We start from the raw sequence: 70518 nt of genomic DNA, 5'->3' as shown, positions 1-70518 counted from the left end.
GTCCAGAAATACATATGTTCCATTGAAATTAAGTATGTTGGGCTTTCCATTTTCTAGGCTAAAATTAGTAGTCAATCACAGACTCTTTCTACCAGATAATGTTACCAAGGAAAAATGTTTCTTTAAGATTCTTGTGGATTAAATAGGCAAAATTTTTTCTGTGCAAGGCTATGCCCCTGACCAGTTATGATGCTGACCCAGCAAAAGCAATGTCTGCATTTGGTCTTTGGAATCTGAGGAGGAAAACTAAAACAAGTGGTCATTACTGAAGGGGGTTTCAATAATTGCTTTAATGGGACAGAGCGATTTTATGTGAAGGTCTTTGTGACAACTCAGGAAGAAACAATCAAAAAGAAAACTGTTTTTACAGCTTGTGACAAGGTAATACCAATAAATAGGAATGGCGCCTTGATCATTTATCCCAGAGACCCTAATACTTAGATTGACCATGTAATTTATCGTCCAAATCAAGATTCTTTACAGAGTGAAAAGAGGTGCAGTTAACAATTACGCTGGAACAACAGGTGTGAACTAGGACATTTCAGGGAAATGGGGTGAATGATCACCTTGCTAATACTGGAAAGGAGAGTTGATTATGGGAGAACACTGACACAGGGAAGGTTTCTAATTAATGCTTAACATGAAGGCAGCTTTTATAAGGCATTTAATACGTGTTCATTTTAATGATAGAGGATAGTGATGTCCCAGTTATGTCCTCTTTTTATTGATCATTAAATCCCTGGGCCTTATCTTCTCAAATGGTAGGTTATTTTATATATTTTAAGCATATTGAAAGGCACACTGATCTTTTAACCCTGGACCAGTTATTAAAGTATAATAATGCCCTTGTCTTCTGAACATTCCATGGAGAGCAACCTAATTACCTGGAAGATGGGAGGAGTTTGCAATCTATCTTTTAGTATTTACAGTATCTTACAGGTGATGTTCCTCCAAGATCATCTTGGGAGATAAGTTGTTAGCATAGAGCTTTGGCACACAGCAGGTACACAATAAATATTTGTTGAATAAGTGAATGACAGGTACTCTGCAGAATAAAAATTTCTTGAAAAGACACATGGGGGTGCATGTATGGCTCAAGTCAGTTGAGCATCCGACTTCGGCTCAGGTCATGATCTCCTAGTCTACAGGTTCAGGCCCCACGTCGGGCTCTGTGCTGACAGCTCAGAGCCTGGAGCCTGCTTTGGATTCTGTTTCTCCCTCTCTCTCTGCCCCTCCCCTGATTGTTCTCTCTCTCTTTCTCTCTCTCTCTCTCCTCAAAAATAAAGAAACATTAAAAAATTTTAATAAAAATTTAAAAAAACCAGAAATATAGCCATATGTAGGAAATCATATATCTGTTTTTATTCAACTCTTCCTAACAGTTGCATAGTAAGAGACAAATGAGTACACACTAGAGTCAACAAATTATCATTTCCTCCATCCTTAAAAGTCACAGCAAACAAGTTGCTATTAGAAATTATAGGAGAGACAGCATCTTTCTATAGGACCTGCAAACTTAGGAGATGAAACAGCTTTTCTGTTCTGGGTTATTAGTATTAAAAATAAGTTAAAATGTTTTTCCCGCTTAACTGAAGTATTCTATGTCTCCCTTGAGCAGGACAGTCATCTTTGAGAAGGGATTTGATGTTTGTTTTGAAGATAGTTGATCAGTGGCTTTACTGTGAAATAAGAGATGGAGTTATTGTGAAGGCCCATTTAGAAAGACTTGTGGAAGAAAACAGGAGAAATGTGAATAAAGTAAACAAAGGAAATATATTTTATAAAAGGATAGTTATAAAAGATGTAGTGCTTGGGGGTGCTGGATAAAGAGTATGCGGAACTTCTGTGTACTATGTTTGCAAATACTTGAGTGTGTAATTATTTAAAAATAAAAAGTTAAGGGGTACCTGGGTGGCTTAGTTGGGTAAGTGTCTGACTCTGATATCAGCTCATGTCGTGATCTCTCTGTCCTGGGATAGAACTCTGCATCAGGCTCCACACTGAGCAGAGCCTGCTTGGAATTCTCTCTCTTACCTCTCTCCATCTCTCTCTCTCTCTCTCTCTCTCTCTCTCTCTCTCTTTCTCTCTCTCTCAAAATAAATAAATACAAATAAAAAGTTAAAACAATTTTTTAAAAAGGAAAAGAAATGGAAAAGTTGAGATGGAGAAATAAATGTCTTAAGACAAATTCCATGTAATTTGAATATGCTAGAGGAGATATAATGAGCCTCTCAACACTATTCAACATTCAGCAAATATTTTTTTGAGCACTCTTCTCTGTAATTCTTCTAAATGTTGAGGATATCATGGTTATCAAGACAAAGTTCCTATTCTCATGGAGTTTAAATTCCAGTGCTTATTATATATAATAAGAAAATAATAGTCAAATAGATATATAATGCTTCAGATGATGGTAGTTGCTCAGAAGAAAAATAGAGCAGGGTAAAAGGACACAGTGAGCAAGAAAAGTGCTATTCTAAAGGTGTTCAAGGAAGGATCTCTGAGAAGGTGACATTTGGGCAGATTGAAGGGAGGGAACTGAGCCACGTGGATATTGGAGAAAAGACCATTCCAGACAGACGCTACTACAGCAAGCGCAAAGTTCCCACAGTGGGAGCATTTTTGGTATGCTCAAAAACCAGCAAGGAGGTCAATGTAGCATGAGGACAGTGAAAGAGCAGTGATAGAGGATGAGTTCAGAGATGTAAAGTGGGTAGAGGGAAACATTATAAGGTTTCCCAAGCCCATTGCAGGGTTTTGGGCAGAGCGGTGACATAACCTCATTTACATATTTCTTAAGGTTTTGAAAAACTTTTTAAATTATTTTTAGAGAAGCTTTAGGTTCACAGGAAAGTTGAGGGGAAGTTAAACAGAGATTTCTCATACCCTTCACCCACACTGCATATGCACAACCTCACCCATTATCAGCATCCCTCACGAGAGTGGTGTATCTGTTACAACTGATGAACCTACGTTGACACGTAATCATCCAAAAACTTATTGAAGTAATACAAATGAGTGGTATTGAGGTTTGGACTAGGCTTTAATGGTGGCTGGATTGATTTAAAGGGCAGTAGATTCATGACATATTTTGAAAGTAGTTTCAATTGAGTTGCCATTTACTGATAAGGAAAGGATGGTGGGGGTGGTTGGTCTATCTATTTCGTACATACTAAGTTTAAGATGCCTGATAAAAAGCTAAATAGTGGTGTCAAGAAGACAAGGGATTAGTAGTTCAGGGCCAGGTTGGGGTTTGGACGTAAAACTTGGAAGACAGCATGGAAATGGGATTCAAAGTTATGGGCCTAGATGAGATTGCCAGGGGAATGAATTTAAATAGAGAAGGCAGGTGGCTCAAGAACTGAGCATTGAAAAGTGCTGATAATTCAAGGTGAAGAGGATAAGGAAGACACTAAAAAGAAGCAGATTGTGAGGTAGGAGGAGATCCAAGAGAGAGGTTCCCAGAAGGCCAAGAGAAAAAGTGTTCAAGAAGGAGAAAGGGGGCACCACGGTGGCTCAGTCGGTTGAGAGTCCGACTCTTGATTTCAGCTCAGGTCAGGATCCTAGAGTCATAGGATCAAACCCCACATTGGGCTCCACACTGAACATAGAGCCTGCTTAAAATTCTCTCTCTGTCTCTCTGTCTCTGTCTCTCCCTCTCTCTCTTTCCATCTGCCCCTCTCCCCAGCTCATGCTGTCTTTCTCTCTAAAATAAATGAAATTTTTTTAATTTAAAAAGAGGAGAAACAGATCAACTGTAACCAATGAGTTAAGAGATAGCAAAGATTAGGAGGGAAAATTACCACTGGCTTCGGCAACTAAATACCCTAAGTCACCCTGACAAGACAGAGAGTGGTAGGGCTGAAAGAAGGGTGGTTTTCAAAATTAATGGGGGAGAGGAGAGGAAGTGTCTTTTTAAAAATAAGGCCAACTTTTTCAAGACTTACTGTAAAGTTCAGAGAAATAGGATGGTATTTGGAGGGGTGTGGTGTTCAGAGAGTTTGAGTGGAGTTTTTACCACTGAAACTTAACAAACCAGATAGGAACTATATAGCATATTTGTGTGCTGAGAGGAATGACCCAGGAGGCAGAAGTCTCTAAAGTAGGAATGAGGATTTTAGCTGCATAATTCTGGATTGATTTAAAGGGCAAGAAGTTGAGAGAGGAACTGTAAGTAGTATTACCATGATTTCTTGGTCATGATCTTGGCTGGGCCCTATTGATAAAGGGAGATATAGGAAAGCAAAGATAAAGGAACAGAAAGTTCAGGATACTTCAGAAAAGAGGTTAAGGAGATGTGAAGTCAATACGTGGGATATAAAAAACAAAACATGGCTGGCCAGAAAGGCTTATCCGGGAAATTTTGTTTATAGGTGTGTAGAAATCAAGTACCATCCTTTGGTTGGGTTTGAGTTATATGACGTATTTATTGTGAAGGAGTATGTGCTTTTCATAAAAAAAAAGTCAGACAATATAGAAGTACAAAGGATATAAAATAGAAGTCCATACACACACACACATACACACATACACATATTCTCACATTGTATTCGCTAGGGGGAACCACTGTTAACAACTTAGTGCACATCCTTACAGATGTGTGTGTGTAAGTATATATATACATATATGTATGGACAATTACTTTATAAACATAAAATCATATACTATTCATACTATTCTGCAACTTGCTTTTTATACCTAACAATATGTCTTTTGTATTTTTCCATCTCCATAAAAATAGCTCTACCTCCTTCTTTATGAAAAAAAATGAATAGGTAGTACATGAACATGATATGCTATATAAAAGGGACAACAGTGTATATATAGCATCTCCCTCCAGTCTCCCAGCAGTCGGTTTCTCCCCAGAGGCAACCACTATTACCAGTTCCTTAGATGTCCTTCTACAGCTAGGCAATGTATACAAACAGATGCTTTTGTATTTATATAAATGGAAGCTTACCATACATGCTGTTCTAGATCTTGCTTTTTAAATTTTAACTATATATCTTGGAGATCATTCCATATAGGGCTACCTGATTCTTCTAAGTGGCAATATTATATCCTATTGTACCTTTATTTAATCAAATCCTGTAGTTATATATTTCTAATTTTTCACAGGTAACTAAAGACAACCATACTGAGCAAGAATTTAGAATTTATTTAGCAAAAGGAAAGAGCAGAAAGCAAAACAAAGATGAAATGTTTTTAATGTAAAGAATCATGAATTAAAACTAAATCTAGGGCCTTGTCCGTGTGGCATTAAAATAAATTATTGAAAAGCAATTTGAGGGGCACCTGGATGGCTCAGTCAGTTAACCATCCTACTCTTGATTTCAGCTCAGGTCGTGATCTCAGGGCCATGAGATCAAGCCCCAAGTTGGGGCCTGCACTGACAGCATGGAGCCTGCTTGGGATTCTTTCTCTCTCCCTCTCTCTCTGCCCCTCCTCCACTTGTGCACCCACTGCCCCCCCCCAAAACAAATAAATAAACCATAAAAAAGAAAAGCAATTTGAAATTCTAGATGCTAATAATTCTTGCTTACAAAAAAATGTATTCTTTGTATTACTTTCAAAGACTATGAACAATGAAGAGCCCTCTCTGTTTTGGGTACCTAAATTCTCTTAACAATTCTGATGACGTATTTTTCTGGGACTAGTCACTGAAGGTTTAGAACATTATTGTTTTGTTCATAGAAATGCCTGATTAAGAAACCATTTTCCTCCATTTGGCATTGGGCAATGACTATTGAAACTGGCAGTATTCAGAGAGGCTGATTTTACAGATATTCCAAATAAATAAATGTGACTGAAATGCTACATCTACTAGGAAACTCCCAGGAAGAACAAAATGACATATATGAAATACATATCCTTATATGAAATACATTATTAATTGAATTGGCTAAAAGACAATGCCTTGTGGTGGCTGGAGTCTTAAGGTGTAAGTCATTTATATATATATATAATAATGTATATATATATTATATATATAAATGTGTATATATATATACATATATAATTTGTTGTCAAACTGGTTTCCATACCCAATAGCCAAATTATGGAAAGAGCCTAAATGTCCATCAACTGACGAATGGATTAAGGTATGAGTCTTGATGTCAGTCTGTGACCACTGAGTGCATGAAATTGCATTAATCAATTCTCTTTGCTTCAATTTCCCACTTGGAACACAGGAGAAATAATTGTGTCTGACTCCCTTGCCTACCTCAAAACCATGTTGAAAGGAGCAAAAATGAGAACTGTTCATGGCAGGAACTTTTAGAGTAAGGTGCTGTTTATGTAATTATGGTATTATGACTGTTCAAGTGAGGTCTCAAGGCAGATTTAGGGGCAGAAAGATGTATGCATCAGAATCAACTGGGGACATTTTTCATACCATTCCCTGCCTCACTTCCTCCTTCCATCACCAGTTAAGAACAGTTGTGACTGAAAAAACTTCAGTGCCATCAGGTATGGGACATAAGTATTGGGTTCTAAATAGAGAGAGATACACACAAGTGGTGATTAAGGTCAAGGGTTTCAGTTTCAGGGTGACTTCGGTTTGAATGTTGGCTCCACCCCCTTATTAACTATATGATCTTGAATGACCTATTTCACTTTTTGAACCCATTGGTTTGCTTACCTGTAAAGGGCCTGCCTTTAAGATTGGCATGTGGTTGCCACATGGTTAATGCTCAATAAATAGTTCTGCCATTGGTTTATTGCTAACACCCGACCTTTATTGTTCACTCGGAACCATGGATTTAAGGCAATATTTATCATCCTATGGGTTTACCAATTACTTCTCTCATAAAGATTTAATAGGTGTAGGATTCTTATGAACATATATGCATATATATAGAATTTAAAGGCTGGATGTGGCTATAAAACTATATATATAAAGATTACCCTTACAGGGAAGCTGAGGCTCACAAAAGCAAGAGATTTATCCAAGTTTACAGGATACATATGTATATGTATAAGGATCAGGACTAGAGGTGTACCTTCTGTCTTCCAGTTCAGTGCTTTTTACTTCTTGCCACTCTCAGACCACACATTTAATAAAAATAAAATATACTTGCTTTTAAAAGTTAATGATGAGATGTTATTTCCTTTCTATGGCAGAGTCAATGACATCATCACATACAGCAAGAAAAATCCTGTGAAATGGCACTCATCCAGCTAATAAAATTAATAGCACAGAAAGGTGTGGAAAACCACTGCCATCACTGCAAATGTGGTATCCACAGACCCAGAAAGAAGTGAGTGATAGCATAGGGTTTAGGATCCAGATGGAGACCCATGTTATGAGGGGAAAGACAGTGAATAAGAAAGAGAATTTCAGGTTCTTTCCTGGGTGACAAATCTGTTTCCCCAGCTTGATCCTGGATTTCAAGTTTCTATGCCTCCCTTAAGGATTCACAGGATTTCCAAAAGCCCCATGGTTTTTCACATGGCTCTTTTGTTCCTCCCATTCTTGACTCCTGCTGGGTGATTAATACAGATATTAGTGTATCTGCAATGAACTGATACTACAATTCCCCTGCCCTGGGTGAACATGGAGGTGCCCAGACCCACAGAGAATTTAGGAAGCAGAGTGGAGGCAGTGACTAATACCCAGAAACCTTGAATTCAAATCAGCAGATGGAAGTTAGATCTGTGCCTCTAAAAACAGGACCAGCAGATTTTCTGGGCTCCCTCGACAGGGCAGGGCTCCAGCACTGATTGAAGGGCTGCACTATGGGTCTGATTCACAGTACTGAGTGGAGTGGAGGAGAAGGTCCAGAATGGAAAGCAGCCTCAGTCCAGTTCTGGACACCTGCCTGTCTGCCCACAAATGACCACTGTGGAATCTAAGGCAAGCAGACTGCCCCCCAAAATCAGCTTGGAGTCTCTGCCTACACACATGGCCTGGCCCTGCAACCACAGAAGTCCCATCTCCAGCCTGGGGCCACCTCAGGAAGGCATCTATTACCTCCTACTCGGCCTCCAGTTCTGCAGTCGCCAGGATAACCCAATGGCCATAAATTTCAGACCCTGCTAAATGTTGCCTACTTCTAACTCTAACTGACTGCATCTTGCCCTTTGGGAAAACAGCTTTACTCCTGAGTGCTCTCTGCTAAATGAGTGCCACCTTGTCTCTTTCCTCCACATCATCATTATAATTAATAAGCAACAATATCATCCCTGGTGGTTATGTTCTTATTAGGTGTTAACTGGCCTTAGCATCATTATCTCATTAGGCCTTTCCACCTAAATTACTTTATCAGCTTCCCTCCGAAGGGGGTCTGGTACTGTCTGGCTGAAAGGAATCCCCTGCACAAACACAAGAAAGCAAAAGGATAATCACAGGCATTTAGATCTCCTCCAGATATTAATCTTCTTGAAAAATTAATGTTATTTCTACTATTGGGAATATTTGCATTACTATAAATCCTCTCATCCAGTGTTTAAAGCAATACCCAGAAGATTTTTACTTAATCTCACTCATTTTTATGAGGGAAAAAAAGAATGTTGTGGAAGAATGTATTATAAAATATTTACAACAGTTAAAACTTCCTCCCTCATCGCTCCCCACATTTCTATTTGGGTACATTATCTCCAGCTCTTTCATTAAGTGGCTGAATTTTAAAAATTTTTATAAAAGGCTGTGAACAGGTTGCTCACTTAGTCACCACTTCAGTTGTTCTGGATGTAATATTTTCTTCAACTTCTCCTAATAATGCTTTTCTTTCCTTTAATGGCATTAATTTTATAATTCAACCTTTTGCAAAAGGTAGATGAAGACGATTCTGTCCATAGATGAATGGACAAGATAGACTAATACAATTCTCTAGAAATGCTTTTGTTCTTGAGGACTGATGATACACATTACTTCTTTTATTGCCCTCATGATTCTATGTTAACCGTGAACTCTTTTCATCTTTTCTTCCTTTCTTTCTAGGTTGTGCATGCTCTCCAAAGGTTGGGGGACATGCCATCAAGAGTTCAACCTTGCCCTTTACAGCCATTAGTCACATTTTGTTTCCCATTCCAATGACTTCTTCCCTTCCTCACCTTCCTGCCTCCCTCAATCATCTCCCATTTAATTCATCCTCCCTTTCCCTAGTAATTTCCTATGTTTAAATGTCTTATTATCTCATATTCCACATTACCCGCTTATCCTTCAAACTCTATTGTTCATTTTCTCACAAATTGTATAGTCTATTCGGTTTGCAGTATTCATTTACCCTTCTTGCTCACCCACCCATCAGTCATCTCTTTTCCCTCTGCTTCCTACTTTCCAACTTCTTTTTTTCTGAAGGAACAGATCATGATTTGAAATGGTGGAGATGGGGGCGCCTGGGTGGCTCAGTCGGTCGGGCGGCCGACTTCAGCTCAGGTCATGATCTCACGGTCCGTGAGTTCGAGCCCCGCGTAGGGCTCTGTGCTGACAGCTCAGAGCCTGGAGCCTGTTTCGGATTCTTTGTCTCCCTCTCTCTGACCCTCCCCCGTTCATGCTTTGTCTCTCTGTATCTCAAAAATAAATAAAAAACGTTAAAAAAATTAAAAAAAAAAAAAAGAAATGGTGGAGGTGAATCTTAATGTCCCCAGACTATTTACTTAATTTTTCAGAGCAAATTTTCACTCCAAGGGAGAAATCTAAGTTTATAATTCTCAAACCTTCCCACAGAGGCAATCAAATGCACTAGGTCTCTCTTTTTAAAACTTAATTGGGGATAATACAAATCTCAAATGAAATATTGCACAGTTCGTTAGTATTTATCTGAGATGCATCGACCATTCTTTTTTTCCCCTTTACAATTGAAGCCCTGAATTACGGCCACAAGACACATTGTCTTTTGAAACTATGTCACATAAAACTTCTCTTAGAGATTGAAAGTAAATCCCTAAATACAAACCCTGCTGTCATCAAACTTCCTGTTAATGCACAGCCTCTTTTCCTAGAAGAGTATGATTTTAGTTTTAAAAATGTTTTTATTTATGTTTTGTTTTTGAGACTTCACAGGCTTCAGGGACTACTTTTTCTCTTGATATTCCTTTCCTCCTCCTGAAATCTCAGGATAATTAATTTTAGCAAACTCTGGAAACATTCATTCTTCCGTTTATTTTCTCTTCTTTAGGGTCCTTTCTCATCTCATCCTTTTCCAGTGGATACCTTCCTATTTAAGTGACTGACAGGAATGAATTCCCATCTTTGCACAGTTTCATCTTAACATTCTCCCTCACTTTCCCTCTGTCACTTTATTTCCCTCCATACATTCTGTCACTGACCATATTCAACAGTCTGTGTGGCTGCTGAAGTTCTCCCAGCCTGTGTCCCTGGTCTAGTGGGCAGCCATCTTGCTCCCACAGTGCCCTTCAAATGCTGGCAAGGGAAGGGCTTGATCATGAGCTTTATTAGTGGTAACACCAAGGCAATGGAAGTAAATATATTAATCAAGGGGCAGCCTCATAACACCATGCTAAATTTAAGAATTGGGGCAATTGCTCAAGCTCTATCTCCCTATTGTACTTCTCTAGATATCTGTCTTCATTTTTCAAGCTTATTGATTTTCCTATTCCATGAGGTATATGTAATGCCTTACACTGGAATAAGGTTAGTAAATTGTAACCATTGAAACCTAGCATGCATTGCTGTATGATTATGACTTTACTCTCATTCTAAACTAGCCAAAGGTATAGATCACCTGTGCAGTAGGCAATCCTGCTCATTAAATTTCTGTGAGTATATTTCTTTCAAAGAAAAGTTGGATTTCTCTGAGTTAATCCTTTTTTTATTTATTTTTAAATTTTTTATTTTTTTAATGTTTTTATTTACTTTTGAAAGAGGGAGAGAGAAAGCATGAGTGGGGAAGGGGCAGAGGGAGAGGGAGACACAGAATCTGAAACAGGCTCCAGGCTCTGAGCTGTCAGCACAGAGACTGACGCAGGGCTCGAACCCATGAACCATGAGATCATGACCTGAACCAAAGTTGGACACTTAACCAACTGAGCCACCCAAGAACCCCTGAGTTATCCTTTCTTACACGATCCAAATTATCTACTCTTTTTTCTAAAAAGTGATCCCTTTCCCCCATCACTATTCTGTTACAGTTCACACACAATGTCTCTTGAGGATACAATATAGTTTAATTTTCTTCATTATTCAATTTGGATCCTGTTAAGTGAGACAGGCATTTCCTAATAAGAAGGAACATTTAAATTTTGGCAAATAAGTTCATTAGTATTCAGACAGCTTTGCGCCCCTCATATTTAATAAACCTTTCCATTACAGAGCAAAATATGCTGTGAAATAGTCAAACAAATTAGCAATGGAGCCACCAAGAGAGTACATTCAACCTGATTCAAAGATGTCTCAGTTTATCAGTTTTCTGTCAATCATTAAACAACAAAAATGAAACATGCAATTATACACAAGGAGAAATAACTCCTAATTCTTTCATTCTAGCTGAAGCAGAAGTTTTAATTGCTTGGAAAAATAAGATTTTTATTTTCTCTTAAGAGGGCTAAAGAAAACAAATGTAAATTGGCTTAGAGTCAACAGCTGGAGCTACAAGACTTCAGACCATGCAGATGAGAGTTGGAAAGATGCATCATCTGTAGTTTTTGTCTTCACAATGGCCAGTATCCAGATATTTGGAAATATGAGATGGTTGACAGAATGTTTCCTTTTCTGCTGCAGCTCCTCTAGCACTCACTAAGATATTTGAATATGCTGTCGATTATTCCATGGTCAACTTTCCACTTATGTGAGTTACCAAGCTCTTTGTTTCTCTTCTAAGTCCTATCAGCCATCTGATCTTGAAAAATATAAAATATATATATTTAAAAAGGCCACTGGTCATAATGAAATATAAAGCACAGTATAATGAAAGATGTCTATCTATTAAAGAGGTATTTTTTTTTAAGTTTAGGCAGTAATCACCTACATTCTCCCCACCTGGGCAGAGAGGGTTGCAAGAGGTATGACAGACAGTGGCCATCACTGTATAGAGGACTGTCCCTTTACAGATTTATCCCAAGAAGTAAATGATTGTCTCTTCCTTTTTTTCTGGACCCTGGGTTTAAGTGATTGCCTAGGGGCATATGTCAAGGCACCTCAAAACTGCTTGAGCAGAATGGGACATCTGCCCAGAGCTCATTACCCCAGCAGTACCGCCAGCACACTCCCCTGGGACATGGCTGATTCTCACTAAAAGAAACACCAGCAGATGAAAGCAAGGAGGGTTTTGTACCCTCTCCTGTGAAAGGAGTGTGGGAGTGTGGGGAAATGTCAAGTTTAGCTTGTATCTCCAAACCTAGCACACACCTGGTACATTTCATGTGGTATATGCTCAAAGGAAGTGTGATGAAGGAAAGGAGAGGGAGAGAGGCACAGATAGAATAAAGGGTAAAGGAAGGAGAATAAAGGGTAAAGGAAGGAATGAAGCCTCTCTGAGCTCTACAGGGTGTGTTTCTAGAACCTGCTCAACTCCTAAGGGGAGAAGCAGATTTATTGTATCTTGTAAGGTTGATAAAAAGTCCTCCAAAAATCAATCAATCAAGTGACTGTTGCAGATCTACTAACCTAACAGCTTAAGAACAGCTGAGTTAGAAATTTGCCAGTTGTCCAGTAGACTGGGGCCTGATGTTAACATTTTTAGAGCTGGAAGGGGTCTTGGATGGCCCAAGAAGCCCCCAAGTGGACTGCCCACAGTCACACAGCTTGTTTGTATTAGAATAAAGATCTAGGTCTCAAAGTTCCCAGCCTAGCATTTTTCACACTACAGTTTCCCCACATGAAACAGAAGCAATAGTTGCTTCCCAAATTCTATCTCTTCATTTTTCCTGACCCATGTCACTTGATATCTCTCTCCCCAGAATCTCTAACTAACCATACCCCCTTCCTCTGGCACCATGGGACTTTACGCAGCTTGCTAGGGAAACAATCTAGGCAGGTTCACAGAGCATTTATAGAGTGCAGACTGGTAAGTCTTATAAATGTATGCTCACTAGGCTTGATTAAGGCAATAGGAATTAATATGTTAAATGGAATCCTGGACTCAAGAATACCTTTGTGTTCAGTTGTTTGCTATGGCCACTGCTCTTCATATCCAAGAGAAATCTAGAATGTGAGCTCCTTGATGTAGGAACCATGTCTATCTTATACCTAAGTCTCTGGTGTCCAATAAGTACTTAACTACTAGCTGAAATTTTTAATGTGACCACCGGTTCCATATTTCATGATTCTAAGAATGTTTGTTGATGTCCTCATCTACAAATACCCAGTAATATCACCCTTCAGCCAAATATTTTTAAAGATCTCAACTCCACCCAGTGTCTCCATTGATCTAATTAACTCAACACAGAGTCCAATCAACCAGCCCATAGGCAGGGAGTTCAAGCTCTATTTGATTTGATCTATGTTAGTTAAATGTGTTAGTTAACATTTACCTCCAGGTGAAGGAAGATATAATAAGGGCTAACATCCTAGAACTGGAAGATAGTCTCTGATTATGTTTTCACTTTCAAGCCCTAGAGTGCAGAGACATGTAGGCTAATAAATTAGTGTTTCCATCAAACTACTACTTGCCAGATCTTTACTAGAGGACAGGCTTCTCCCTAAAATTAGTGCTAGTATCATTTTCCTCTCTTTATATTTCCATGGAAATATAAAGTACGTGTTAGCATACTATGGACATTTTAGTGCCCTCGTAGGTTGGTCCTCCAAGCAGTTGTCCAGCTGGTCTGTCTTTAATCTGACCCTGATTGCAGCCATTACTTGAAATGAAGAAGGCAATCTCTTTAGAAACTGCCGTTGATGTTCCTCTTCTCTCAGGGGATAGGTAGCACATCCATAAGGTCTTCTTGATGATGGTGTCTGGGGCCAGGATTCAGGAAGTCCAGTGAGAAGCAATATAGGAAAAGGTCATGCTCCTCCAAAGAAGTGGGTTTTCCTTCTGTCTCAGCAACTGTAAAATTATAAATCAAAGATTAAAAAGTTAAGCCACTGCTCAGGGGAAGATCTTGGTAAATACATGGCTTAAACAAACCCCGGTGATGGATTCATTGGCATCTAGATGAAGTCTGTGGTTTCCAAACAATGAGCAGAGACTACAGGGACACACAAAGTATGCCTAAGGATTCTCTATTCCTTCATTTATTTTGCTTTATCAAAGAAAGAGGAAAAATTATAATTGAAATTAAATGCAAGTGAATCTGCATGCAGAAAGGGTGTAGAATGAGGGGGCTTGGGAGGGACATAGTAAGAAAAAAAGGAAAGATAGCCACCGGAATCCAGAAACAGCTGCTGTTTCTTCCCAGTGTTTCACAGAGCTGACCTGAATGGAGTTGTGGTTCTGTGACCTAAGTGAGAGATAAATGATAATATTTGGGACAAATGGATTTAAGATACTATGAAAAGTTAGAAGCACAGTCGCCCAAGTCTTAGTCTGTTCCTGGAAACCAAAATGACTGATTCTCAGAGTCATTAACAAAGTAAGACAGAATGATAAAAACCTCACCCAAAGATGATCTAGATGAAGCATGACTAGTTTAGGGCATCTCTGCCCAAAGCTAAAGCAGATGTATTACAGTGCCGCCACTCAGGGACTGAGCAAAACTGCCATGTCAGTAACTGTCTTTGGCTTCCATTCCCTCCCTTGCTGCATCACTCTGTCCCTGTCCTGGGGCTCCAGGAACCCAGTGTGCACGTGCCATCATCTACCCACTCAAATGTCTTTAATATGACAAAGACTGGTTAAACCAAAGGTCTTCCAATTGTTAGATTTGAGTATTTCACACTAGACTATTAACAACTGGTGGCTTTAGCATTCCTGTGGGCTATTTGCAATTTAAAATTACCTGCAATCTTCATTACTGGAATATGGGAAGAATAGAGAGGGGACAAGTGAGCAAGCAAAGCGGAGGGGCTTCCCATGCTTCTTGTTGAATCTCAACACTGCTCCACACCAACCACCAAAACTCCACAAACAGTCGGCTTCAGCAACGTTGCCTCCACATTACAAACAATCTGAACAGCTGTTAAGCCCAGACTGAGAAAGCAGTGCTGTCCTCAGAGCACATAAAGAGGATTTTTTAGAACTGATGTCTAACCTACAGAAAGCTTCCTACAGATACCAGTGATCATGTCTGCCTCCCAGGTATCTGCCCTGGTCCAAATCCCTCCCTTCACAAAGAAACAAAGTGAAAAGTGAGTGGCTTATCCAGTGTCACATAGGGACTGACCGAAAGGTAGGGCCAAGACTGAGCCTAAATCTCTTAAATCCCAGCTCACAGCCCAGCCCAAGTAAGTCTTCATGAGCACAACACATTGTCCTTGCTCTAGATGGGAGGATCATGTTCTTCCAACCAATTCTTGAGCGGTATTTGGGTACTTTCTGAATAGTAATTTCCCCTTCCTGGACAACGGTCTGGTTCAGTGGGTCAGGGGGAGACACCGGAATGTTGGCAGATTCCCTGAGGAATCTAGGGAGAACCTGATCTGTGAGGTGTTGGAATCACCCCTATGCTTTGTTATCACTGCCCTGGGGACATCCTCTCAAGCCAAAATATCTAACAGTTCTTGACAATTGGGGCACAAGTCAGAGCCCGGAAGACAAACACCAGCAAATCCATGGAAATGAAGCACATCAGTGGTTGCCAAGGGCTGGGGGGTAGGTTTGAGGAATGACAGCTAAAGGGTATGGGGTTTCTTCTGGGGGATGATGAAAACTTTCTGGAATTAGTTGTGATGATTTTGCAACTTTGTGCAATCTCAATTATACATTTTGAGAGAATGAATTTTATGGTATGCAAATTATATTTCCATTTTTGAAAAACCCATGTAGACCTGTGGGCACCATATATCACAGGCAGGTGGATCACCTGGCTCTCTGGGTCCTCACAACTATTGGGTGACTTCCCCTGGGCAACAGAGGCCTGGGCACCTGATTATTATCACAGCTAGGTCTACTGCATGCTTCTTATTTGGCAGACAGCTGTGATACACTGTATGTGGTTATCTCAAATGATACATCATAACCAAAGAAGTGGATACTATTATTATACTGTTATTGTTAACATTTTACAGATGATAAAATGGAGGTACACTAAGGTTAAACAACTTGACCAGGCCCATAGCCAGTAAGTGACAAAACTGATAGCTAGAAAGGTGTGGCTAAGTAGGCACCAAAAGAATCTGTCCAAAATCATGTCCCTCATGATTCTAATATTCCCACTATTCGATTTTGGGAAAACAGAATAATAATAATAATAGTGATCATGATATAGCTAAGAATTATTAATTCTTTCCATGTTCCAATTTTTCTACTAAATTCTCTACATAGATTATCTCACATAATCTTCACAAAAAAGCTGTGAGGTACACACTATTAAGGTGAAAGTGAGAATGCTTAAGTCAGTTGCCTGAAGCTACACAGCTAGCAAGTGATGGAGCCAGACCCTACTGCAAGGCACTTGGTCCTAGAGCCAAATTCAGATGCCTACAGGGGCCACAAGGATGAAAGAGTAAAGTAGGTCCCATATGTTTCTCGAAATACAAAATAGCATCCACCCATCTGTTATTTATGTGGAGAGATGCGGAACGACAGTGTCTTAATACTGTCAGGCAAGACAAAGCACAAGAGCAATGGGGCAGATGGCAAGTGCCCCTTTGCCTCAACATTGAGGATACAAAACACAGTGGCAGAAACTGGCAAATTGGAGAAAAGCCTGTTTCGTCTAAAGGGGCGGCCACCATTCAATTCCACCCTTCTGTTGCCAGGTATGTATATGATGCAGTATTGCCATATTTTCTGAGAGAAACCAGAAAGACAGGTTTTTACATGAAATGTTTTGACTTTTTAAAAAAATGGCAAAGAATTCTGCAGCTTAAATTTGGTATGTAGCAGTCCGCTCTCAGCCTCTATATATAGTAAATTGTATTGCAAACATCCTTAAGCTGTTCCATGTGACTGGAATTTGGGATTTGGGGTCAAAAAGTGACAGGGTGAACCTGGAATGGTGAGGACGGGCCACAGTGTGAAGATTTTTGAAGCACACCTAAGGAAGATAAATCTCATTCCACAAGCCAGGGAAAGCCAGAAGCTTTGTTTGTTTTGTTTTGTTTTGTTTTGTTTTGTTTTGTTTTGTTTTTTGTTTTGTTTTGTTTTGTTTTGTTTTAGAAGAGAAATGCACCAGATCAGAAAGACATTCTGAGAACGATATTAAGGATAGAGGAGCTGGGAGAGATAGCTGAGGCAGTGAGACTGAATGGGAGGTAACTACAATTGTCAACCTCAAACAAGCAGTGGTAATGGAAGTGAGAGAATGGACTTAAGTCAATTAATAACAGAGACCTTCTTTAATAAGTAATAGATCTGCTTATATCAAAACAGTGTATACATACACTCTATTAAATAGCAGCAGCATCACCTGATAAAGAAAAGACCATCATCATGAAGAGGGAGGCATTAGCAAATAAGGAAGAATGTTATGAGAAAAATAAGAAAGGGGTTTCAGGATACGACTTGTTTGAGGCTGAGTTTGGCATATAAAAAGGAAAGAAAATGTCCTTGGCTAGGGAGGAGACAGCTTGAAAACTGCCTAAGAAAACAAAAAGTGAATGAGTAAAATAAAAAGAACACATATAAAGAGGTCAGGTATTAAGAAATTAAGAAGAAATATAAGAAACCAGCAGGGAAAAACTAATCAGGCAGTGAAGACAGTGAAAGTCCCTGAAGTCCAGATTTAATGCAGAGGAGAGAAACTGGGGAGAGCATTTTAAAAAGATGTTGTAATGAAGGTACCAAAGAGATTGCTTTAACAGAGACAGAACTCAAGAATAGAGACCACAATGGAGGGACTTATAAGGAGTAGAAGAAAAAGAGGTCCAAAATATGGGAAAGGATTTTAGCTATTAGAGACCAGTGGGAAAAGATGAGTTTTAGAGATGTCAGAAAGGAAAATATGACAGGATTTTGGAATATTCTCCGAGTGAAAATAAGGTCTATTCTGTAAAAAATACAAAGTTGTCTCTCCACAAGTGCTTAAGAAGCAGCCCCAAGGACAGCCAAAGATAATACCAAAGCTGCATTCCAAGGGTATGAGGAGGAGAATACAGTTACCAGAAAGTTCCAAAAGTGAAAGGAGCAAAGATTTTCATCTTTACTAAGCTTGGTTTTCATTGGTTGTAACATCACACAGAACAGAATGAAGTGTTCCACAGAAGCAACTTCAGAGGTAACCTTGTGATGGCCCAGAACGCTCTGGGAGAACTGTAGTAGTCACAAAGGCAGAAAGAGAAAAGAGGGCTCTTCCCCATATACATGGTCCAGGAATAAAAAGGACCAACAACAGTAACAAAATATCCTATTTAAAAGCACAAAGTTGTAGGGGCACCTGGGTGTCTCAGTAGGTTAAGTGTCTGACTTTGGCTCAGGTCATGATCTCGCGGTTTGTCAGCTGTGCTGACAGCTCAGAGCCTGGAGCCTGCTTCAGATTCTGTGTCTCCCTCTCTCTCTGCCCCTCCTGCACACACACTCTCTCTCTCTCTGTCTCTCTCTCTCTCTCTCTCTCTCTGTCAAAAATAAGTAAACATTAAAAAGATTTTAAAGCACAAAGTTGTACATCAAAGGAGAAGAAATACAAGCAAGGAGGAAGGAGGGCTATTACTGTTAGGCACAAGAAGGGGCTAGCATTTAAGTGTGTGTCATGTAATATCTGGCAGGTTGGTTACAGTATTCCATTTGGGAATAGGCAAAGTTACTCTGTTTTGCAGAATAAAGTGTGGGGGTTATATAAAATAATAATTACTTGCTAACAGTCACAAAGCTAGTTAAGTTTTAGAGCCAGGTCTTACTGGATTCTCAAACTTATGCATTTTCCACAATACCACACTCACTATGGGCCATCTCCCACCTGGATTTATGCAAAAGCCTTCCTAACTGGTATATCTCTCACCTCCTCCATCCTTCATCCAATATGTAGCCCAAGCAATAGTTCAAAAATACAAATTTCACTGTAGCGCTGCCTGTTCAAATCCCTTCAATAAATTCCTTTTGGTCTTCGATGGAGTCCAGACTACTTAGCACTCCCTACAAGGTCATGCAAGGTCTGGCCCCATTCACCTCCCTAGCTTCATCTCAAGCTCCTCTCCTTGCAGGTGAAAATTCAATGGCTCTGGATATATCTGGATATATTTAAGTATTGGAATGCACCTTGACCATTCTTGCCTCCAGGGCTCGGCACATTGTCCCTATGTGCTGGAGAACTTGTCTGCCTGACCTCCAACCCCTCCCATTTGTAGTCACCAAGGCTGACTCCTTGGTAACAGTAGGACTCCTTTCTCATGAAACTTAACACACCTTATTGGAATCCTCTTAATCTGTTCTGAGATCCCCATACCCCCTCTACTGGGAGCTACATGAGGAAAGATCCTGTTTCCATTTTGTTCACTCTTGAATGTACAACACCTAGCACATACACTGACATATCATAAGTTTTAAACACAAAGATTCTGAAATGGACAAATAAATTTGATGGGACAAAGGCCATTACTGACTACTAAGTGAAGCTGTATCAGTAGAGGCCAAACTCATAGCTGACCCCAAAGCCCCTACTCTTGGCGTCTTCAATTTACTGTCCATTGCTAAAGATTCTTTTCCAAATTCCAAAATTTGATTCCAATTCAAAAATTCAAAAAAAATCAACATTTATAGAACATGTGCTCTATGTCCTTCCTGCACTCAGAGCCATAAATAACTCCAAGGACAAGACTTGCTTCTTGCCCTAAATATGCATACAGTCCCATGGAGAACCTTTCATTTTGCCAACATGTTGCAATTCACATTCTCTTTAAATCCTTTCAGAACTGAGCTGACAAGGGATGCTTGGTAGTCTCTTAAGCATTTGGTAATAGCCAGTTGACTCCTATAGGACAACAAGGGGATTGAGACCTGAGGCCAAATCTTATTCATCATTATCATCCTGGTTAGCATAGTGTTTGGTATATAACAACAGGTTTAAAACTATCACCAAATGTGTGAAAGCATAAACAAATGAATGAAGAAATGAAACAAGTCAAGTCTTGGAATCAAGCTTTGGAATCGGGTCAGAGTCTCAGCAGGAATTCTCCTCTATCACTAAACAGATAAATGACTTAGTGACAAGTCCCTGTAGGGAAGAACCAGCCCATTTCACACACACAAACTGGCCAGACTTCAGCTAGCAGAGCATGGGGTCAGGGAAAAGAGGAGCAGGATAGGGGTTTCAGTGACTTTCAATTGTTCCATCACTGGACAGGTTCTCTCCTCTGTCCTCAGGTTTAGAGGGGAGACACGGGGGCAGTCACACCCATGGAAGAGTATTGATGGCTTCACCTGCTCACTGAGGCAAATCAGAGAGGTAGGCCAAAAGACAAAGAGGAAAATAGATCAAGATAGTGTTCACCACACATTTTCATTACCTAGTAGGAAAACCCTTCAGTGACATCTTATTTAAGATGTACATTGATAATCAGTGCCATGAATAAATATCTAACTGAAACAAAGATATTTGCTAGTTTCTATACCTTTCAAAATTAGAACAAAAATCTGAACAGAAACAGCTATCAAACAGCATCCTGCACACACACACACACACACACACACACACACACACACACTCCTGAAATTTCCCCCTGCTGGCAACTTGTTAGTTATTTGAATAAACATTATTTCTGCCACATGCTTTAGCACCAAATAGTACCTTGTAGTCAGTTAAAAAACCTTTATCAAAGTTAGACTATGGTATTATTTTGACACCAGACAGTCCTTTGCTTTTGTGTAGAATCACAGTGTTGCCTGAACAGTGTACAATTACGCTTTTGTGCAGACAATCAGTGGGTCATTAGCGTACCGTACAAATCACCTTGGACTCAGGATGGAACCCTGGGGACCTGGAGCCGCAATAGACTGGAGAGAAGACATGGTGTTGCTGACAGTTACCTCTGATGGCAGTTAGAAAGGTATGATTGCAACCACATGACAGCTTAATACAACAGAGCTCTGAGCTGTTCACATGGCAAATTCTGATTAATGGTATCAGTAATCACGATGAATTTTTAACTTTTGGTGGAGCACTCCAATACATCCTGTTAGAATACAAGACTAACAAAGCCCTTTATGAAATTGCCATGTTTTATCATTCTTTTACTGCCTCTAGTTTTACATTTTGGTGAACATGATTATGACCCATAACATATTCTGATGGAGCAGGGACAGAGTCCTGCTGCACATTTGAAAGGCTCAAGAAGAAATTTTTGCATAAGAAAGTGAAAGTGAGATAACTGAAACTTGTTATGGGAATCAGAATTTGCTACTTTTGCACACGCACATATGTGCACGTGCACAAACACACACACACACACACACACAGAATAAGGTCTATTTCACTATATCCACATCTGGCAATGATGTGGGCATAGTGAAAAGATTTCAGGTTCCCTCCAGAAAGCCCTTAGGCTACAAGAAAAATCATCCTACATCTAATAAACCCATCTGAGATATATCTACCATATGGTAAAGTCTTGTTCTGCTTTATTCCAACAAATTGGTCCTTGGATTCTTCTCACAGCTGTTGCTGCTATTGTTTAAGTTGTATTGAGTCCTGGCAATGAGCAGGATGCTGTGTACAACAGTCAGGATCCCCACATCTCTGGCCTGTGTAAGTGTTAAATGGTATCACCTGTGATGAGGACTGAGCACCCAGGATATTTAAAAGCCTCACACATAAGAAGTGCTCAATAAATGGGGACCAAAAAAAAAGTTGTTTTAATTAGAATATTCTGGGAGTTCAATGTCAGGAGAAAAATGGGAGTGGGTTTCTAAATCCAATTACCACCCAGACAATAAGGATGCTAAAATAAGCAAACAATTAAATCATTTTTCCTCAGAATTTCCCCTTCACTATTCTCCCCCAGTTTGGTTTAGCTCAAGAAACACTGATATGTGCCCAGCCCTGTCCCAGCATGAGAGGCACAAAGGTAAACGTGGCCACTTCCTGGCTATGAGCTGCTGCCCTTCTGCTGGGGAAATGAGACATCTAGGATTCTTTCCAAGCAGGGTCTTTTACCATTGCAGTAGCATTTAGAAAGTTTATTATACAAATCCATATCAGTAATATAATCCTGTGAAAGGAAAACATTTACTCTTCTTAATAGTTTTTTAACTTTATTGACATATAAATGACAAAGCAAAATTGTAAGATATTTACAGTATACATCATGGTGATTTGTATATTGTGAAAGGATCCCTGACCTAGTTAATTAACACATCCATCACTTCACATATTGATCTTCTTTTTTGGTGATAATTTATATGCTTAATTATACAATACAGTGTTATCAACTACCATCACCATGTTATACATTAGATCCTCAGATCTCACTAGTCTTACAGCTGGAAGTTTGTACTCTTTTTATTACCTTTCCATATTCCCCGTACACTCATTATGATTAAAGTTAGTTAGCTTTATCATATTTTGGTGGCTTCCTATTTAATTTAAGTCTTCCATGAATAGAGGAGTCATCTTTTTATTTTGCTCTGATGCTACCAGAATTGTTGTGTGTTTTGAATATGCTGGTAAATAAATAAACAAACGAATAAATGTGAACTAAATTTATGCTTAATAAAAAATAAAGCCCATTCTAACAAGCTTATAGGTAATTCTTACCTCATATTTAAAATACATGTAGCTATCACCACACACACACACACACACTCACACACACGCACACACACATACACATACAGTCCAATATCAAGAGATAATGTAATCCTCTTAGTCTATCTGGATAGGTCATCTGCAGGCGTATAGCCAGACTTCCTTAACATGTTGAGTGGTTTAATATCATCGCTACTCTTGTGGAGGGTTTTCCCCCTCGGATTTTCCTTTACAATTTTATCAAATTTCAGCCAATTCCTTTCTGTAGTTTAAGTAAGACAGGAAGCCTTGCCAGCTCTGTATTAACTCAGGACCATTTCCTGTTAACTTGGAATTGAGGGGGTCACCGCCCCCCCTTCCTCCTCCTCTCCATCTTCCTTACTGTATTGCCTAGTTTCCCTCTGTTTTGTTTTGTTTGTTTTTTCCCGCTGTTCTTCTGAAAAGCTCCCTGGACCTATTTTCTAAGAAAGAAGAATACTAAAGAGAATGGAAGATAGGATGGGAAAGGTGAACAAAGATGAAAAAAGAAGAATTGTGAGGTTCTCTCAGTGTTTTAACCTCAAGTTCTATTTCTGTGGACAACCAGAAGTGAACGACCATTCTAGAAAGACTAAAAAGATCAAAAATGCTAGGAAGAGAGACAACGTCAAGAGATGCCAGAAGAGACTCTGCTAAAGGGAGGAACCATCTCAACTTTTTCCTTCTTCTTCTAATCTCTCTTTTCACAACTCACCTGCAGTGGCCTTTACACTCCTGGTGGGATGGAAACCCTTGGGAAGCCCAGAAGAAGTAGAAGGGACAAATGGCATAAAGTAAAATCCCACTTAGAAGCCAAAAACCAAAAACCAAAACAAAACCAAAAACACTTCCCCAGGGCCTCTAGATTCATTGCTCAAGTATTTTCCACTGCACCCCACCCACTCTCCCAGGCCACCCCACACCTGAACTTCTGGTTGAGCCAGAAGAGCACTTGGAAGTTTGGGGGCAGGGCCAGAAGCCCAGCACAGCCTCAGGCAGTGGGCTCAGCCACCTCCTCTACAGCACTGGGAATGTACTGTCCCCAAAACACCCAACCCGTAAAAGTTAGATACAGAGAAGCAGCCAGCAATTTCAGAAGCAATTGGGGTTGGCACCAGCACTCACCCACCTTCCTGCTGGGCTCTAGTTGTGGCTATGAAACAGGGTGCAAGGGTGTCCCGGCCCTGCATCCTAACTTCCAGTTAAACCAGAAGCTGGACATTCAGGGGAGGAGCCAGGAATGTGGCCAACCAGGTGCAGGGACATTACTGCCACAGTTTCTATCATGGCCCACAACCAGAATCCAGGCCACACAGGTGTGTTTGTTGAACAGAAACATTATGAGATTCTGTTTAAAAAGAAAATCTTCTGTTCCAGACTCTGAACAATAATGGCTGTCATTTGTTGAGCGCTTGCTATGTATGGGCTAGACTCTCCATGTAATAGATCATTTAATTCTAATAATCCTATGCAGTAGATACTATAATTATCTCTCCTTTCCATACCAGGAAACTAGAATTTAGAAGAGTAGAGAACTTGATTCAAGCCACTGAAGAGCCCGATCCAAGATTCCATGCCAGGTAGATTTGACTCCAACACCCACAGTTTTTTAAAATGTCCCATCATTTTCTTTTTATTGTTATTTCTTTTTATTATTGAGCTATGGTTGACACAAAATGTTACATTAGTTTCAGGTATACAACATAGTGATTCCATAGTTCTGTATGTGATGCTGTACTCACCACAAGTATAATTACCATCTGTCACCATACAACGCAATTACATTACATTGACTATATTCCCTATGCTGTGCCTTTCATCCCCCTGACTTACTCATTCCATAACTGGAAGCCTGTGTCCCCACTACCCTTTGCCCATTTTGCCCATCTCCTACCTCCTCCCCTCTGACAAACACCAGTTTGTTCTCTGTATTTATGGGTCTGTTTCTGCTTTTGTTTGTTTGTTCATTTGCAAAACCCACATTTTTAATGATCAAGCGTAGGAAACCAAAATTCTACACCTTTGAGAGCACTCTTCCTGGATGAGATTTTAAGTCATTTCGACCTTGTTTTGTTAGAGGGACAGAATTCAGTAGCCAGACAGCACATAGTTTTCCTCTATCTGACAATGTGCCTGAGGACAGAAGTAGATTCTAGAAATCAGATAAACAAGCATCAGAGATAATCCACTCACGAAGCAGAACTTGAGGGAATGTGTAGGTGGAAATGTGAATTCTAGGCTTAGTCTGGCTCAGAGTTGACTTGTGTCAAAGTTAAAGTATTTCTCTTGTCTTTCAGCAGCAGCTAATACAGGAAGATACACCCGCCATGAGCTTTAGTCGCAGCTCTACATAAATAGGTAACATGCTAATATCTGATATATTCAGGAGGTCCCTGAAGAGCAAGAACTTTACTCACTAATTCCTTAACTTTCCAAACCACATTTTTAGGAGAAATACTGACTGACCAACACCAAGGAGAAGCATAATAAAGTACTGGGAATATTCTGGAAACTTCCTGAAGAAACAGTAGATGCAATAAAGGAAGAAAAAGTCAACACTGCCTTTGTATCCAATGGCCCCTCGCTCTTAAAGTAAGAGAACCCTTATGATTTTACAGCAGTTTCAATAATAAATGTAATTGATAATTTAACATAATTATCAAATAAACATGTTGAGACAGTATTCCCCCATCCACAGAGGCCTTAAGAATCCTCATGATGATGACTTTGGGAGCATTAGGACTATTTATAAAATATCCTAGTCAGCCCAAACTACTATTATTACTTGTCCTCCCCGTACCTGTGAACTCCCAGGAGGCTCCTATTTGTATATTTGTGATTACCAAGGGAGATCCCCAATCTGGCGAGGAAAGAAAGACAGCAAGACTCTTCCCCTCTCTCTCAAGGCCTCCCAACTCAAGTGATGGGACTGCTCTGTCATAGTGAACTAGGATCTAACAGCAGGTATTCTCTTCCTCACCCCTTTCTATGCCACAGGCTCCTCCAAAGAAGGATGCCCTTCTAGAACAATTGTCACACAAAATGCGGAACTGGCACACCTCAGTTTCCATAAAAAAGTCAGAAGCCTAAGATCATATAAAAACAGCTTCAAGCCTACACAGTAAGCCAGCTCCCTATGCAATATAATTTGGAGCAAATCAAAAGATTCCAAGATATATACCCCTCAACTACTTTCATTCAGTCAGTCAACCATTATTTATTGAGCACCTGCTGTGCAGGGGTTTTTAGAAGATGGAAATACAATGGCCATAGGGTTGCCAGATTTAGCAAATAAAAATCTTGTATTTGATCTGGCAACTCTAAATGGCCAGCAAGAGACCATGCCTGCCCACAAGGACCTTACAATCTAGTGCCCTGTGCATTCCCTAAGAATTTTTAAATCTATTAGCACCTTAGCAAAAGTGGATTTATCCAATTATCCTCAAAGTGCAGAACTAAGTTTTGAAGGGAAGACTAAGGTCCAAGGCAAGGCAAGCATCAGTAGAATGTCACAAAGGAAGTAATAATGACTGACCCAAGACAATGCAATGGCTCTGTGCCTCTAGTTGGTGGCAGGGGTTGGGGGTAGGGTTGCCAAGTAAAGGGATCCAAATGAAGAAATTATTGCTGAGAACTCAGCTTGCTTCACCTGCATTCCAAATTAGTGACAAGTTAGCCAAAAATGTTGTCAAGGTTGGTAAACATCTCAATTAGACCTGAACAGAGCATCTAGTGGGATCTCATGCCAGCTTATGGTTTGGTGTGGAAACCATACAAAATGTGGTGGTTTTATAGGGTTTGAACCTGAAAGCAAGCAAAATGTGGTGGTTTGAGCTATGTTTTTCTTGGAGTATTTTAGGTACTCAGGCATAAAAATTCACAGTCAGGCTTGGGAGGTCCAATCTAAAACAATAAAAAGTTTTCACACTATCCTTTCAGCAACCACAAGGAATAGGCTTCCAAGAGAAGTTGTAGACTCTTGTTTGAATATCTTTTAAATATGGTTGATAGATGGACTATTTAGGCCATATTTATGTGACAAAAATTGATTCTGATATTGAGAGGGAAGAAAAAGGCTGTCTTTTCCTGGACCAATATTATCTACATAGGAAAAAGAAAGCAAGGGATTATTATGCATGTCATTTTGTTAATCATAAAACTAGTAAAAGATTAGTTCCATTGGCAGAAATATCTTGCTGTGAGCAACTCCATAGCATGAGTCTAAAGTGAGAGAGAGATGAGTAAAATAATCCATTTTGTTTTACATGTCAGTTATTAAAGCCGCTTCAAAGCCTTCATGGAAAGATGTGGGGCACATATAAATGGGAAGTGCCACAAAAGAGGTGGCAGAAATGCAAAGATCCATTTGCACAGCAAACTTTACCACTTCCCTGACTAGTTATCTACAGTTTCCTAATCTTAGGATCCCATACTCTGTATTGTCTTATGCCAGTTGCAAAATACAAATTCCTGTTTCTCCATTCCTTTCCTTTCTTTGACCTCCTTTGTCTGAGCCAGGAAATGAAATGCCTCATGGGAACATGTAAGTGCAGGGTTAGAGCTGTACTAGGTTTTGAGTAATGTTGACTCTGTGATGGCAGAGGAGTGCCCTGCCTGAGTCCAAGAAAATAGACCACATGACCTTTCCCAAGATTTTCTTGCAGTTTCTGTGAGACTCATTCATTCGACCTGCAATCAAATTAAAATATTTACTTCGTTCTTTAGTTTGAAGAGCATAGTATTTCTTCATCATAATGGAAATTCTATTGTTCTCACAATGAAATGAATTTATTTTTAAATTTTGTATTGCTTCATTTTATTTTCAAGGGGGAGAGAGAAAAATTATAAAATCAATTATGGTTTACATGAACAAAACAGTAGGAATCATCATTATTATCACATAACTCATATATTTATTAGGTTGTTCCAGGAAAATCTAGTTAATTTAGACCTGAGCCTTTGAAACATTTGATAATTCCAAGATGGGGAATTGACTGAACTTTTCCTTTGGTGGAAGTGAGAGAGTTAATAAATCTAATTAAGTGAGCTTTGCAGGGGGTGATTAATCTTAAGAAAACAAACTGCTTTCAAACACTCCAGTAATAACTGTTTCTGACAATTAATGAAACGATTACAAAGAATCCTGGCCTACTCATTAAAGCAGACCCAAGTTATAAGGTCTTGGATACAGAATATTGGTCCCTGGATTATGTAAATATTTCCTAATATATTTTTTAATGTTTATTTATGTATTTTGAGAGAGAGAGAGAGAGAGAGCACATAGGCAAGGGGGGTGGTGTACAGAGAGACAGGGAGAGAATCCCAAGCATGTTCCATGCTGTCAGGTCAGAGCCTGACATTGGGCTCGATCTCACAAACTGTGAGATCATGAACTGAGCAAATATTTTCTATATGGTAGGTTACACACAGTATTCTCTAATTCTGACATATTATGGTGTATAATGACCTTCCCTCAAATTAGCCTGCTGTAATGAAGGTTTCTCTGTATTTCTGTTCTAGAGTTGTATGAACCCAAGATGTCAGTCAAATAAGCCTAAATGGTCTTTTGAAGATACTTATGATCCATGCAATCTCTGTTAATGACTTTTACATATACATATGTCCCTTAAACCAATGGCACAGTTGGATTAATTGGAAGCCAGTTGTGCAGCATATTGTGATAGTTGAAACTTAACTATGAACACTCATGTAGATAATCATGTAGATAATCTAAATCACTATCCAAGGAATATACAAAAGCCATACATTGAATAGTATGGTCAAATGTCTAAGGATTTCACAGGTAAAGCCAACTTGTTCATGAGCTCTTCAATTAAATTGAGAAGTTAGCTGAAGATATTTTGTCTTGAAAACACCAACAATTCATTACAGAGCCCACAACCAAAACTCTTCATAATGTTACTTATGGGAACGATAGGTCTCTTTGAGTATTCTCCTTGAGGCACACTAAGTAAACTAAATGTAGAAGAATCCGTCTAACTACAACTTAGTTATAAATGCAAACAAAACAGAAAGATTGAGTATTCATCCAACATACATATATTAAGTATTTACTATCCATCAGGTTCAGTTATAAGCGCTGAAAACAGAAGATAAATATTACATGGCACTTACACCACAGCTTATTGCCTACTTAGGGAGACACAGGTTAATAAAGCAACAATGACAAAAAAACCCACAAAACTACAAATACTATAAAAGAAATAAGCAGTGGGTGCTATGTAGTCATAAAGACAGACACCTAATTTCAAGCATCAGAGAAGACTTTTGGAGGGTTATTACTTGAGCAGAGCTGGAGAGCTGAGAACATAGCCTCGTGCACAATGAGCCAGGGAGGGCTTTCTAGAATAAGGGAATAGCAGAAAGAGATGCAGAAGGAGAAACCAAAAGGCCTTGTTAAGCATTATATTAATGTTAATGGTAAGCATTAGCTAGTACTTTTCACAAAGCACCTTACTAAGGATTTTACAGTCATTTATCTCATTTAATTCCACCATTACCAAATAAGTCAGTTCTATTGTCATTCCAGTTGTACAAAAAGAAAAGTGAGGATTCAGAGAAGAAATATAATTTGCTCAAGATTATGTAGCAGTTTGACTCGAGAACCCAAGATCCTCACCTCTAAGCTCTAAGCCTCCACAGGAATGCCCCAAACCCCAAATGGAGTTTGTCTTTGCTTTATAGGCAATAGGAGACCTCTAAAAATCTTAGGTGAATATACTTAAAGTAATCTTTTTTTGTTTTAAATCCTATAGTCCAATACCTTGATTGCTTTCTGGTTAAATCTGACTTCCAACTTGAGAAAAAGAACAGTGACTTAAGAAGTCCCTTTGTGCATGTGAATCATAACCCCTGGAATTAGGACAGAGGTAAGAGTAATACTATTTCCAACAAGCAGAGATGGGAACTGCTGTCGGTCACTCTGATATGCTGTGTAGAAACCAACTTGGGCTGTCATGCCATGCATACATGGTAGAATACTTCATTTATAACTACTCTCATGGAGGTAGGGTCAGATTGCTAAATCTGAATAATTTAAATTCAGAGTACTTCTTCAGTATTCTTTCTTTATAATTGAAGGTTTTTAAAGGGCAAGATTTGCTTAGAACCATGGTTAAAATAGTAGAGTAAAACTACAGTGATCTAAAATGATCTAATTTTCTAGAAAATTACTACTTTCTACAAGCTGCATAAACTTTAATTAAAAAGACAAGGAGGCCTATTCTCTCCTCTCCTTACACACATACGACATACTAGGCCCTTGGGATTCTGGTGAAAGGAAAAGAGCAGATTGAAGAAATTAGAATTTTTAGCAAAACTAAAGCTAATTAAGATGTAATGCTTGTTTCCATCATTAAGGACCAACAAGTATCAAACATTGTTGCTTTTCTAGAGAGAAAATATGTTTTACTTGAAAATATGTGTAAAGTTAGTTTATAAAATAAACTGTAGAGGCAGGTTAAGTCACAAGTAACAACACACAAATCACCTCATAGGAACATGACAATAACGTTCTGCAGTTAAATATCACCAAGATGAGGATTCCTAAGAGGCTTAACACTGTGCTTTATGTATCTATATCCGATAAAATATCCCCAGCATCCTATTAAAAATATTTTGGTAGTTTCCACTACAAATTCTCCAGAAGCTGATCTTACTGGTAGCATATTTAGAGGAATGGATCAAGGAAAAGGGAGGCCACTAAGGTGAGAACAGACACTGAGTTTGAAATAACCTCAGCAATTCACAGGATAGGATCTATGGCCACAAAAGGTTTCTCAGCCTAAGTAATCACTCAGGGTTTTTTTTTTTTTCCTTCACCTGCTTTCTCTCTTTGCTTTCTTCCTTCCTGATCGCTCTCTTTCCGTGGTAGTCCACCTTCCAAGCTGTTCCCAAACTGACTGTCTAAAATCACCTTAAAAGGACATATTTGATGCAAAGCAGCTTAGTGCACTCTGTCCTATGTGTAGAAGAAGCATTTGGGTAGCCTCCGTGTCAGTGTGAATTGGGCTGCCATGGAGGCTGGCCCACCGAGATTAAATGAAAATCAACTCTAATAGGGATGATGTAAAACAGAATAGCATTTTTTAAAAACACATTCAGGTATCTGCAGGTATTCCTCCCATTCAACAAGTTCTGAAAAAAGCTGGACAGCAGCTACAGCTTCATAAGCAGCTTCTTGCTATATGATGTTGATGCGCTGACAAAAAATTGAGAAATGAGGGGAAGGATGTGCACATAGCACAAATGTTTATGATTATGTACACATCACTCGTGTTGCGTACGTAGCTCAGCTATACTAACTATACTAACTGATTAACTGTATTTATATATATGGGAGGTGGTTTGAAAAGCACTAGAATGTGTGTGTGCATATGCAAGCAGAGTGAAATACTGTATTGTGTGTATAAATATCAGGTAGTATAAAATAAAAACCCTATAGTTGTTTGTTTAGGGACACATTTGGATTGAGTGAGCACTATAACAATCATTTCTTTCAAAGCCACAAAAACATCATACTTTTTTAGTTTTAATAAAGTCTAGTTTTTGGCAGTTCTTTTATCACATCTGTCATCCCCTAAGCTTTGCTTAGCCAAAGCACTCAGACTCAAATTTTGAAATTGTCAATATAGTCCTTCTAATATTTAAGTCTTAAATTATCTAAGCAGATTAACTACTCTTATTCTATGCCTACAGGATGCAGGGGTAAAGAAAGGCAGAGGAAATAATAACTTTTTTTCAGGCAATTAAGTTCCTGTGGAGGTTGTGTTTGGGGCATGCATTTGGAAAGTGGTCCAATGTATTTATGTAGATAACCAGGTAGACAAGAGGAGTACATACACTCCAGTATCTAGATCTGTAAGACAAAAAAAATGGCTCCATCTAAGATGCTTAATCCTTGAGCTTTTAAATAAAAAGTTATAGTTCACACTGACACTTTCCAGTTTGCCAACTAGCAGTGGATGTCCTGAAGCCAAGAAAGATATCTTATAGAAACACACACACACAAAGGAAAGAAAAAAGAAAGGGAGAGAGAAAGGGGAGGGGGCTCCTTTTCACAGCAGTGCCTATCTGTGTGGTGACCTCATTTTTGCTACGATCTCCCTTTGGAGATCAAAGCAGGATTAATGTGATTCTTTACTGTTTGCCCTGCACATCTCAGAGCTCTGGAGACTTCGGAAATAAGTGGAGATGCAGCCCTGGAACACAGGGGAAACAGAATAGGAATGTGGTGGGTGAACAGTCCAAAGGATAACTATGAAAAGTTATTTGGGATTTGGGAAGCAATGCAGAATTTAAAGTCCTTTGCATTTTTAAACACCTCTGCTTTCTCTTTTCTCATTTTCTGGGGCAAGGCTTTTGGCTAATTGATGAGGCCAGCACTAAATGTCATATTAATAAGTCTCCACAATGACCTTCTAGCTCATTGGGAATGTTTTGCAGCTGCTTGTACACATAATAAGAGAATGGAACCCTGCATGTTTTCACACTAAAGTCCTTTCGCGTTACAACCAGGCATGTATGCAGAGGATTTAAAAGAAGGGAAAATCTTCCAAAATATCAAAATGAGCTTTTGTATTTCCACCGCGTGTCACATTCCTGGATGCCGGAACCCCTAAAGAGTGTTTCTGCAGCCTTTCAGAGGTGCTCGTTGTTTTCTTGAGAAAAAAAGGCCAGTCTTCTATTCCTGGGATCTCCGAAGGTGAAGGAAAAATCACTCTCGTTTTTAATGCTTAATGTATACACCTCTTGGAGGGGTAGAGAAAGCCCCCCTCTGCCAAACCTGTCTGTGATTTCAGCTGCATTACCTAGAAGAGGGCGCTGCAGTTTTTAGGGACTCGGTACAGCAGGGGAGAACCGGATTGCGGGGGTAGGGGCGGAGGTTCTCTTCAGTCAGGGATGTGACCCCACGGTCTCCACTCTTGGTTTACGTAATTCCACCCCAAACTCACCTTCTCCGCAACTCTGCACGCCTAGCCACACAAAGACACTCGCACAACAAGAAGTCCCCAACTCCAACAGCCCATTCACTACTAAGCTAAGCCCTGGTTTTTCCTGCGAGCACCTTCGTCTTGTTCGCGCTTCCAAGTTCCTTTAGGTTAGTGCTCGAAGACCATTTTTTCCCCCTTTCACCAAGTCTCTCCAAACCCAGCTGGAGGCTACGTGGCCAAAGCCCAAGAAGTGGCGCAAGAAGAAGACACCTCATGACACGCTGGGGATAAAGGTCTAGATAGGACCCAAAGGCGGGGATCCAGGGGCCTTCCCACGCGTATCCCCGCCCTGACACCCATGGAGGTTCCACCTCCTTTTGCGTAACGTCCAATGCGCCTGTCCCCTGCGGAGCGGCGGGGAGCTTGGAGTCAGGCTGTCTCCAGGGCCAGGAGTGCGAGGCCAGGGGTCTCCTCTGCTGCAGTCCTCGCAGCCCCGCCCGAGAGCTCAAACTTTCGCTTCTGCGTCCTAGCGGCGCCGGACTCCCGCTGCCTGCCCCGAGCTCCCACCTGGAGAGGGAATTCAACAAGGAACCCGGTGAATTGCCTCAACTGGATAAGCAGCCCGCTGGTGAAGCTTTTTGTCCGGAATACAATTCCCAGGGCCAAGATAAGGGAGGAGGAATCTCTCTCAGTGCCTAAACACGCTACGCTCACCTCCAGTTGTTTTAATCACAACAAACACTAGCAAACTGGACTGTCCTTGCTTTATTTAGCTACAGCTGGCGGTGTTGATAATTGTTTTCTCATTATCATGCTAATTTGTTAACAAGGAAATTTTCCGTTGAACAGGGATTATTCCGGAATCGGTAACTAGGAATCTTGGCTGGCTGAGGGACTCAGCCCGAAAATTCTGTTGGAAAAGCTCCCAACATCAGTATCAGCCCACCCACCCTCCCCCTCTCATTCCCTATTTTTACACTATTATTCTTTCTGCAGCCCTGGTTTGCACAGCGGTGGCCTATCACTCGGAAACCATCCTGTAGCGAAAAAGGATAGTAGTTAGAGACCCACAATTCATTTTAAAAATGTTAAGTTTTAAAATATTGCAGGGTGTTTTTTCCCGAAGTTTAAAGGACCACCTGAAAACTCAAGTACAATTAGTCGCTGTATTTTAAAGGACTTTATATTGCTGAAAAATTTCTAACCGTCGGTGTCTGACTTTGCAAAATATAGGAGTTAGAATTTAGTAAAAGTTACTTACTAAAGCGCAGTGGGAGCCCTGTAAGTTTTACAGTTTCTGCCAAGACATTGCTAATATGTATGTATGTATTCTCATGGGTTGTATTTTTTTAAGCTCTCATTTTTAAAACTTCATGTTTTGGGCATGATTCCTTAAGTTCCTATTAATATGTGATCTTTTTAATCCAGCAGAAAATCGAAATTCTAAGGAAGGGAAGTGCAGGCTTCAGCCTCTCTTCACATCGTTACAAGTAAGGTTTACCAACTCTTTTGACTTGTATTTGCTAACTTAGAAAACTTTAAAGGTAAATTTGGAAAATTAACTTGAAAGAAGCACATAACAAAGGGTGACTTTCATCAGTTTTTTTTTTTGGAGGGGAGGGTGTTTAAATCAGTTAAGACCCACAGAGTAATAAAATTACATAGCATTCTGAAATATATAATATGGGGAGGGCTTTAAAAAATAATCCCATCTAACAATCCTTGCATATACACAACTAGCAAGAAGTCCGCAACTACCAACAGCCAGCATTGCTTGCAAATTGTATTCGATTGAAACTCTGCTGAAGAGTTGATCTTTCATTGTATTTTGGAATTGTGTGAAGGTATGTATGTACGGGATCTATGTATGTATAGTTCTTATACTTTATATATGTTTAGACATGCATCCCTTTTAAATGTTTACGTGGTTAGTCACTTTAAGAACATCAAAATAAATTATACGTTGGCTCACACTATCTCCCAGGTATTCCTAAACACTGATGAACAAAAATCTTTATATCGGAAATGAAGAGTACCCATTTAAAGGAAAGAATGGAAAGGGGAACTCGATTTATTCTCATTTGTTTATCGCTAGACGTTCCCCCCACCTCTCCACAAATTCATTTGAATAGCTTTCAAGCCGGAAAATGGAAATGTGGCTCCTGCCCTCTATTTCAGCGGCAGCAGCAGCGTCCTGGCAACAGCGCAATTTTCTATCATCAAGGATAAATGGCATCGAACAGAACATTCTGATAAAAAAAAAAAAAAAGAAAGAAAGAAAGAAAGAAAGAAAAAAAAGCTTCAGCCCAAGGAGCCCATGATTGCTGGCCTTCCTGTCTGTCATCCCTTTACAAAATCCTCTCCGCAAACCTGAGCGGCATGCTGTCAGAGCTAATAACGTCTTCTGGGGGGGGGGGGGGGAGGGGGAGCATAGTCTTCCCTGCACAATGTTCCCATTTATTAAATCGAGTGCTTATTTTAAAATTGCAAATATCTTTGTTTGGTTCACGGCAAATTAAAACCAAGATGCAGGAAGTTACATGATGCAACAACTATTCGTGTCATATCAAAGAATCAAGCCGCTATCTCGCCCTTCTTTGGGCTAAGGTCGGTTGAGGGGTAAGGGGAAATCTGGGGGAATCGAGGGTAAGAGGTTTTTCGGAGGAAAAATACAAGTCTGCTCTCCCTGCAGGTAAGCTGAGAGTAATTGAAAGCCAGAGGAACGATGTCCGTTCCTACCGGGGAGAATGAGCTCACTGCGATTCCGGGAGCGCGTGTGGGCGCGGTCCTCCGCGCGACGCCGCACGCGGGTCTGCCAAAGCTCAGCGCCCAGACTCGGAGCTTTCCCGCGGGAGGCTTAGGGCGTAATGGTGGCTATTTGTCGCCCACTGAGATCCCTTTCCAGAAAAGGCCATTCTGCTCCAAGGAGATGGATCTCTGGGGTCTCCGTGCCCTCACTGGGGGTCTTGGAGAGGTTTAGAGGACATCCCTGCAGGCGTTCCCTGAGTCAGGCGCTTCTCCTGAGAGGTGGGGGCTGGAAGCCGCGGAGCAGCCGCCCACCCACGCAGGCGGGCTTGCAGGTGCTGGCCTTGGGCTTCTTAGCGGCCGGGGCTCGTGCCTGGGAGTGCGCCGTCCGGTTTGACTGGTGACCGGCTCTACTGCCCATAGAGTTCTTGGTCCATCCAACGCTCCTGCACTTTGGACAGAAATCCACATGGCCGGGGGGGGGGGGGGGGGGCGGGGGCGGAGGTGGAGATGGCCGAAGCCCCAAAGAGAATGGGGAGCAGCGATGCTGGTACTCTTCCCGTCGCACCAACCTCTGGGGATTTTTTTCTCTTAATTGAGGAGAGATGAGGGAGGGGACCTAAAATGAAGAGAGAATCAGATCTTAATATCCTTTAAAGTTGGCCCAAAGAAAGGGAATAATGGAGAGGTATGTAAAGGACCCCAAAATTCGGGGAGACCCGAAGTCTGTATATGAGAGATTGGGGCGTGCGGGGGGACGGGTAATCAGCTTGGTTTGCAAGGAGCTCCGGCGGCTGAGAACGGTGGGAGGAGGGGAATGATGGGGAGACCTTTGTTTAATGAGGAAACCTAATTATTGCGCATCTGGAAGTCTTGGTCCCAACTAAGAGACGGAGGCGGGTACCCCCGCCCCCACACCCGAGATGCAGTGCGCATGCCCAGCCTTCGGATTTGCATGATAAGGCTCACACGTGAGTCAGCTGTGGCTGTGCCTGGGCCCGCTGTGGCAACCAATAGAATCCCGATCTCCACTGCGTCTCCGGGTCACATTGACAACTCGGTTCCCCCCACAATAGGCCTTTAAAACCCATTTTAAAAATAAAAAAGTACTTTAGTATTGATTCTCGCCTTCGCACGCTAGATTTCTGTGGGAAATAGACACATTTTAGAACTACAAATACATTTACTACAAGCAAGGGTTAAAGTATTCAGAATTTAAGAGAAAGTTATTAGACTGGAGAAAGGAGTCTGTTCAAAGAACACTGGCGGGAAATCAAGAAATCCTGGGACTGCTGCCTTCAGAACCCTCAGACTTGCCCGAAGTTGAATCTCTAGAGCCTTGTCTGTCACATGAAAATCCCACCTACCTCATTGACCAAAGGAGCCCCAGAAGCAGAAACATTACCGTGTACAAGCGAGCCTGTCTTGGGAAACCAACCCCAAACCCAACGCTTTCTCCATTGGCATCACCAGCCCCCACGGTTGCCTGGGAGATGGAAAGCTAGAACACCTGCATTTCATCCTTCTCCCTTTCCCAGACACCAAAGTGGTCTATGTACTGAGGTCCATGTGTTAGCTCCCACATCTGTGAAATGGGGCTAATTAAAGAAGGGCAGAGGGAACTAGAAAGGTAAAGAAATGACATAAATCTCCTGCCTGTCTGGGCCTCTCTCACCTCCACCCAAGCTCTGAAGCTGGAAACTATGAGGTTGATTCTCTGGGGCTGCAGAAGGGGTGGGCCAGATGGGAAATATTACCTATTCTGCCCCTTGTGCACACTAACACTGCTGCCTGCCCTCTGCAGCACCCTGACAGTTACCAACCACCCTGTACTCTTCCCACCATATATCCATGCCAGAATTACTGCCCACAAATGGGCCTCCAACAGTCCTGAGAGCGCTCCTGTCTGTGACAGGAAAACTGCCTGTTCATATCACTGAAATAAAACAGGTGGGGATTATTATGTGCAGTTCCTCTCCCCTTTTGTGTAATTCACAAGTCTCCAACATAGGATTAGGCTTCAAATGCATTTGGTCAGGTACACACTTTTTAGTGCTCAGCTCAAACAATGTTAAAACCATTCCAGCAGTGCCTCTGTTTGTCTCTAAGGTCTTTCTTTCTCACCCTCCAGGCCTACAATTATAACTTTTTTTTTTTTTTTTGGAGCATATGAACGAGAGTCGCACCCCAACCGTCCAAAATGCAAGGCGCTAAAGAGTGGACTTCAAGGTCTTACTTGTTAATCTAAGATCAATATTATTTGACCAATAAGTATTAAAATGACATACTGTTAAGCATTTAGCTGCCAACATCCATGTCTGTTTTCTAAGGAGATACTCACTTGGTAGTCTCTGTAGAGAGAGAGAGAGAAAAAAATCTTTATCGTGATTGTGTTTGGAATTGCCTTTGCAAAAATTAAGCTTTCTCTTAAATTGGCCCAATAAAATCAAGAGGTTTCAAGATGAGATAGCCACGTTGTTTTAAATCCTTCTTGACCATTAGACTTTAGGATTTTTCTTATAACTGACTTGTCTTTGTGCTTTATGGAAAATAAGGGTGTATTTGAAAGGAAATACAGACTTAAAAGAAAGTCCATCAGCCAATCAATAATTGCACTGTCCCCAGTTGAGGCAAAATCCTCCTTCCCTGTGTTGGGAGTGGCTGCCATATGAAGTTTCCCTTTTTGACCATGTGGAGTAAAATTGAACCAACATACGTCTCATTCATATCCCAGCTTCCTTCTTGAGGCAGGTTTCAGAGCAGTCAGGGGTCTAACTTTAATGACAACTCACTGTCACCTCTAAGAGAAGGAAAGACCAGCAGGCTGGAAGTGAGGAAGGGAACACTGAGGTGTAGACTGAGGACAGTGACCTGGAACCCAGTGAGGCCACAGCTTCAGTGTCTGGAATTGCAGTTTACAGGCAACCTCAGCTCCAACCCAAACTATCTTGCAGTCACTTTGTCTCCCATCAGTGTGGACCTTAGGATACCTACTAGCTCCTGCCCATCCCAACAGGCATGACTGGCCATTAGCACCTTGTGCTATCAGGGCTTCTTAGTAAACCAGCTGAGCTGGGAGCAGATCCTTCCCATGTGGGGTTGTACTGCTCTTATTTGAGTTGAGACTGGTCAATTTAAAGGGAAACAGCAAAATGGAGGGGAGGGAGGAAGATTATAAGAATGCAACTGACATTGTGAAGGCTTTTGGAACCAATGCTGCCTCCTCCTAGAGGACTCTGAGGATGGTGCCCACAAATCAGGTGGAGCAGGACAAACTTCTCCTTCACGTTTTGGGTCATCAGGAATGAAGATTTGGGGTGGGGGATAGGGGATTCCCTTTTCTCTAGCAGGTCAATCAGGGAACAATAAGGAGGCGAGGGGGCTTGACACTCTCTCCCACCCGGACGACTTCTTCTTGAGGCGCCTAGACTGCAGGTCTGCCCCCTGCCTACTCTCCGGATTAGTCTCCGGTGTCTGGGACCACTCCCACCTCACAACCTCCCCCCCCCCCCATCCCGTGGGAGTTACTCTGAGGACACTAAAGGTGCTCGAGGAGCTTTCCTCTATCTCCTCAAGAGCAGGCAGCTAAGCCTAGCCAGTCAGCCGGGGGGGGGGGGGGGGGGGGGGCTCTGGACGAAGCGCAGGACCCTTTGGGAGTCCTTCGGCCCTTGGGCAGATAGCGAGCAGATAGAGCACGCATTGCCCTGGCTGGCGTTTTCAAACAACACGGACTACAGGCTGCATCTTGAATATGAATTAGCCTTCTACGCTGGTGTGAATTCGCTTTGAAACTCAACTTGTCAGAGTATGGTTTTAATTAAACGTCTTCGGCCCGAAAGATTATATGTTTTGTAAAGTATATCCTAGCATGAAATTTACTTCCACAATCTGAAATTAGATTTCTTGTAAATGTTTTCATAAAAAAGAAATAGGAAGGGGGTGTGTGTGAGAATGGAGTAGTTCATACTCGCCGCGTTCTTTTAAAACGTCCTGCCAAGCCGGCCGGGCGCCCGACGGGTCCCGGGTCGGCCCGCCAGCCCGGGCCGGCACATGGCAGCGACAGCGCGCCCAGGACGCGGCGGAGTAACCCGAACCCGCCCGGGCAGGCGCGGCCGGCGCAGTGTTTGCAGTTGCAGACAATTCAGCAGACAGACAAGTTAATCCCGCACTGATTTGTTTTGGATCCATCTGTAGGACGCCAGATACCCCGTTCGGCTGCTGCTAGAGACACCTGCCTCCCTCCCCACCCGGCACCGCTGTGCCTATCCCAGGAAAAACAGAGAAGAGGAGCTGGGTACAGGACGACCTCTACACCATTCAAGACCACACTTCAGTCTCGAACTTTAAAGTTCGCCTTTAAGAATTCCTGGCTAATATTTAGAACAACAGCAATGTTGATCGGACAGCTTCTCACAGACTGTCTAGAACTGCTCCAAACCAACCTCAAAGCTTCTCTAGACGGGGAAGGATCCCTTATCGGGTTCTCTATCACCTACCTGGGGGCATCTATCACCGGGGTAGCCCTCAGAGAAAAAGGGCCCTATTTCCCAGCATGGGGGCAGGGAAGGTGCCTGCACACGCCGCGTCTTTCTATTCAATACCGAATTAAGAGCTGGGTCCCGGTGGAATTCTCTTTTACTAACTACTCTCCGAGGAACCCGCCAATTCTGGCGGGGTTTGCTGGATTCTAGTAAAACTCGGCTCACATGGGGTGGGATGTGATGGGGAGGAGGAGGGAGGGAAGCGCATCTTCTTTCTTCTAGATAATTGGGACCCAAGAAACGAGAAGGGGGTGGCGCAGTAGGGAGAGTTACTTACCGCCCTCCACCTGAAATAAGCAAGACCAATAACGCGCCTCGCTTTTCGCCCTGTTTACTCCATCCCCATTCAGTGATTGGCAAAGCAGGCCCTGAAGGCAGAGGCAATAATTGCTCCGCGCTCTCCTTACTAGGGATGTGTGTAGGCATTTGAAGTGTACTAAAAATAAACGAAGGAGCGAGAAAATGAAAAGGGGACAGAGTGACAATCTGTGGCAATTAAAGCGTCTGCACATGTTGCCGGAGGAGCAGGGACCCACAGCGGTTTTTGTTTTCTCAGGCCTGATGATGGGACTAACTCGTTAGGGAGTTTTCGTCCCAGCGTGTGTGGGTGTGTGGGTGTGTGTGGGTGTGTGTGCGCGCGCGCGCGCACACAGGCTGAAAAGTCCGTGGGGGGAGGAGGAAGCTGGGACCATTTCTGCTCCCCTGAAAACACAGTTTTTCTCCGGGAAAGTGCCGGGTCAAGCTCCCTTAACCGCTCACCCCCTCCCTGCCTCCACCCCCGCACTCCAGCGGGTCTCAAGTGAGAGCCTCTAGGTTCCCACTCAGCCGCCACCTCTTCCAGGAACTTTGGAGCAAGTTTTCAGCTCCAAAGTGTCTAACCTTAAAGGGGAAACCTTAAGAATGACAATAACGTTTATCTCACAACCACCGAGACGCAAGGATGAGGGGTGGGAAGGGAGAAAAAGGGGGGCGCCCAGCCAAATCAAAGCTTGGGAGACATTTTGACAGCGCGCTTGAAATATTACTCTTAATTTTTGGAAGACTTTCAAGAAGTGAAAGGGGGATGGGTGGGGGTGAGTGGAAAGAACCACAACTTTCTCCCGTCACTCCAGCATCCAAACAGGGAGGGCTCCAACCTCTGCCAGCGCGGGAACACACAGTGGGAAATTGCTTCAAGATACAGCAGAACGCTCTTCTTTCGCGGGACCCTACCTGAGCCTCGAACTTCGCGAAACGGCGGGTAGAAGGCGTCATGGGTGTCAAAAGTCTGCATAATCTCAAAACTGGCCATCAGAAGGGTGACCGCAGGCCCTGCGTTCCTCCTGGGCCTGGCTCGGGCCTCCCAGAATCGCACCCAAACTGGCACTCCGTGTTGATCAAGCCCCCACCCCCACCTCCCCCCATCCCATCCCGGTCTAGGACCACGGAAGGGGGAGGGGGCGACACTGTGCAGCCACCGCCGACGTCCAGCTCGGGCTGGCTTCAATGAAAGCTGGCAAATCCAGCGAGTCTCGCAGAAATTTTCTTCGATCCTAATTCAATTTTAAAGCGGATTTTTACTATTAAAAACGCTGCCGAGCAACACATTGAATTAATCTGACTGTACGGTTTTAATTACAGTGAGGGTTTCTCTACAAATCTGTACAAGACAGTGGCTGGCTCTTGGAGGATCTCTGCCTCCTGAATTCCATTATCCAGCCTCACGTTCCCCGCAGACAGCGGCGCGTGGGAGCCAGCTGCGGGCGCGGGCGTTCCTGTCGCCCTCAGCTTCTGCCCGCCCTCCCGGCTCCTGCCCTCCCCCGTCCTTTCTTTCACCCCAGCCCCAAAGAGAGACCTGGACGCCTGCCTGTCTGTTTGGGGCTGCTGCACTGAAATCCTGAAACACTATGCTCGCTTTTTAACTCTCGGGCCCAAGACCTTTGAGCTTCCAGAGGCTCATTCTTAAAAGGGTTCATTTCTCGGGGGAGGGTGACCTCTTTTGTAATTTTTAAAGGTTCCTCCTCCTTTGACTTTGCAGCTGTTAGAGAGAGCAACAAGATGCCCTAAGGGTTTGAGGGGAAAGCAGCTTAGGGATGGGAATGAGATGGGGAGAAAGGTCCAAGAGAGAACACTAACTGTGGCTGCTAGGTGTTTGGGTCCAGCCATCCCCCAACCCCCAGAGCAAAGAGGACTGCTTTTATCAGACTTGGTTTTATTTGCTGAGCAACTAACATTGTGGGGCAGTGGTCTCCAGAGAACTGGATAGACAGGAAAACGAGGGGAGGTACTCTCCAAATGAAGCAGATTCACACTCATTCTCTCTTGTTCACTCCCTTGTATTTTTCAACTCTCTTTGTATGTTCCCAGCTTTTCTACTCTCTCCATCTCCCTCTCCACAGAGCATATGGGAAGAAAAATGCTGAACTCAAATATGAACCTGAATATGTATCCAAATGGACACAACTCTCAGTGAGTATAAAGAAGCAAAGGCTTTGAGTTCTATGAGGCAGGGTGCCTCACTTGACAGAGGGGGTGGGGGGAAGCATTTTTGTTTCTGCACAAAATTATGAAACCTATGGAAGAATACTATTGCATCGCCCTCTGGGTAGGATGGAAGGGGGGTGTTCTTTCTCCTAGATTTGTGAAAAAAAGGATTTTGCTCTGAACAAAAGAGAAAGGGCACAGATGAGAGAATGGGTTCAAACAAATAAACAAGCCCCTCACTTCTTTTAAGAGTTTTCCAATCAGTTGCCCCTTTAGGAAAGTTTTACTAAAAACCTAATAAATTACCTTTCCATTTATTTGGATGTCATGAAATAAACATATGATTTCATAAACATATGAAATAAACATAGATAAGAAGTACCTAGGAATAGTCATGAATATGAAAATCACCAGAACATCTATATCACAAGGGTAGTCAGGTACAACTCTCTCTCTCTCTAATGGGAAACAGTTTTGATTTCTTTTTCTGTTGTAACAAGAGAACCATCTAAGAGTTCACATGATAGCAAGAGGATGTTTTCCATCCCAGGTTTTCCTCAAGAGCTATCCAAGACTGGCTCTCCCTTAATGTTGAGGCATTTGTTATGACTTTTTTATGTTACTGCTGATGAAGGGATGAAGAAATTAAAACAGAGGATGCTTCCAGGCATTTAGGAAGAGGCTTGACCAGCTATATTAACTCCTTATTACCCTAAAAATAGTCTGCCATTTCCTGCTGATGCCTGTTCCCTGCCACTCCAGGGCTGCATTTATCCTCCAATGGTCAGGAGGTCCCAGTTTCCAAGGACTGGCTTGATTAAAGCTGACTTCAAACACCCTATCCCTTCCCCTTTTGCCTTGCTACATTTCCCAGCAGGGCAAATCTGGGAGACTCAGCCTTGGTTTACCCAACAGGCTAAAAATACCAACATCACTATTCATTTTGTTTTAATCTAAGTGTCTAAACATTATTGAGTTATTTTTTTCCTGGACTGAAAGAAAGAAGAATATTTAGTGTATTAGGGAGTGGAGTCCTATGCTTAATAAAAGAGGAGGAAGGAAGGAAGGGGAGAAAAGAAAAGAAAAGAAAAGAAAAGAAAAGAAAAGAAAAGAAAAGAAAAGAAAAGAAAAGAAAAGAAAAGAAAAGAAAAGAAAAAAGAGGAAAGGAAAGAAAAAGAAAAAGGAGGGAGGGAGGGGGCGGGCGCCTGGGTGGCTCAGTTGGTTGAGTATCCGACTTCGGCTCAGGTCATGATCTCGCGGTCCGTGAGTTCGAGCTCCGTGTCCGGCTCTGTGCTGACAGCTGAGAGCCTGGAGCCCGTTTCGGATTCTGTGTCTCCTTCTCTCTCTGACCCTCCCCCATTCATGCTCTGTCTCTCTCTGTCAAAAATAAACTTTAAAAAAAAAAAAGGAAGGCAGAAAAGAAAAAGAGAACAGACAGACTTCTGTATACAGGGATGGTAGAAACATGTGTTGTTTCCCCCCTTGAATCCACTGTATGCCCAACATATTGGCTCCCTCTGTTAGGAAAGCTTTGGATGCTCTCACAGTCTGGGAATGGGACAGAGAGAGGCAAAATGTGTTGAATTTGAGGACCTGATTGGCTTTGCTTTCATAACCTGGAATCTAGGTTTGAAAAGATTCCCCTAGAGCAGGGGCCTCTAGTCTAGAATATGCTTAATTAATATTCTCCAAATTGGACACTCTAGAAAAAGTCTGCGAAGCTCCCAGTGGGCATCACTGGCCTAGTAAGGCCAGTGACATCCGTGTTGGAGTTTCTTAGCTACCTGTTCTTGGGACCCTGAACTGGAGAGATGAGGGAGATGTTTCCAGACTTTAGTGAGCCTCCTTCTGCATGTGGAGTTTTGGGGATCCTGAGAGGGTTTGGGTGGGCCTGGGAGGGTAGGGTGCTAATATGGGCATTATGTTTTATAACTAAAGGAAATAATGCCATAGTCTCAGTGCTTCCTTGCCTAGTCAGATACTTTTGCCTGCCCCTGAACATACCATCACTGACTTGGGCTAAGAAAGGGAAAGAGGCAGCTCTCTTGTTCCACTCCCAAGCTTCCCCAGGTGTATGTGTTGGGGGAGGGGAAAAAAGTGCCTGGGTTTCCAGGACATCAAGCACCCTTTCCCTACACAAGTACACAAACAGAAGTTTACACTGAATGAAGGAAAGACTAGCAGGAATTTTTTCCACCAAGGTCTCCTCTTGAGAAGGAGGTTCTTAGCATGGCTATGTAAATCAATACCGAGTTATTTCTTTGAATTCAAAGGCTATTTGTTGAGGTCTAATTTCCTTAGAATTAACGTGATAACTGAGCCCAACTTAGCAACCAGACCCAACCAAGGGCCTGCCCTGGGTTGAATGCACTTCTCCAGGGTGCAGAGGCTGCAAACCCTCGTCAGCACCCAAAGGGAGTGTGCTAGCATCCCTCTACAGTTAAAACAGGGGATTCTCTGTCCCAAAGATCCCATTCCTCCCACCCGTGGCCTTGGGCTCGACCCACGCGGTCTTATATTGACAATCATTATTTTTTTTCTAAATAACGTTGACAGCTGGGATATAAGTCCCCAAACCTCAACACCTTAAAAAGCAAAAAAAGCCATATAGGTCTCAAAGTCTGCCTTCTGTAACTTCTTAGTGAATATGACCCTCGCCTACTGCAGGATCTAAAAGAGCCTTTGGCCTCCTACTCCGACTGCCGGCTTCACTTCTATTTTGAATGATAAAGACTGAGCGGGACTCGCCTGCCGTCCTCCTCCCACCCCCACGAACTGGCCAGGGTTCCCCGGCGGGCAAGACAAAGAAGTAGGAGCCAGCGCCCGGCGGGCGGCCTGCCGAGCGCTGGGGCCTGGAGGCCCTGAGACGTGCGCCTTTGCTGCGAGGCCTTGAAGAATCCAAGAGTTCGTGCCTCTCAGAAGGGCCGGAGGTGCGCGTTGGACTGGAACAAACGAGGGCTGACTTGCCTAGGCGCATTACCACCGCCCACGACGCGCGAAGGACTCGGCAGCCGAGATGCCGGGTTCGGTCGGAGAGAAGCGACCGCAGGGAGCGGCCCCTTCGGCAGACAGCCACTGCGCAGCGAACTCCTCCAGCCTAGGCTGCTGGTGGCAGAGGCCACACGTGGCGGCCACTCGCTGAGCGCCACCTTGGCGCACTGTGTGGGGCCAGACTAGCTCTCTGGCTAGCTGTTCCCGGAGTGCCCGCAAAGCCGGAAGCTCAAGCAGTGTAGCATTCAATCCAGTACAGTCGCACCGAGACCTCAACCCAGGCGGAGAGACCCATCGCTCGCTCCGCTCTCCAGCCCTTGACTGACTGGGCTCAATGTGGTTCTCAGCAGGACCTTTACCACTGGCAACAACTGCTACTTCGGTGTAACTGCACACTTGCTCCTCTGGAACACAGTGCTGTGGTTTTATCCTCTAATGGGGGTGGGATGAGAGCCCTGCAGCTTCAACCCGGACAATTCTAGCTCCCCAAGCTTCCTCAGGAATTAACAAGCGGGGGAAACCCTTTGAATAGAGGCTGCTGAGCCCTGGATCTGGTGTTCAGTGCGGGGACCTTCTCGGGGCCCGCCACGACCCGACCCGTTCCGGGTGCGGCCAGAGTTGGGGAAGCCAGCGAGGAAATAGGTGCACCTGCGAGCATAAAGAGAAACATAGACATGCACGGGGTTGGGGGGGGGGGGTATGTGGGAAGAAACGCCTTCACCGTGTTAACAGCAAGCTGCAGGGTATAAAGCAATAAAATTGCCACGTCTACCTGCTGGCTTTGAGGACATCACAAACAAGCCCGGCGCGAAGCCCGGGTGCACAGAGAGCCCTCCAGGGAAGGGGGGGTGCTTTTCTTTTTCTGACCTCCCGTTTGCTCCCCCCATATACACACCCTACACACATCTCCCCCTTCCTTGGCCCACCTTTCATTTTCCTGGAAGGTTTTTTTGTTGTTGTTTTAATTCACTGCCGATTTGTAAACGCGTGGATCGGGTTACTGGTTCGCGTGTTAAAGTGCACCTCTTGTTAAAAGAAGGGGAACAAGGCAATCCACTTAAAAATGAATTCAGAGTTACTGAACCGGCTCCCGAGCCTCAAGAAGTTAAGCGCGGCGGGCTGGGGAAGGGAGGGGAGAGGAGAGTAAATGCTGCTGTCCTGAGAACCCTGGAGAAAGCCCACGGGCAGCGAACTTCAGGTTATGTGATAAAATGGAGGAAGGAAGGAAAGAAAAAGGCAAACTAGCCTGGCGACTCCTGGAGACCCCGGGCAGGGCGCTGGGTAAATCAATTAGCATAAGCCGATGCTGCAGAGGTGCGCACAGTATGTCAATACAGTCCAAGCTGCTACTGCTGCAGCCACCTTTCCAGGAGTTACCGAGGCGAGCGGTACCGCTAAATTGTCAATTTCTCGGGTTCCTTAGGGGTCCAAGCCAATAGGGTGCAAAGAAGTCCCCAGGCGTCTTCCCAAAGACCCAGACTCGTTCCTACACATGTTGAGCTGGAGATATTAGATTGTACACTTCTCCGTGTGGTCAAAGGCTCGCTGGCTGGGTCTAGTCGCAGATTGAACGCTGGCGCCGAGCCCATGGGGTCTGCATGTCTTGCCCACCCAGTCCCGATCCACTGACAATGCAGACTTCCTTCGCCTCCCCGCAGTTCCGGGACCCGACTCCTGGCGCTGCCCGGCCTGCCCTCCTCAGCGCCTGGTCCCCAGTCCGGCTCTCCTACCTGGTGGCCGGGCCTGAGCCTCGCTCCGGGATTCCGCTGTCTCTCCTCAGCTGCCTGGATCTGAGTAGGTCTGGAGACTAGACGGAGAAAGGCTAGATCCACAGCCCTGGGCTGCTCCGAACTTAATGTCTTTCCCCAGTCCATCTTTGAAAGAGAAGTGGTTCTACCACCTGGATGTGCGGATATAAATCCCCTTGCAAATAATAAATGGATTAATAATAACAAGGTATGAAGTTCTTTTTATAGAAAAAAAGGAGAGAATTGAAACTAAATGCGGCAGTTAGACAACCATTTTGATAAGAGGATAATTGAGGCGACACTGGTGTATAATTAGAGGATAATTTATGCTATATCCACTTTTATTCCACCTCCCAAAATAAACCCAGTCCATAATCATTACAGGCAAATTGTTCTGAATTTTATAGCAGCAATTTGAACAAAGTACTGCAGTTAATCATGGGAGATTTTTGTGTATTCCTGATTAGAACTCTAATTGCCTCCTTCCAGAAAGTAAAAATAACTGTAAAACGACTCTATTTTTATCATTAACAATGTTGACAATAAAATAAAATCAATTGGAATTGTAATCGAGAGACAAATTTAGGACGAAGGCACTTTTACTTGGGTAGTTTATATTGTAATCAAGATTTGCCAAACCACTAACCGCATGTATCATTTGCATATATTTGAAAGCATTACAGTAGCTTCTGTTTTCAATAGGAAAAAATGCATTACTGTCAGTCTTCCAACGATTCGCTTTCAGAACAGACTGCGCGTTCTGGGGGGGGAAAGTTCCCCCTTTCTTGTTCAATACATAGGAACTACGGCCTGAAACGGCAGGAACCTCGCCAAAACAGGGTCTGATTTTTCTTTTTCTTTACACTCCCTCCCCCCCCCCGAACCAAGGGGTGGTGCCCAGGTGTGGGGGTCTTCTTTCCTCTGTGGTTTCAATAAAGTACGTCTAGAAGAATACACGGTGACGGGGCGCTCCCCCGGGACTATAGTGGGACTGGGGAGGGGGGTGTGGAGAGGAGGTCAAGGGAGGGGACCTTGCTTTAAATGCAGAGGGCACTGCTTCTGAGAACAGGCAGCCTGCTGGGGTGCAAGGGGACTGAGAGGGAGCGGCTTCCGGCCAGGCTGTTCCAGGTCTGCGGTACGGGGAACTGAGGCTCCGGGTTTGGGGGCGCGAGCTGCGCCCGGGAGGCGTCGGCGGCCGGCCCGGCCGAGGCACCTCCCTCCCCGGCAGCACTGAGCGCGGAGCCGCGCTGCCCCCGGCTGCAGCTCCGGGCTGGGATTGGAGTTGCCGAAGGTAGGCGAAGAACTCGGCGAGCGGCGCACACACCAGTAGAAGCCGTGCGCCTGTGACGTCAGGGGGCGACTGACCAATGGGGAGGCGCTGCCCTTTGGAGACAAACCATTCGACTCGTGGCGTCTGCATCAAGTCTGAAAGCAGACGCGCAACTTTCGCAGAATCCACCTTAAAATCTCTGCCTTAAACTGCACCAGCCCCCAAAAAATCCAAGGGGGGAAAGAAGGGGGGGAGAGCAGATTCCCCCCTCCCCCCTCTCCTCTCCCATCCCTCCCCCTTCCTCCTCCCTTTGAGTTAACAAGGCCCTGCTCACTATATCTCTTTATATTAAAAAATATATATATTAGAGAAGAGCGAGGGAGAGGGAGAACCACCTCCACCCCCTCTTTTTTTTTAATATTTTATTTATTTATTTTTTTTTTTTTTGCAAGAATCCCAAGAGCTAAGGTGGCTGCAGAGGGGAGAGCGGCGCGAGCCAAGTGGGGGGAGGGTTGAGGAAACCCGGGAGAAGGCTTTCTCCAGCCCCCAAAGTTTTGATGATGACCATGACTACGATGGCTGACGGCTTGGAAGGCCAGGACTCGTCCAAATCCGCCTTCATGGAGTTCGGGCAACAACAGCAGCAGCAACAGCAGCAGCAGCAGCAGCAGCAGCAGCAGCAACAGCAGCCGCCGCCGCCGCCGCCGCCACAGCCGCACTCGCAGCAGAGCTCCCCGGCCATGGCAGGCGCGCACTACCCTCTGCACTGCCTGCACTCGGCGGCGGCGGCGGCGGCGGCGGCCGGCTCGCACCACCACCACCACCAGCACCACCACCACGGCTCGCCCTACGCGTCGGGCGGCGGCAACTCCTACAACCACCGCTCGCTCGCCGCCTACCCCTACATGAGCCACTCGCAGCACAGCCCTTACCTCCAGTCCTACCACAACAGCAGCGCGGCCGCCCAGACGCGAGGGGACGACACAGGTGAGAGGCCGCTGGGGCAGCTCTCTTCTCCCGCCTCCCGCCTCCCGGCTGCCCCCCACCCCGCCCGCCCCGCTCACTTCCTCAACGCCCGGGCCTCCGCCGGCCCCCTCCCCCAGGCGGCCCGGCGCGCCCCCGGCCAGGCCTCGTGCGCGCCCGCTCGCCTGGCGCCTGCCTGCCGGCCTCGCCCAGCCCGGCCCCTTCTCGCCGCCGCGGACCCTCGGCTTCCTTGCGGCGCGGCCCGCCTGGCTCCCTGGTCTCCGGTGCGCCTCTCGAGCCGCGCCTCCGGCTCCGCGCTGGCTTCGCTCTACGAGTTGGTCTGCACTGCGCGCTCCAGCTCGCTGGGTCTGTGCGCCCTTTGCCTCCCTCCTCCCCTCCGGTCTGTGACCGGCGTTTGGCAAGACTGGGGACATTTCTGAGCCGGAACTGGGGAGCGTGTTTTGCTCCCCAACCCGATCTGGACAGCCAGTGGCCTACTTTGCGCGTGGCGCCCGGTGAGCTTCGGTGACCCGAAGGGAAGCTGACGCTGCCTCTAGCTCTGGTTAAACTGGTGACAATTGGGCTCTTTCCGGCGGGCTTTTAGATGTCCTCCACCCCCCCACCCTTGCCCAGGCCCCCTCCCTCTGGGTTTTCGATACAACGTTGGCTGCTCCTTTGTTCCGAGAGGTGAAGCAGAGGGCCTCGGGCGGACGGTGCTCAGCCCCCCGAGGGGTTCAAAGTTGCCGTGCGATGCTCAGCCCGTTGGGGAGCTGGTCAGAGCGGCTGGTTGTGTTTTGTTTGGGGATTCGATTCGGTCCCTCTCAGCAGAATAATGTCGGACTCGACGAGGGTCTTGATGCACCGGGCTCGGAGCTAGTGACATCAAGTCAACTGGCCGCATAAACATCAGGGTGGCTCAAGCACAGCTTAAGGCACTGTAACGCCAGGCCGAGGGCCCCTGCTTCGTGGCGAGAGCAGCCGCCCCGCAGCGCCGCGCGCCCTAGAGAGCGGTCGGCGCCGCCTCCGCTGCGGCAGAGCGAGGTTGTTTGCCCCAGGGTCGAGAGCGCTCCCGCGGTCCAGCTCCCCCCCCCCCCCCCCCGCCCCACGTTATTAGGGCCAGAGTCAGGGTCGGCCAGAAGCTTTCGCACCCACAGGAAGTATCCGGGCACTGTGAACCCAGAGAGGTCAGGGTGGCGTGGGGACGCTTCGAAGAAATCCTTTTGGGGCTTTGGGAAGACCCGGCGCAGTCCAGGCCAAGCTCAGGAAGGCTGCAGCAGTGGCCTCACGGGTGACTGCTCCTCTGTATTTTTTGCTTGCAGATCAACAAAAAACCACAGTGATTGAAAACGGGGAAATCAGGTTCAATGGAAAGGGGAAAAAGATTCGGAAGCCTCGGACCATTTATTCCAGCCTGCAGCTCCAGGCTTTAAACCACCGCTTTCAGCAAACTCAGTACCTGGCCCTTCCCGAGAGAGCTGAACTGGCAGCTTCCTTAGGACTGACACAAACACAGGTAATTCCCGAGAAGCCCAAGTATCCCTGAAATGCTGATCCTGCTTACAGATCGGGCAGGGAGCACATCAGGAGGAATTCTTGGCCTAGTCAACTGAGGATGGAAAGAGCTTAATGACAAATGCCTTTGCTCCATTACACACTTTCCGGGACAACAGTTTGGAATAAATGACCTGGTATTTAATGCTGGATTGGATTTGCACATCCTCCCAACCCTCGGCGACCCCACCCCAGCCTAGTGTCCTTTGGTGACCAAACTCATAAATTAATCGAGTCCTATTCCAGAGCAGAACGACACGAAAGAGAAAAAACATGTAGGAGAAAAAGATGTTCAGGCCAGAAGGCAGAATGAGAGCTATGTTTCTTAAGGATCTGTTTGTGTGGTCATGGGACTTAATAAGGATTTCAATTCACTGGCATAGTTATGAAATTGGGGGGAGGGGGAGGACCAGATATGTATAGGCTCCAACAGGATTTACTAAAGGAACCAAAGTGCAAACTATCCATCCTAGGATAGGTGAGGTGGGTTTTTCTGAAGATTGCCCTTAAGCTCAATGGTTAAATCATACTGGGTGACTGACTGGTGCAGGCTGGTGAGGTGCCTTCCTGGAGTACAGGGCTTGCGAGCAATGGCAGAGTTGAAGATCAAAGAGGAATGCTCACCAAATTACAGCAGGTGAAGCCTCAGTTAAGTACAGTTGCTGAAGTTCTCCTGTCCTACTAATTTGAAAGACATATGGGGCATTTTAGACTTCACAGGAAGGGGCTTAAGTAGGTATATTAGGACCCTGGTCATAAAGCCAGGCTGCAATCACCTGTGGTTTTTGTCCTTGTCAATTAACTTAGCTGCATGGGGTGGTAGGCCTCACGTGAGGTGGGTGATCTTCAGCAAGGGGACTCCAGGGTATAGGAGACTCTAGCTGGTGAGTGATTGTGTGCTGCCTTAGAACAGATGTCCCCGAAGCTCTTCTTTTCAATTCGGCCGGCCTGCTTTCTCTTGCCATATTGCCACCAAAAATTTTGGGGGTTCCTGCAACTCAGTAACCTGTATTACTCTTGGTAAAGCAGATTCCTATGGCTAAGGAATTTTAAAGGTGAAAGAAGTGGCACCATAGAATTTCCTTCTTCAAACCAAGTAGCTTAGGTATGCTTCCATCCCAGATTTCTGATTCACATTTAACTTTCAGGAGTCCTTTGACTTTTAGTGACCGCACTAACAACCATGTGATGATTGTTGACCACAATTTGACTAAACAACATACAAAGTAGGGAACCAGGGAGGTACCATCCCTACTCCCTACAGGATTATGCGGATATATTTACTTCAGGACAAAGATGCTTCATGCACATACAATATATGCATAGGTATATTCAAGGCATTTGGTTATAAATGTACAGGTTTTTCTCTGTTCACAGTCATTTGCTCACTGTACATGCATAGAAATGTCAGGTTTGGGCATTAGTAAATACGAAACAGACTATCAGAGGAAGTGTGGCTTTAATCTGAAAAGTGCTCTGTTTTAAAAATCCTTCTTTAGACTTTGAACCTGACTATCTCATTCGCCTTCATTCTTATTTTATTCTTATTTATGCTGCTGTTTTAAACCTACACTTGCATCCCACTGAAGAGCTTAGCACAACAACGTTAGGTATCCAGACAAGATACCTGGTAGACAGGGGCGGGGTGAGAGAGAGGAGGCTAGAAAGAGGTGGAGGAAGGCGGAGACCTGGCGTTTGCAGTTTCGTTTGTTCTGTTTTTTGGGGGATGGGGGTATTGCTTCCAAAGCCTGGAATAGAGGCACTGGTTCGGTGTTTCGCTGAGCCTAATGATCGCTGCTGCCTTTCGTTCCAGGTGAAGATATGGTTTCAGAACAAACGCTCTAAGTTTAAGAAATTGCTGAAGCAGGGCAGTAACCCGCACGAGAGCGACCCCCTCCCGGGCTCAGCGGCCCTGTCACCGCGCTCGCCGGCGCTGCCTCCAGTGTGGGACGTTTCTGCCTCAGCCAAGGGCGTCAGTATGCCCCCCAACAGCTACATGCCCGGCTATTCGCATTGGTACTCCTCTCCACACCAGGACACGATGCAGAGACCACAGATGATGTGAGTTGTCTGAGGGAAATTGATACCCTAGGGAAACGTCTGAACAAGGCAAGGAGGATCCAGGACCTGCTTGCATCTGCCAAACCCAGCCGAAGGAGCAGGCTCGGGAGAACTCTTCTGTGTGGCAAGACAGTCTGGGCGCTGGCTCGCCCTCTCGCTCTCTCTCCCCCTCTCTCCTCCTTCCCTTCCTTTCCTTCCCTCCTTTTCTTTTTCCCTTTCTTTTTCTCATCTGCTTTTTCCCTTGAGCAGCCTCAGTAACTGATTTTGCATCTTAGAGAGAGAGAGAGAGTGAGTGAGAGAGAGAGAAACTGGTTTCTATGCCAGTGCTCCTGAAACTCCTCACTGCAAGGACATTTTCCCTTACCCTTTGGGATCCAGGCTCTGAGCCTCCTCTTCTCTTTGGGAATATCCATCAAAACGACTTTTTTTTAACAGACATTTTCCCCCACCAGAAGAATCTGCGCAAACATGGCAGCGTTTTTACTTGTTTAATGAGCTTAAGACATTACATGATGAAAAAGAAGCATTTCGGGCTCCTGCATTTTTATTTACCAATCCCAGACTGACAAAACAAAACAAAACAAAACAAACCAAGAAAAAGAAAAGAGAAAGAAAAGAAAAAGAAAAAAACCTTTACCTAACAGCCCTTCTTTAAAGAAAAAGGAAAAATCGGCTGTAAGATTAGAACATTGCCACAAAGGGAACGCTGCATGTTTTATCAAAATGCAATGAGCAAGAATGATGATGTTTTTTTTTAAAAAAACAACAAAACAAAACCACTCTTTCCCCACCCCACCCCCAAACCCTGAACTGGAATCAGGAAAGACAGAGGAAACAACCAAAATCACCATTCTATTGCTTTGATACCTTTACTAGGTGAATTGGTGGCACTCACTAAGCTAATAGGGACGTTTATATTGAGAAACATTTCTGTATATATTGTTGAATTTTAGTTGTACATATACTTTGTATGGTTTTGTCTTCTTTCATATATGGAGTAAAAGCCACAAAACGCTGGGAGTGTCCTGTATATTTCTCTGTGTGTCTCCATCTCACCACCCCCTCCTCGTCCCTCCCAGTATATTTTCTATCACTCTTAAAAGAACTCCTATTTCCTAATATGGGAAGCCCTATATATAAACATCAAGTGCCTGCAAAGATGTCAGTTTGCAGCAGCAGCCTTTTTCTTAAGTACTTTAACATTAAACATGGATGTTTTTTCAGCTTTCTTTATATATTATATTTTTGTTACATTTTCTACACATTTATCTATTTTTTAAAACATTAGAATGATCTATCCCCAGGTTAACTTCTAGACATCCAATAGTTTCTAGTGCTGAAACTGAGTGTTCTCCTTTTCCTTTCCTCAGTCAAAATAATACAGCTGTATTTGTCTTTGTTTGGAAGCAATTTTTTTTTTAAAACAAGAGGAAAGAATACAAGAAAAAAACAAAGTAAATGCACAATTATAACTACTTAATGTTTACACCCTTTGCAAGCTAGCTAGGTAGGAAAATGCATGATCCTGGATGAAATACATCCTTCCGATCTTGTGGAAAGCACAGAAATAATGAAAATGAAAAGCCCTTTCGTCATACAAGCAGGAAGCCCCATACTGCGAGAATTAATGGCTACAGACCTGGGCATCCTTCAAATTATGAACCTTGAAACCACTGAGCCATTTATCAGAAGTCAATAGAGATACTCAGAGTGCTCCATATAATGACAGCGACATACAGTCGTGCAAAAGGACAGTCACTATAATTAGACACAAAGCAAAGACTACTTACCAATATACCCGTTCCTTTTTTTGTTGAGCAACTTCCACGCTCAGTCAGTCTCAGAATGGTTTAAAACCGATCAGTCTTGTCATTTTCTAGCATTCGCATTGTTACATTAGGAAAAATGTTTTCTTTTCTTTTTTCCCCCTTCCTACTGTGAAACTTTGGGTTCGTAGCTCCCCAGGATCAATTCTGAACAAAGCCTCCAGCTGCAGTGCCATCCAATTTGAAGCAGACATTGGGGACAATTTAAGGTTTTTATCCACAAGAAGGTTTTTTTCCATTCTCTTAAATGCAGCCATAATTAGAGTAATTTTTCATGTAGCCCGCTGATTACAGCGTTTTTACCGTCAAAGATAATTACCTGTAATTTTCTTCCACTTTTAATACTAAAAAGCCATCTTTATTTAGATTCAGGAACAGGAAAGGCGAAACAAAAGAGGGAAATTATTCTGTTATTCATACACAAATTGCAGAGACGTAGGACCTAAAATTGAAAATTAACCAAAATTATAATGCTGAAAAGAATGGAAGAGGCTGCAGAAGTACAGCTGGTAGTGGGGCTTTGCTGAATTATTCAAATTACGTTAGAGAAAAAGCTACCATACATCGAAACCAACACTAATTTTTCTTAAAAAAAAAAAAAAATCTACCAGACGCATGCCAAACCACTGTGAGTGCATGGAATTCTGAAACCTAGCAAATGCATTTTAACACGTTGAAGGTGTTGTCATGATGCGCCTGAACGACCTCTCTATCTCTTAACATGAGTTCAATTATACAAGAAATTCTGCAAAGAGGTCCTCCCAAGAACTGTCCTTGGAACTGGGCTTCCTCTGGGTCCTTTGAACATGAAGGGTTAATATTTTCGCTCTTAGTAAGTGTTGACCCCATAGTAAACCGATGAGAGAGAGAGAGAAAGAGAGAGAGAGAGAGAGAGAGAGAGAGAGAGAGAAATTGGTGGGAGGGGCGTGGTGGGTAAAAGGCATCGCCCCGTCGCGGCGCCTACTACGCCTCCCCACGCTCAAACTTCCGCGGAGTTGGTGTTCTAGAGCCTCGTTCTGACCATATTTTCCAGGTAAAAAAAGAACGAGAGAACAATAGCTGCGGGGGTGCGGGTGAAGGGGGAAATGTCCCCCCGGCGCCAATAAGCATCTCATTATCTTTTGACACAATTTAGCCCAAAGGTCCCCGCCGCCGGAGAAAGGCCTTTCTGTACAGGGGTGAGGGAAACGAAGACGTCTCAGGCTCCTGCACTTAACATCTGTAGCTGCTTCCAAATCTCTACTGGGTCAGGAAACAGCGTCATCTATAGATAGAACAGCACCGCTTCTGGTTAGAGTCTTCCTTGGTGCGTTCCTAAATCGGACTGGTTCCTTAGCTCCACAGCTCGGTTCTGCGTCTCAGCCAATCGTGCCCCTCCAACCCCAAGGTCGCAGCGTTTGGGCCCCGCAGGCAATAGCTGTAAGAATCGCATCCCGCCCCTCCCCCTCTCCTCCCCCCCTTCCCCCATCAGCTTGAGGCAAAGGCCTTGCAAAGCAGCCCTGAAGGGTTTCAGAGGCCAGTTATTCCGGAAACTTTCTCCCAAGTGGAGGAAAATGTCGAGGGGGCTATACAGTCTAGAGATTCAGACTACACCTGCCGTTGCTAATGTCTGCATATCTGTGATACCAAAGCAGCATTGTGGCGAGCTCCCTTTGCCCTCCCGACGCTCCAAAACTGAAAATCATCGTCAAATGTAAAGACCTTAAATTCGCGTATGACTAGCTTTGAATAACAATTTTCAAATAGATCTTAGCTCAGAATCTCCAGTCGGCTCCCTCCACACCTTATAGAAACCTGGTCTCTTTCTCAGTCTCCAGCCACAAGCTGCACCAAATACATCAACAGCACAGAATGAAAAAAATACACAAGAGTTCTTAAGGATTCCATTCTCACCCAAATCCTTTTACTCACCAGAACGACAACACTTTTACTGTTAAAGGGGGAAAAAGATCAGAATTGAAAAATCTAATAAAGCAAAGTTGCAGTCTAAAATAAATCACAACAGCAATACATATAGCTTGGAAAGTGTGAGAACAGAAATATGAACTGTGCCTTGAAGTATGGAAGAAATAAAAACTTACCACCAGTGAATATCTCTTAAGCAATGATCGGGGTCTAGAAATCTATACTGAACAGAAGCAGAGGAGAATATTTGTCTGAGTCTCAGGGCAGAAGCTCTTTCTCTATATTCTTGGTTGAGTGAGCACATCCAGGTGTGAAATTGTTTGCACACCCCAGCACCTCTTATATTGCCAGCAAAATTAGCTGTTATTACTGTCACTGTTTAGTGATGGTTAGCGTGATACAAAAAAAAAAAAAAAAAAAAAAAACTGCTGTAATCAAGACCTGGCGCATCTTTGCAAATTACAGATAATTGTAAACGTCCAGATTATGATAATAGCATCCTAATCCAGCCTGCAATATAATTATTACAGAGTGTTACATCTGAAACTGTCCAGTAGGGCTAATTCAGCCATTATTTAGACCCTATTTTTGCACTGCAAATGGGTTGCTGAGTTGAAAATGTACGATTGTAATTTCACAGGGCACTCAATGAGTAATGGTATAGGAAGAGGAAAATACAAAAGTGAAATGTGAACAGTAGCGATCAAATCAAACCCTGAAGGACAAAAGACTGTTTGATTCATATGGAAAAAGAAGAGCGGGAATTAAGAAAATAGCAAATCAGTGGTCTGAAGCATTACGTGTACAAATCTTCAATATGTGTAGGGCTGATGTGTTTGCAAGGGTTGCTGTATGTGCTTCTGCTGGCGTCTGAAATTATTTTTCTTTCTTTCTTTCTTTCTTTCTTTCTTTCTTTCTTTCTTTCTTTCTTTCTTTCTTTCTTTCTTTCTTTCTCGTTCATTCTTTCTTTCTAAGCCTCCTGTCTTTCCCCCCTCTCTGCTAAAGCATTTCCTTGCTTAAAAAGGAAAAGTGCTCTTCTCCTAAGCAAAGAATATTTGTCAGTTTCACCATTGTTTCCACCAATGCTTCCTCAGAGTGTGCCTGTCACTTGTTTATGAACATTTGCTTAAATGAATTTGCAATCTCTCTTGTCAGAGCAAAATGCCCTGGGTGCTTGTAAGTGTTCCTGAGCTCCCTCTCCATTCTCTTTCACTGTGAACAAGTCACTGAGAGGCCTAAAGGATATTAGCAAGAAACTGTATTAATTGCTGCTAATTAAATAAAGCCGGCTGGGAAGCTGTCTCCTCTATTTGGCTAGGCTGGCTATCGGCTTTAATCCTATCATTAACTTTTATTAATTACCCCCCTCCCCCCATATAAACTAGTCCAGCTGCTTCTATTGCTATATGTCACTGATATGTTTCTTTCTGCATTCCAGTAAGTCCAGTATTTTTGATAAAGGACTATTCTTGCTCCCAGACATGGTTGTAAAAGAGCAAGGTCAGTCTCCTTAAAACACGGAAGGACTCAAGAGAGGGAGTATGAAACATAGAGCAAACGAGTATGGAGAGAGACTGTGGTACTCTGCTGGTCCAGAGTGAAAGAGAACCCAGGGTTCTAGCTGGCTTCCAGGAGGGTGAGCCCTCCTTGGTTGAAACTTCTGGAGTCTAGTTCTGGTTCTTGGTGGGGATGTCCTGGTCAGGACCCTTATATCTCCAAGACCTCAGTTTTCTCACCAGGAGTGCAGAGAATTTCCTGAGCCTCTCTTCCAGCCTCTATAACAGTATATGATGATTCTCCCTCCTCCTACCACCTCACAGCCCTAGCAGCTGCCCAACCAGAGCCACCCTCCAGTGGCAAGCAGACTTCCTAGCTCCTATGAATTTAAGGGCAAAAATGAAATGTTCCTTGTTTACCGACCCCTGTTTATAGATGAAAGCTGAGTCCATATTCTGCCTCTTCGCCTACCCCTAATATCCCACCTTGCAAATGGCAAGTGGCCAAAACAGTCCTTGGATGACAATAAGCTTCCAGTGGCAGATTTCTGTCTTCTCACCTTTGCAAGCAAAAAAAAAAGAAAAAAAAAGCACTTAAAAAAAATCATAGCTTGGGAACTGTTTATAGCCCTTCACCCCCACTCACTTCTTTAAAAAATACATTAGACTGTGAATTGTGGAGATAGAATCATTACTGAAACTTGGAGTGAGTGTGTGTGTGTGTGTGTGTGTGCGCGTGTGTGTGTGTGTAGTGATGTTATGAAACCATTTTTCCCCCTTCCTGTGGGAAAGGTCGTAATGTGTGGTATTTCACGGTTTTATATAAATCTTGGTTTAGGACGTGGAACAGACTCAATAATATATGCACTTTTGGCAGAGACTCCTTCGGACCCCCACAAATCAGAAGTAAATAAGAAGTCCCAGCGAACAAAAGAACAGAAACATTAATCGCTGCAAAACAAAATTCTTACATCCTTTAAAGACAGATTCATGTAAATTCCCCCAGTTCCTATCTTCAGTGTTAGAGCGCGACCTATAAAACAGGTTATTACATTTCAGCTGGCAACCCTGGATGATTGAAAGGGAAGCTTCCCCCCCCCCCACCCCCGCCCCTCCTTAGTAGATACACTGTATACTTTCTGCCCCTTACCACAGGGGAACCTAAAGCTTGTCAAATGCAAAAGAAAACGCAGATGGGGCGGGGTGGGGGGGGCGGCAGGGCTGCGTAGAAAAATATTTAGCCAATCCCACATGTGCTACCGCTATTTGGGCTGTTTTCGAGGCCCAGAGTTCGCTGTGCCTCTGAAAAAAACCAAGTACAGTATGCAAGGACCGCAGGCAACTTCGGAACAAGAGTGGAGGGCGGGAGCGAGTAGCAGCGCCCCCTCCCCAACCTCACCCGAGGCGGAAGCCTCCACCCAGCCGCTGTGGGAGGGGGGTGCTTTAGGCTGGAGGAGAGGGGTGACCGCAGGCGGATCCGCCGTCGTGGCGCGCTTCCCAGAGGTGCCGGAGGGCGTCTGCCCTCAGGGCGTGCCTCTGGAGAGGACTAGAGAGCTCCGGGTTGGCGAGATCCCAGTGGCCAGTGGGAGGCGCGCGATCCAAGGGGTTGCGGGGACGAGGCGGGGAGGGTGCTGGTTGGGTAGCCCTAAAGGTCCTCTCCTCGAATAAAAGGAAGGACTGATGGAGGGCGGGGGGTCAGGGGCAATGTTCCAGGAGGCATCCCTTGCACTTCGGGCGGGGGAGATCAGGAGACCCAATGGTATCAAGGCCGGAGTAAACTGTTGGGCGCGCCGGGAGGAGGCGAGCACCGCCAGGCCTTGGCGCGCCGTGGGCGACTCCCAGGACTGCGCGGCCAGGACGCCGCGAGCCGTGGGGCATCCAGTGGGATCAAAGGAGCCAACGGAGGCCAGCCGGCGCGTCTGGGATTGTGGGATGAGGGGCGGGAGAGAAAGGATTGGCATGGGCGGGGAGATCCTGGCCTGGCTATGGTCCCCAGGAGGGGGTGTGTGCGTGTGTTTGGTGTGCGGGTCAACATGCTCTTGCCGGAGGCCGAGACCTGGGTGGATCTGAGTGTGGGTCGACAGGCTCCCGGCTGGGTGCCCCAAGAAGGAGGGAGGAAGAAGGAGATGGAGAGGGGGAGGGAGAGAGAGAGAGAGATCAAGGGCAGCGAGGTCTGCGGGTTCCTCTGTGTGTGTGTCTCAGGCCCTGTGGCTCAGCACTGGAGCCGCCTGGCACCCACAGGAATGCGGCTTCTCTCGGCTCCCCAAGCCGCCCCCTGTTCCACAAGGAGGTGGCCGCCAGGAAAAAGGGGGGAAAAAGGGCAGAAATCCGCGTAAGAGCTTCAAACAAAGACCAATTTATCTGATCTTTTACAGGAGGGCCCAGGAGGCGGAGAGGGCACCAAGGAATCGCACTGGCCCTGCGGGCATGCCCCGGGCCTCCTGGGCTTTGTAGGGAGGTCCGAAAATAGGCGTAGAGGCTCGGGAGTATGGTGGGGATGGTGAAGAGGCCCACGGAAAAGAAAATTAAATCTTGGGGTGGGCTTAACATCTTGGGAGCAGTAGATTGAAAGCTAGGCAAGTGGGGACCAGAAGGGGCAGACAGAAGCCCCGGAGAGGTGGGTCAGGCATGCTGCAAATAATGGTGGGGAGTAGTGCACGTTTGTATTAGATACAGGAATAAACAATAAAGAGAAAGAGGGAAGGTGGGAGGAAGGGCAAGGGAGAGAAACATCACACAGATATTTTTAGACTTTGCTCAAGATCTGTTATTTTTACATCCTTGGGCGCAGGACTGCAGGGAGTTAAATTCTCCTGGGAGAATCCCCATGGTGCCAGGGAAAACCCGCTGCCGAATGGTTTGCCAGAATATTTTTGTCCATGGCTCCCAGACCAAGTTAAAAAAAAAAACAAAACACACCAACAACCGCTCGAGAGAAGAGGCCATTGCGAGTGGAAGAAGTGAGATTAGCACACGGAAAGCAATCCTGAAACCAAGCCTGTCCGCGCTATACCTGCCGGTGTCGCAGCGACAGACTAATGTCCTTAAAAGCAAGCAGCGTCAAGGCTGGAGGTGGAAGGGTGGTCCTTAAAGAAGAGCTTCTCTCTTCTTTCCCGGGAAAAATCCTAACTCACCCTTCTCTCAGCTTGACCGTCTCCGGTGACTGGGGATGTAGGGAAGGGATCCCCTTTAGAAGCCAGGAATGGAGGTGGGGAGGTAACAGGGAAGGCTAGAAAAACATCAGCCCTCTCCGTGTGCAGAAAAGGAAGGAGCATCTTCCACGCACATTCCCTCCATTCTCAGGCGGCCAGTGGGTGAGAAATGCTAGAGGCGGACAGTAGGTGCGCCCCCTCCAGCTTCCCCAAACACGCACTCGAAGGCGCAGGGGAAAGTCCGTCTGCTGCTCTCGGATCGACGGCGGCGCAGGGTTTCTCGAAGCCGGTTTCCCGGGTTATAAAGCGCCGGCTTCCGTGTAAAGGAAACTCAAAATCTTTACAAAAGAAGAAAGCAAAGTAGGAAGTATATCCCTCCACCCCTTCCCCACCATCCTCCCCTTCTCTGCCAGTGCAAAAAACAAAGTGGGGTTTCCTAGGCTAGCCCCCAGGTGCGTCGCCACCCGGAACTTCTTGCAAGAAAGGAGGGCTGGAGGGGAACGCAGAGGAGGAAAAGCAGCGGCAAGAAAAGCGGCCGCGCGGGCTTAGGGATGGCGGAGGAGGAGGGGTCCACAGCCCTGGCCTGGGCCAAGGTGCTGCCCCGGGGTCCCGGCAGGGTGCGCAAGAAGACTATTGAGATTCCCACCGAGGCCCAAGCCGTGGCAAATGGGCAGGCTAGAAAGGAAAGGAATCGAGGAGATGGGGAGGAGAGGAAAGGAGAGGGAGAGAGAAGGAGAAAAAGCGAACACACAGGTAAATTCCCCTCCGGGCACGTAGCGTGCCTTTTCAGGTCTAGTTTCCCAACCCTGGAAGAACCTTCTCAGAAATCCTCAGATGACAGGATGTAATTTTTTATGTGATAATCTCCAACCCCCCCCCCCCCTTAAGAAGACTCTTTTGTCACATTTATTGCTGCCGACTTCTTAGCTGTAAAATATATCGTACGCATCTTGTAATTCCCAACATAGGATTTCCCTTGGTATCCTGAGGAAACAGAGTCAGGCGTACTAAACGACAGTCAAAAAGATGCCCACAAGTCAGGCCGGAGAGCACAGCTCTAGACCAGGCTGCATCTCTGGTCACAGTGTGGATGTCTCTGTGCAGGGCCACAGGGAGAAGGATGGGACACAGGCCAAAGTTGCTACAAGTCCTTCCTCTCTGCCCCTAAGAAGGCTTCACAAAGGAGAAATCCCTGCAAACAGATTCAATTTCCCATCGTTTGGAACCTGCTTTGCCACTGTTTTATGTAAAAGCAAAGCAGAAAGAGCTCCTTCGTGAAAAAACCAGAGTGGTAAAGAGGATGGAGGAAAAAAAATATTTATAATATTATCTCACACGAGATGAAATCAAAACCGGGCCAAAATGCTTTCATTCCTTTCCTCCACTCTGCAGTTCCCTCTCTTGGCAGGAGAAGAAATGACCCCCCACCCCCCACCCATGCCCTGCTTGCCTTACTGATTTAGGTTTATCATTGTTCTCAAGCCCTGTGATCCTTTCCTCTCTGAAAGAGCTGAAATAAATTTTTAGTCATACACCAAGGCATCCAAGACCCTACCACTTGCCATGCTGCAAATATTTCAAATTAAAAAAAAAAAACTGTAATAGGAAGGAAAATTTCTTCTTCTTGTTCAATAATTTCTCTCCTCCTCCTTCTTCTTGCCCTTCTTCTTCTTCTTCTTCTTCTTCTTCTTCTTCTTCTTCTTCTTCTTCTCTCCTTCTCCTCCTCCTCCTCCACCTCCTCCTCCTCATCTCTGGAAGCTCCCATTAGAAGGGATTGTAATTTGTCTAATTGCTCTGCCAATACACAGAGGCTGTTTTTTTTTGGGGGGGGGTTGGGGTTCTCCATGATAATTGCTTTGAGCTTAGAATTCAGAGTGATTATTGATGGATTTCTGCTTTTTGACTCACACACAGGGTGGGAGGACCGGATTTAGATGCCAGCATTACTTTCTACCTGAAACAATTTGGGGTAAAACTTAAAGTTATCTAAATGTTTTTGCGGTTAGGCAAAAAAAAAACAAAAACAAAAGCAAAACAAAAAAAAACCCCACCTAAATATATGTTTTATGGCAGGACTATAAACAGGCCACGCATGCATATAAACACATCAAGTACAGCACCCAACACATGCACGTGTGCAGCTTTGCATCCATGCAGCCCCCAATTTCTGTTTTCCTTTTTGCCATATTGGATCTCTGCAGAGTTGGCCTTCCTTTAATTGCCTGCATAAAACGTCACTAGCCGATTATAAGGAGGGCAAAAGGAGTATTTTTTAGAAACATTTTGCTTTCATGGTTGAAATAATTTTATTTATCCAGAATATACAGTTTAATTCCTCTATCTACACTTATTTACATGGTTAAAATAACATTGAAAAAAAGTCTTTTGAAAAGTTGAGGTCATAGATTTCAAGGCACCATTGATAGTGTCCACAGTTGCGCAAAAAAGTTCGTCAGTAAAAAAAAGAGGGGCTGGGGATCCTTTGAAATGCAATAACTTACATGCAAAAAAGCTTTACACATGAATCTTTTTTGTTTCCATTTTCCAACCTTCCCCAATTGAATTCCTTTCTTTATGACTCTCTAAAACAGCAAAACACAGCAGTCCCAAAAAGAGAGCAAGAGCAAGCCGCCTAATAGAGTGTCCCGGAGGCCAGCGCCAGCGGGTGCTGTAAGGAGCCAGGAGGCGGCAGGTGGGAATTGATTGAGCTCGCCGCGCTCGGGTACCAGGAAGCCGAGTTCTCCAGGTAGCTGGACGCGGGGGACTGGTTGGAGGTCGGAGGGTGGGCATGAGGGTGGTGGCTGAGCGAGCGGGACGAGCCCTGGGGCTCCCACACCGCCGGAGACTGCGGCGAGTTACACGCCATGGGGTCGCTGGAGCTGGGGCTGTGCTCCGGGGGCATCTCCCCGTTTTTCATTATCTTCTTGATCTTGGATCTTTTGTTCTGAAACCAGATTTTCACCTGGGTGGGGGAACAAAGGCACACGTTACCGGGTCACTCAGAGGCCGCCCGCGCCTTCCCCAGAGCGGCGACTGGAGGCATCTTGGGCCTCCAAGTGGCCCGGACCTGGCGTCTCCCTGTAGCTCGCGGCCTAAAGTCAGGGGGCCGAGCAGGAGGCCAAGCCCGGATCAGGGGCCCCGAGAGGACACCCTGACCGGCTAGGTGCTCACCGGCCGCCGCAAGGGCGTGACTCGGAGGCCGCGGTTTGTAGTTTTTGTTCGGGCGGGGGGAGGGGGGCGCGAAGGTCCCCGCGGCGTGCGCCCACGTGTGGGCCTGCGCCGTGCGCGCGAAACGCGGCGCCGCGAAGGTCTCCAAAACAATGGCTCGAGAGCCGCGCGAGGGCCTTGGGGCTGGCTGTGCGCGCGCGAGTGTGGAGGGAAAGGAGCGGTGTCCCCATCTCCCTCCCAATTCCCTCCACTCCCTCCTCAGCTTCCAAAGGTCAGAATGCGCCTGCAGCTCTGGGCGGCGATTCGAACATTCTTCATTTTTTTTTAATAGGCCCCAGCAGGGTTGCAGTGGGGGTGAAGGGAATGGGACAAGCAGGGGATGATATCCCCCTCACCACAACGCCCCCTCCTTCCCCCCCCCCCCCCCCCACTTTGAGACCCTCTGGCTGCTACGGCCGAAAGCTCCGCAGGAGCGGGGCGTGACCTTTCAGCTTTCCTGCCGGAGGCGACCTTCACTGCCCGGGACCAACGCGAAGCCGCCGGACCGGCTCACCCCCAGAGGCTCTGCACTGTGAAGAGGACCAATTTCTCAAGGCCGTGAGAGTGTCCTAGAAATGACCCTCCCCTTGTTTCCAATCTAGGAAATCGGCCCCTCGCCCCAGGAGGCCCGAAGCGAGGGGTGGGGGGGGGGGTGAGCGACGTCTCCATCCCGTCCCCACAGTCGCACGGCGGCGACACCCGGCGGGCTCGTGGAGGTAAGGGCTGGGGGCCGTGTCTCTCTGTCTGCGAGTTTCTGGCGGGTGCTATCCAGTCGGTTCCAGCCCGTCGGGACGGAACCGCGCGGCCCAGCAGGCAGCCGAGGCGGGGCTCCGGCCGGGCCGCCGGCGGATTTACCTGCGTTTGCGTCAGTCCCAGCGAGGCGGCCAGCTCCGCGCGTTCGGGCAGGGCGAGGTACTGAGTCTTCTGAAACCTTCTCTGCAACGCGGCCAGCTGAAAGCTGGAATAAATAGTCCTGGGTTTACGAACTTTCTTTGGTTTGCCATTCACCATCCTCACCTCGGGCTCGGCCACTTCTTTCTCTAAATAATCAAAACAGACTCGGTTAGAGTTTGTCGACAGTGTTTCGTTTACAGAACCCTCAAATACAGTCCTTAGGGGTTTTGTTTACTTGTGTTGTTTTGTTGTTTACCACGCAGTCTTCCATCCCCGTGGCACCTCCTTTGCTTAACAAGACCCAGAGAAATATGCCCCTCTCCGAAACGGTGGAAAAGCCAGGTGGTTTGATTAATTCCCTACTCTGTTCATTCAGGTTCTTGTGGGCTTGTGCAGAGCTCTTTGTACGGCACAGCTCCCTCCTTGGAGTCTGGGATTTAGCCCTTGCAGCCGTTCCTGTTGCACGCTGACCTGTTTTTACGCCCACCCTGTGCTCACCCTCGTTTTTGGGGCGAGCGTGGCCAGCGCCTCCTGGGGCTTCAAGGCAAGGCCCTGGGCCTTGACATCCCCCGCCCCCCCCCTCCGCCCCGCTACTTCTGTCGGCGTCTGTTCGGGCGCCCGCAGAGACCAGACGCTTGGGCAGGGAAGACGCTAACCGAGGTCTCCAAAGTTCAAAGACCCACAAGCAAACTATGCTCCTTCAATTCAGCAGCAAAAGGTCCAGGCCGCTGCAGACAGAGGGCCGATTATGCAGCCCCCATAATCTCCCTGCAGATCTGCGAGGGCACAGATGTGTCTGGTTTCTTTTACAAATAGACTTAATAAGTTCTTGGCCAAAAGAAAAAAAAAATCTTTCACTTATGCACGAAATAAAGAGACACTGAAAGGAGCGAAGACATACCACCCCCTGGGCTTTCTTTTAAAATTTAGTAAGAGTCACACATTGAAAAGGATTGGGTGCTGGGGTGTTTTCGTAGGAAAGGGGCGGCAGGTCAGGACGAATTTCTCAAAGTCGTGAATATATTTGGGGGGGGCGCGGGAAGACTTTCTGAAAGCCTGTCTTACAAACATACCCTGGGGCCACAAGTCCCCTTTCCGAAAAGTACCACCTTATCAAAAGTACCATCTCTGCAAGGGGTGGAGAACCTTTCCCCTGTGTGTGTGTGTGTGTGTGTGTGTGTGTGTGTGTGTGTGTGTGTGGCAAGCTCCTGGGAGAGAGGAAAGGGTGGAGAATGAGAGCTGTGGTCTCTATTCTGCCAAAGAAGGGGATTCTAATATTAGCAGGATTATTAATGTGCTAGTGGGAAGAGATCAAACCCAACCAGCAAAACCTCTCCAAGGAGACCTCATGCCTCTCTTACCGCCCAAGCTAACCCTCTTCAACTCTCCAACTAAGTTTCAAGGCGAAAAGAGAGGAGGTGGGGAAGAGGAAGAGAAATTGTACGCACCCCTCAGCAACCCTCCTCCACCCTTAAATGCCTTTTTGTTTTTGGAAATGCCCTGGATAAACCACAAGGCTCTCTGCGCGTTCTTCCTCTGGCGGGCTGCAGCTCCCCAGTCCTCAACCCCCACCCCGCGCGCCCAGGGCACCGACACCACGCTGGCTCGTGGCTGCTCTCAGACTAATCCCGACAGAGTCTTTGAGGCAGCCTTCCACTCCCACTCGCACCAACCGAGCACGCTCACCAACAATTCCAACGACTAACCTCCCCTTTATTACGCAAACGCCACTCAGGCTGCTTGATTCTTTCTTCTCTCCACCCCTAGCCCCTTTACAGCCTAGTTGGTTTCCAGACCAGGCAAGTTGGGAATCCAGAAACTTGAGGGCCCCCCACCCCCAGGTGCCGGAGTGGAGGATTCTACTAAGGAAGATTCTTCTGAGAATCCCTAAAATGCTGGCCCAGGAGAACCTCTCTTGGTTGCAGAGTCCAGGCCCCCCTCCCTTCTGCCGGGCGCGCCCCCACTGTAGTGGTTGTCGCGGGCCCCAATCTTCCACCCCACTTCGCGCCTCTGGAGTTCTGGCTGCCCCTGTATCTGCCCCCATCCCGCCCCCCCCCCCCCATACCTGGCTGGCTGGTGGCGCTCGGGACGCGGTTGTAAGCGCCGCCGTACTGGTGGTAGGGGCTGGCGTAGCTGTAGTCGGCGTAAGCTTTGGCGGGGTAGCTGCCGGCGGAGCCGTTCACGCCATGGTACTGGTACTGGTAGGGGTTGAGCGCTTTGCCGTAGGAAGCCGAGGTAGGAGAGCAGTAGCCGTGTGGGGCTCCCCCCGTGGGACTGTAGTAGTCGGAATCGGTGGCCGACGACTCGGGCAAAGTTGGCGATTCCTGAGACGGATGGTGCATGGCTGCGGACGTCTGGAACGGAGCTTGGAAGTCGCCGGATCGGATGCTGGGGACCCTTCTGTCAAACACTCCTGTCATCGCTCACAGGCGGCGGCTGTCCTTGCTGCTGTGGCGGCGGCTGCTGCCCGAGTTGGCTGTGGGGCTGCTCTGGTCTAAGCAGACATGGCTGTGGGAGCGAGGGAGGAGGAGGAAGAGGAGGAGGAGGAGAAAAGGAGGAGGCGGCGGCGGCGGCGAGGAGGAGGCTGGGAGTCGTGGAGGCTCTGTCTCCGGCTGGCTGACTGATGGCTGAGGCGCAGCACAGCCTTGGTTAAATCCTTAATTGCGCGCTTACGCACAGCGGGGTGGATCGGGTTCCATTGGCCAGGGCCTCGGGAGCAGCAGCAACACCCTAACTCGTCCAACTAGTTTTAGCACAACAAAGCATTGCTTAAAAAAGAGGGAGAAAAAAATGGAGGGGGTGGGGAGGAGTGTGTGTGTGTGTGTGTGTGTGTGTGTGTGTGCGTGTGTGTGTACGCGCGCGCGCGCGGGGGCGCACGCGTGTGTGTTGTTGTTGCTTGTTGGGGGAGGGTGTCTCAGACAATCTGTTTTCAGTGAATACCAAAGACAACGCAGGAGCCCCAACACCCAGCTCAGTAATGTCTGGAGACAATGTGTTCCAATCAGCAGCCTCGGAAAGTGCACATGTTTGGGGGATGTGGTCGGCGATGGTCTTTCCTTGTTCCCTACCTCCCCACCCCTGTAGCTTGCAACTGGGGCTTGTGTGGAACTGAAGGCTGATGTTGAAATGAGGAATCAAAGCAGGGTATGGGGGGAGGGAGCAGGGATGTGGGACCGGAGGTGAGAAGGAATAGAGAGCAATATTTTTGGTGGGGTGCTGAGAACCAAGTTGCAACTTACGGGTGTTGAAAATTTGTGATTTGGGGAATGACACAAATTTGCAGCAAGCACTTCTTTTGCACAAGATGAGTACTTACTTCTCAGACAAGGGCTGGATAAGGATGCTCAAGAATGCACGCTGTCCATTGAGCTGTTAATGGCAGAGAGAGTTCCTGCAACCCTAAATCTCTACAATCATTTAAAAATATCATTGTCACAAGCACAAATAACTTAATGATGCCAAAATTGCTGGTCCCCAAGAAGAGCAGGCAGCCGCACATTTTGTTCAATATTCTTGTCTACGCGGACGCCATTGGAATAGAGGGTCTATAACTGTGTTCAGTGGCCAAATACTCCTGCAGAAGTGAATGGTTCACTTACGATCTATCATTACTCCAGGACCGAATGGGGAAACCCTGGGAAGACTAGGAAGTAGGGACAAAAGCTGTTTGGGGTGAGGTTGTGTGAAGTCCACGAATCTCCCCCTCCAAGCTCCATGGACGTGGCAGCAAAGGGCTTGCCTTTCTAATTCCCAAGTCCCGCTTTCTGTATTCTCCTTCCCTTCATTTCCCGTGGCAGACATGCCTCAACTGATATGCAAAGGGAATAAAGGCTCCATAATCAAACACTTGGTACTGGAGGTGCAGAGTTTGCTTTTCATGACGGTCACTCTTGCTGTAGTGGTGATGCAGCTGGGAGCTTAGGAATTTAACATAAGTCAAACTACCGCGCCCCCATATCCACTCCCCTAAAATAGGCAACTGCAGGAGCTGGATCCTGATTTGGGCCCTCCCAGCATCTATCTCCAGGGAGTCTGAGACCGAGAACCTAAGACCCAGAACCTAGAACCTGGGCTGGTGGGGCCTCTCATTCCCTCACCCACCCACTCTCAACCGAAGAAAGTGTCCACGTTAGTTGTGTTCAGTGCTAGTTTAGCCTTACCTTAGTCATAGAGCTACTCTGACCCAAAATAGGCTGGCAGGGAGAGCCAGGGTTCTGGAACTCAGGGCAGGATGTCAGCCTAGCTGCGGAACTGCAAACTGGAGTGACCACACGTGCACTAACTCCTCGCTTCTGCAGTCTGGGTGTGGTAAAACCACAGCTATTGCCGCACTACCCTTTGGGGACAGTTTTAGGACAGGAGTGCACAGGGAAGGGGAGGTGTGTGTCACAGGGTCCCCACAGCATTCCCCCTCTCCCTGCACCCCCTTCCCCACCCTGGCCCAAGCCTCCTGCTTTAGGCCTGTGCAGCCCTGAACTTCTCTGAGATAGTCCACCAGGAAACAGAGCCTTGGCTGTTTACCCCTTGCCTCACGCTGTCGATGTTGGCATCGCAGTTCACCCCCTGGGTTTAAACTGTGAAGAACTACAGGACATCAGGAAAGCAGTGCCAAACCCGTACTGCTTGCAGTTCTGGTCTCTGTGCTGGAGAAGTTCTTGGCACCCACTGAGTCACCTTACACACATCCTGTCATTTAATTACATGAATCGCTTCCCCAGAGTAATGCCAAGGATGGGTCAAAGCACCTCCTGGCAAAGGCAAGTGGAGCAGGGAGCTGGGCTGCCTTAGCGGGTCCCCACACCCCCCACTTTTTATTTGTTATAGATTTAAAAGTTAGTAGGCAGAGGGAAATAAGGTCAATACGACTATGCTCCAAATGGTTATGTCCTTAGACCTTGCTGAGAAAGCAGATTTCAACTAGTACGAGATTGGAAACTGCAAATTTGGGGCATGATTTAGAAGTTAGGGATCTGGTCGAGAACACAATGTTACAATGTTAAGTTAGTTTATTTTTATTTTTTTTAAGTTAGTTTAGACCTTACTAAATTTTG

The 70518-nt window shown here is 45.1% G+C and overlaps 3 protein-coding genes and 2 long non-coding RNA genes across 5 annotated transcripts; 2 read left to right on the top strand and 3 right to left on the bottom strand.

Moving 5' to 3' along the window:
* Positions 1 to 11123: 11123 nt before the first annotated feature.
* LOC113603047 (uncharacterized) lies at positions 11124 to 55008 on the bottom strand. The gene is made up of 2 exons (XR_003424593.2): positions 54778 to 55008; positions 11124 to 13952 (listed from the first exon to the last, which is right to left on the bottom strand). It is a non-coding gene; the product is annotated as an uncharacterized LOC113603047 (long non-coding RNA).
* Positions 18819 to 35068, top strand: LOC113603048 (uncharacterized). The gene is made up of 5 exons (XR_008296829.1): positions 18819 to 20986; positions 21595 to 21684; positions 25002 to 25059; positions 25151 to 25293; positions 29478 to 35068. It is a non-coding gene; the product is annotated as an uncharacterized LOC113603048 (long non-coding RNA).
* LOC128314786 (zinc finger protein 865-like) lies at positions 33621 to 47512 on the bottom strand. The gene is made up of 2 exons (XM_053218422.1): positions 47125 to 47512; positions 33621 to 36018 (listed from the first exon to the last, which is right to left on the bottom strand). Exons 1-2 carry the CDS (start codon positions 47266 to 47268, stop codon positions 35662 to 35664), a joined length of 501 nt encoding a protein of 166 aa, XP_053074397.1. The 5' UTR covers positions 47269 to 47512; the 3' UTR covers positions 33621 to 35661.
* On the top strand, positions 48143 to 54189 carry DLX6 (distal-less homeobox 6). Its single transcript, XM_027071937.2, has 3 exons — positions 48143 to 49399; positions 50695 to 50888; positions 52740 to 54189. Exons 1-3 carry the CDS (start codon positions 48970 to 48972, stop codon positions 52989 to 52991), a joined length of 876 nt encoding a protein of 291 aa, XP_026927738.1. The 5' UTR covers positions 48143 to 48969; the 3' UTR covers positions 52992 to 54189.
* Positions 55009 to 63201: 8193 nt separating the features above from the next.
* Positions 63202 to 68175, bottom strand: DLX5 (distal-less homeobox 5). Its single transcript, XM_027071938.2, has 3 exons — positions 67533 to 68175; positions 65429 to 65613; positions 63202 to 64328 (listed from the first exon to the last, which is right to left on the bottom strand). The coding sequence occupies exons 1-3, from the start codon at positions 67885 to 67887 to the stop codon at positions 63999 to 64001; spliced, it is 870 nt and encodes a 289-aa protein (XP_026927739.1). The 5' UTR covers positions 67888 to 68175; the 3' UTR covers positions 63202 to 63998.
* Positions 68176 to 70518: the final 2343 nt, after the last annotated feature.

This window comes from Acinonyx jubatus, chromosome A2 (assembly GCF_027475565.1).
Source record: "Acinonyx jubatus isolate Ajub_Pintada_27869175 chromosome A2, VMU_Ajub_asm_v1.0, whole genome shotgun sequence".
Lineage (NCBI taxonomy): Eukaryota > Metazoa > Chordata > Mammalia > Carnivora > Felidae > Acinonyx > Acinonyx jubatus.
Note: the sequence above shows the minus strand (reverse complement) of the source record. Positions and strands in the feature narration are given on the sequence as shown.

What these genes read in the sequence shown, in the direction of transcription:
- DLX6 (XM_027071937.2), top strand. Translation starts at nt 48,970, where the DNA reads ATGATGACCATGACTACGATGGCTGACGGCTTGGAAGGCCAGGACTCG. An exon ending in GACGCGAGGGGACGACACAG is followed by an intron (nt 49,400 to 50,694) that starts GTGAGAGGCCGC and finishes TTTTGCTTGCAG; the next exon opens with ATCAACAAAAAACCACAGTG. An exon ending in TAGGACTGACACAAACACAG is followed by an intron (nt 50,889 to 52,739) that starts GTAATTCCCGAG and finishes CTTTCGTTCCAG; the next exon opens with GTGAAGATATGGTTTCAGAA.
- DLX5 (XM_027071938.2), bottom strand. Translation starts at nt 67,887, where the DNA reads ATGACAGGAGTGTTTGACAGAAGGGTCCCCAGCATCCGATCCGGCGAC. An exon ending in GAGCGCCACCAGCCAGCCAG is followed by an intron (nt 65,614 to 67,532) that starts GTATGGGGGGGG and finishes TTGATTATTTAG; the next exon opens with AGAAAGAAGTGGCCGAGCCC. An exon ending in TGGGACTGACGCAAACGCAG is followed by an intron (nt 64,329 to 65,428) that starts GTAAATCCGCCG and finishes TCCCCCACCCAG; the next exon opens with GTGAAAATCTGGTTTCAGAA.
- LOC128314786 (XM_053218422.1), bottom strand. Translation starts at nt 47,268, where the DNA reads ATGGACTGGGGAAAGACATTAAGTTCGGAGCAGCCCAGGGCTGTGGAT. An exon ending in GGCTCAGGCCCGGCCACCAG is followed by an intron (nt 36,019 to 47,124) that starts GTAGGAGAGCCG and finishes TCTTCATTTTAG; the next exon opens with GTCCCCTCCCTCATCTCTCC.